Raw genomic sequence first — 72,089 nt, forward strand, 5'->3', positions numbered from 1 at the left:
CTTGAAACAGTGGTCCTGACTTAATGCACACACGAGCGCACGTGAATCACACACCCATAATGCACTGCAGCATTTCTTTACATTGTTATAAGCCAACGATGATTGCTTTTCCTGTTGAAGTAAAAAGGCCCTTTGTATATCACCTGGGAAAGAAGTAAAGGAAGGTTATGCAAGAAGTAGTTTGGGAACTTTGTTTGCAGGGGGGGAAAAAAACCCAAAATGTTCTTTTATCAATCCTTAACAGATTAAATGCTTAAATGTGGGAGGTGAAACTTTGAAATTTAAAAATATAGGATAATATCTTTATGATTCTGGCAAGGGAAGGACACCTTAAGGAAAAATTGAAAGCATTATCCATGAAAGAAATTACAGTTAAACTTGACTGTAGTGCACTCAAGAACATCATTAAAAGACAGCACAGGAAGGGCGGACCTCAGGACCTGCTGGGAAAGCACTCGCCACACCATTCCCAGTGCAGGATTCACATCCAGAACACGTGAAGGATTCAAAAGCAAGCTTAGAAAATGACAACTGAACTGAAAAAAAAAAAAAAAAAAGGTTTTAAAATCAACACATTATAGTGATGCAGCCACGTCAATGTTTACAGCAGCTCAATTCACAATAGCTAAGCTGTGGAACCAATCTAGATGCCCCTCAACAGATGAATGGATAAAGAAAATATGGTACATATACACAATGGAATATTACTCAGCTTTAAAGAAGAATGAAATTCTGGCATTTGTAGGTAAATGGATGGAACTAGAGAACATCATGCTAAGTGAAATAAGCCAATCCTAAAGAACCAATGGCCGACTGTTTTCTCTGATAAGTGGATGCTGATCCACAGTGGGGGGTGGGTAGAGAAGAATGAAGGAACTTTGGATTGTGCAGAGGGGAGTGAGGGAAGGGGTGGGGCGGTAGGGATGGGAAGGACGGTAGAATGAGAAGGACATTACTACCCCGTATACATGTGTGACCACACTACTGGTGTGACTGGCACCCTGTGCAGCCAGAGGAATGAGACGTTGTGCTCCATTTGTGTACAGTGTGTGAAAGTGCATGCTACTGTCATGTAGAAGCAATTAGAACACATTTTTTAAAAATGAAAAAAGTTACAAAGGAAAACTTCCTAGAAGGAGAAACTTAAATGACCAATAAAAATGTAAAAAGAAGCTCAGCTTCTTTTGTAATCAAATGTCAACAAACTACAATGAGATGCAACTTAACAATTAGTTTGAAAAAAATTTAAAAGTTGTTGAGAATAAGGGTCAGTGGGAATCCTACCCTGTTGGTGGCTCAAGAGCTTGAGAGAACAGGTAAGCACTGCACAGGACAGCAGCTGCACTCTGCAGCACTGTTCATGTGCAGGTGTGCAGACTGACAAAGCTGTACCAGGGCTCGCACACAGGGATGTGACAGCCCAGAAGTCCATCCACAGGATGAACCTTCGTAGATGGACAAAAGCTCCTCTATTCCCAAATGGACTATTACACAGAACTGAAGATGACGACACCCACAGGCCATAGCAAGGGGGAAAAGACTGCTAAGGGAGAACACACATCAGCCAAGATTCAGTGTGATCACATTTTTAATTTTAACCCCAACCAAGCACAGCTCATCACGGTATCATTCAGGATATGTATGTGAATATATACGATGAAACCATTCTTTCAGAGGTAATGACTGACAACATTTTCATGGGGCAGGATGCAGCTGGGAGGAGAGACTTATCGGTGCAGTGGAGTTGGGACCCCTGTTCTGGCCCTGCTGCTGGTTCATGAGTGCTCAGTTAAGGTCCCTCTGTGCTTTGGACAATGTTCTTTTGCGAGCTTGCAACATTTCCTAACTAAAATGTAGTTGCCCCGGGGAAAGTCACCCAGCACCCTTGCCTGTTCCTTTGGCTTCAGATCTGTGTTAGGCATCTGGCACTTTCCCTGGAAGAGAGTTTGACAGTGACAGGAGGGCTGTAGGCATACTTAACAGAGGTCCACTGGATGTGGCATCTTGCGTAGGACAGCTCAGAACGAGCTCTCTTTCCCAGGCAGGCTACAGCAGAGCACATGGCTGAGATTCTGCCTGTCCTCTAGGTGGGATTGTGGTGGGTTTTGTTGAGGGCCCCTGTTGGGTCCACTCCTTGGAAAGGGATCATACACGGAAACCTAACAGCAGGTTCAGCAGAGAGGAATCCTTGATTCACCCCTCTGGGGAACACAGTCCACTGCACCCCGAAATGTTCTGATCTTGGTCTATTTCCCCAAGCTGCCTCAAATCAAGGCACAGTCCAGGAAAAGAGCTTTCTTGCCACCCAAAAGCAGCTGAGTCCACCTGCAGCAGTGTGGCTCTGGCCACCTCCTCTGCCAGATTACTCCACCCTCACCCCAGATGCTAGCCAATGGTGAGGAGCTGAGATTAAGCCAGGACACCTCAACAAAAGAGCACACAGATGCTGCCTCTCCCTCAGGGTTCAAAGACAACAGGAGCAGGAGCAGATTCCCCATGGCCCAGGCCTCTTTTATTCAGTTATGTCTTATTTTTGAAGGGAAGAAAGTGGGGACAATACAAACAGCCTGACATGACTCGTTGTTTTGTGGCACACTGTCTACACCTGAAGACAAAAGCATCCTGGGGAAGCCCAGTGGTGATGGTCTAACCTGCGGCAGTCATGCTGCCCTTGAACTTCAGCTTCCCATCTCGAAGGAGGCGCTGCCCGCCTGCTGCCCACTGCAGGACCTGACTGCACACCTCCTTGGTGTTCTGCAGTCCAGCGGGAGGGAGGGAGAGAGGGAGTCAGCTCCTAGCCCTGTGCTAAAGAATACAGTGCAGGGAAAGCGTTGGTGAACTGCACGGTGTTAGAAATTTAAAGTAATAATTGCCATTGCAAAGGTCAATTATTGCTGATGATTACTGTATGCATTTCAAACACAGCTCCCTGCTCGATGGGAAGTTGAAGTAATTCTTCTGTATTTGTGAAGCATGCATTGGTTTTGTAGGCTTCCCCGAGGCAGCTCCATTTCATAACAATGAGTGAGCTGGTCAATGATCACATCCATTTCTGGGAGTTTTGAACATTATATACTGCACCAGTTGAAAGGGCGCCAAAGACCACCAGATGTTCGTATATTTGTAACTTTTATACTGTAGAAAAGCTTAAATGTGGGTTAGACATATGCATAATTATTAAGTAAAAAGCAACTTGATTTAAAGAATTAACAAGGATTAATCTAAAAATAAATTTATTTCAGTGTGAATTTCGTAGCTAAGAATCTTTGTGGAGGAATAGTTTGGTTGTTTTTTTCTCACCAGCTGGAATGTTTGAAAACAGTTAATACATAGAGCCATTTACTACTGCCTGTCATTTTCTCCTAGTTTTTGAATATTCCAATCTAGTGAAGTTACTTGAGGACTTTGGCACTGTGGAAGCTGATTAACTGCATCATTCAGGTGAGGTCTGTAAGAACACGACATGATCCCTCTCTGGACACAATATAGTCAGTGACTCTTTTTCCTCACTAAAAAGTAAGCTTTCTAATACCAGTTATAAACTGAATAGCAATTAAATTTATATGCTTGCTCACCATGAGCTTTATAGATGTACCTTAATAAGTGGCATTAAGAACTAAACCAGCCAAGTGCGGTGACACATGCGTGTGATCCCAGGGGCCCCGGGAGGCAGGAGTTCAAAGCCAGCCTCAGCAAAAACAAGGTGCTGAGCAACCCAGTGAGATCTGTCTCTAAATAAAATACAAAATAGAGCTGGGGATGTGGCTCTGTGGTCGAGTGTTCCTGAGTTCAATCCCTAGTACCAAAAACAACAGCAAAAAAATAGCTAAGCCAAAATAGTTAAAAACTTATTTCACAAAATGATTTGTTTCAATCAGTTTTATCCTTTCTATTAATCAATAGCAAAGTAACAAAACATAGGCAAGCAATCTTAGGTCATTTTTTTTCTAATAATGCCCAAGATAAATTTGTACTTTCCCATTAAAAAATGTAAAGAAAGAGTGTAATAATTTTTCCTGAGCAAATCAGTCTTTCTGTCCTCCAGGGAGATTGCAGCTGATGACCTTTGGAAGGTTCAATGGCAACTCTTACTCCTGTTGCCAAAATAAGGGATGACTTCAAAGTCACGGTGTTAAGCGGTTGCTAAGGAAGTGCCACAGCTATTGTGGGCCACCGTGGCTGTCCTGGCCATTAACACGTTAGGGAAACATCAGCTTTTCTGAAGGGGCTGGAATCCCACCTGGCTTCTGCTCCACACTGGGGTAGTGACATCAGGGGTCCTGTTGTGGCCAGGAGCCTGTCTCAGGAGTGTTTCCGAATGGCTTGCATTTGTTTACCCCCCTGACTACATTCCTGCTACTATTACTGTGATCCTCTAGGGAAAACCTTTCCATGTGGTCAGCTCAAAATGCTCACATTTGTGTTTGATGGAATGATCTCCCCAAAGTTCAGCAATAGGAGCGTGGGCTTCCCGTCCCACAGTCTGGTGCTGTGCTTCCCACAGGGCTCTGGGGCTCGTCTTCCTCTTTTGCCTCGTGGTCTGTAGAAAGATGCCCAGGGCCGTGGGGAGCCTCCGCGGGCCTCAACAGCACCGCCGGCCATTGCCGCCTTGGTGGTGCGTTGGCACTGTATTTGGATTCTTTTTTTAGAAGTATTAAATAAAAGAAAAATCTAAAAATAAAGTAACTTAAAAAGAGCTCTATTCCAGCCTTCCAGAATTCAGAAGTATAATTTTGTCATAGTAATATCTATTCTTTTCAAGTACAGATCTTCCTGACTTTGAACTCCAGACCCTTCCTGGTTCTGCAGTCTCGGGAATTTCGTGTCCTTTTTCCTGGTCACTTAGACGTGCATGAAGAACAGTATGCAGTCTTCTGGGTGTGTCTTTAAAGTACACGTTCATTTACATATGCCCCGGCAATTACCTCCCCCTCAACATTGTTTTGGAAGATAAATGATTTCTATCGCTATAGAACTCCTCTTAGGAGTCCTGCTGTCTGAGGGTCCTTTCCAGGGTGGAATTTAAGGACATCACCTTCCATTCACCTTTGTTTACCTCTCCTTGGGTGGGGGAACTTTGTCCACTGCTCCTCGAACTTTCACTTTAGGTGGGGCTTGTTTGTTTTTTTTGTTGTTGTTGTTGTTTTCTACTTGGTATTCAGAGGGAGCTGGTGTTTTAATTCAAAGGACCTCTGATCATTGGGCATGCTGGAAGAGGTTCCTTTCACATGTGAGTTTTCCAGTCCATTGAAATGCTAGACCTCTTCTTAATTAAGAAGTTTTGATGGAAGGAAATCTCTCTGAAATAATGTCTCTAAAACTCTCAGCCTTAAAAATCAATAAACAAGAAGCCAAATGCATTTAACACGCTCCTTTGACTCATATGATTGATAACAGCATGTGTTTGAAGCGTCCCAGGGTCACGGGCTCTTTTTCACTGTTGTGAACATCTCCACCTAGATTTTACAGATTTTCTCCATTTGCTTATTGTTGAACTGACAACCATTTTTTGCTTTCATCAGTGGCAAAGACTCTGGGAATCTGCTCCTTCCTTCTTTTTCTGACTTCTTAATAGACTGTTAACTGGAAATTAATTAGTCCAAGCTCACGTTTTATCAGTAGTGACCCTATTTAGTACAAATTCTAGGGCCTTTCCCCGTCCCCACTTAATTTTTAGTTTTGATTTTGACCTCGCCAAAATAATTAAATGTAAAATTTTAGACTTTTCAGAAATATGATTTGTAAAAAGAAAATGCACATACATATTTATATATTAGAACTATGTCCTATTTTTAAGCTACTTTCGCTCGAGAATGTACACAGAAGAACGTGGCCACCGCGCTCAGGCTGTGATGGCCAGAGCAGCGTTTCACCACGGCCCCGGGAGCCGGGCTGGCCCTGCCTCAGGTGTGGACCCGGGCTGCGCCTTCCCACATCCAGAAACAGAAGCAGCCACTGTCCAGAAAGCAAAAGGCCCGTCTTCTCGGTCTACGGCGGAGGAGACAAGATGTGCACGTGCATATTTTAAAATAATCACTGGTGCTGAGTAGAAATAAGTCAAAGCTCATTAATTGAACCTGAATATAGAATGAAAACTCAGAGGAATACGTGCTTCCACAGCGGCTTGGCCAACCTATTTTAAACAGCGATTTGGCCAGGGAAGTAAAAAAGAGGAGCTTGCTGAAAGAACCCCGAGCGACCGACTTCTAAGGAAACGCTGCTGCTGCACCCCAGCTTTCCCGCGCTCTGCAGGGCTGCGAAGGCGTCCCCAGCAGACTCCTGCCACCTTCTCCCCGACGGTAGAACGAGGCCGCTTCTCAAAGATCCCGGCTCCCAGGTTCTCGCTCATCACCGGTCCTCACTCCCTCCAAAAACCAACACGCAAAATCTGTTTGCCCGACTGGACTCAACTGGAAAGTGAAACCCAGCTAGAACGTGTGCCGCAGGCCACCACGATCAGAGTCGTGGCCTTAGCGACCGGCCCGAAGATCCTCCCACCCCAGTTTGAGAGACAAGGAGGGGAAGCCACGCTCACGCGACAGTGACCCCCCCACTGAGTGGCCTTCCCTCCTCCTAGCTGACTCGCGATGGGTGAGACTGGGACTTGGACGCTGGCTTTGGGAACCATTTCACAGATGTGGTCAGGGTGGGTCGACAGACCTGTGGAGGAGCAGCAGCTTTGGAGAAGCACATTTGATTTTGTGCGTGGCGCAGAGGCATCTGGCCTCCAGGCCTTCCCTGTCGGACCTGCAGGGGTGTGACCTCAGGGCTGGGGCTGCCCTGCAGCAGGAAGCGTGGTGGCCAGAGGCCTGGCAAGCCCGGCCTGGCCCGGGCTCTGAAGTTGCAGCAGTATGAACCCCTCCTTTCCAGGGCTCTCCTCTAGCTCCAAAGTGCTGGCTCTTCACGATTTAACAACAGGACCCAAGCAGCTGGCAGGCCTCTCAGCCCCAGGTGGCCCTGGGCAGGACAGCAGGGGACCTGCCCCCAGCCCTCACTCTGAAGATCAGATCCCTCAATGGCAGGTTCTCCAGAGTGTGGGAGTGTGGGAGTGTGGGTGGTGCCTGTGGGGGACTGAGGGACTGGAGGGGCCCACATGAGGTGTCCTCAGAGGGACATCACAGAGGGCAGGCTGGGCAGAGGCAGGGGTGGTTGCCTGAGGCGGCCCTGGGTTGCCTTGGTTCCACATGCCCCTCTCTCAGGAAGGTGAGACCCAGGCTTCAGATGGTCAGAGAAGAAAATGACAGGCAGCCTTAGAGCCCTCACTGGGGGGACGTGGAGGAGATGAGCTCGAGGGCCGCACTGCATTCTCAGAGCAGAGGTGCCCCAGCGCCAAGCTGGCAGCCAGGCCTTGGAGGAGGGGTGTTCCCCAAGGGGTGCAAAGGTGGCCATGGTGTCTAGAGTGGAATTTCAGAGCGGGGCCTTACGACATACGCAACTCTCAGCAACAGAAGTTTATACATATTGGGGCATGTATAAATGTGTGCCTATGCAGAGAACATTCTAGAATAATGGAAGGAAAATTTTTTGTTCAGACAGTGGCAATGGAGTTTGGGGGTCAGTAGAGAGTCAAACTTCTCATTCCACTACTTTCTGCAGGTTTGATTTCATTTTTAAATAAACATGCAGTTTTATGATTTTGAAAGTCCCTCAGCTCCAAGAACTAAGGCTTGTCATCTGAGTGCCTGCTTCCTGACTCACTTGGAGGGGATGACAAGGAGCCCTGTTGCAGCCCCGAGAAGAAAGACTGTCCCTCTTGTATTTTGGCACTAGGTTTCTTTCCTGTGTTTTGGCTGGGTGATATTTCTGCTGTAACGTTTGCATTTCTGTCCTTACAGAGGAATAGAGATGGGCACCATCTCTATTGCCTGGATTCTTCTTTGAGCAGATGTGCTTAAGATGTTAACTTAACTGTCAATATTTTCTTTTCCGGAATTATAAGTGAAAATCAAAATTACTCAGTAGATTGATACGTGTGTATACACATAATGATATTAGGCTGCATAGATGATTTATTGTATTTTATTGTCTGCAGAACCTCGCAAGGGCTGGGTCAGCAGGCAAGCTGGTGTCCGAGCTCCCAGGCCCTCTCCTCTACCCGTGTTGTAAGACGCCTTAGAGGCTTCATTAGATACCAGACACCTCACCTTTGTTCACAGGCAGATTCGCTGATGTCTCACATTTCTGCTGCATGTCATTTCCATGATTATGTGCTTTCCAAGGTTTTCACAGAGCACAAAAAATATCAGCAATTAAAGTTTTGTTTAATTTTAGCTACACACTTGGCAGCATATAGGCTACATCCAGCCAGAAGCTACCCATGTCCTTTCCCTTGGCAGAGGAAGAGGAAGTGACTCCAGCAGTAGGCATCACTGTTGAAACCAACAGCACAAGCGACCCGAGGGCCGGGCCTCAGCTCTGCGCCTTCTCTGAAGTCGGCTATTGGTTCCAAGGGACTGTCCTATCAGCTCTAATACGCCTTCTTGTCATCTGTGTAGATTGCTAGCTGCCAGGTGACACGAGGTGGTTGTGAAGCTGTGCTGTCCAACACAGAAGCCATCAGCCCCATGTGGTTTCTAAGATTTATCTTCATAAATTGAGAGGACATGAAACCTCTGTTCCCCAATCACAAGGCCACGTCCAGCTCTCTGTGGCTGTGTAGCTCATGGCTGCTGTGTCCAGCATTGGGGCTGTAGAATGCACCATTTCCACAGGAGTGCCTGCTGACGCAGCTTCTGGAACACACTTATTCACAAACGTGGTCAAAACAAAAACACTTCGGCGTAAGTTTAAAGGGTGACGAAGATGCAGTTTCCAGTCTAATCTTTATAGAGCAAGACACAGAACACGCGCACAAATCACTCCTTAAAGTACCTTAGGGCACATTTCATTGTTCCCTCCAGAGAGTGCAACGTAACTGGCAGTACAATTACTGGAACTCAGTGCTGGAGGCTGTTTTGTCTGCTTTTCTTTTGGAGGAAGGGAGGAAAGTTTGAGAGCAACAAAGATGATTATGATCCGAGGTTTTCTGAGGCTTAATACTGCAAGCGTCTGCTGAGAATCAGCACGGGTGCTACTTCAGTGGAGTTGCGCGTTACTGCCTTCGGTGACGTTCAGGAGCGTACCCTCCAAGAGGCCCGCCTTGCGTTCCCGCCTTTTTTCTAGGGTTCTTTGAATCTGCAACCTTGGGTTGTCATCGCGTCTTAGCTCCATGACACACGAAGCTTCACAAGTCCTTAGATACGCTGCAGGGTAGGTCTCTTCCCTAAGAGCCCGAGTGCTTTCATAGCACTGGATGCCCTTGTTTCCTTATGACTGTGGACCACTTTGAGAACTGAGTGAACGCTGTTCACTATGCATTGCTGCTTTATATCCTATGCAAAAATTTACTCAAAGAAGATACGATACCTAAAACTAGACTGTAAAGCTCTTAGAAGAAAATGTATAGTATACCTTCAAAACTTTATATCGGACAGTGGTTTCCAGATACAGCACTTAAAGTACAGCCACAGGAGGGAATCTAGGGAGGCTGGGTTTCAATAAAACTAAGATCTTTTGTATCTCAAAGGACACTATCAAAAACACCACCCACAGGTTGGGAGGAAATACTTTGAAATCACGCATCCTATAAGGGTCTAGTATCCAGAATATGTAAAGACCTCCTACAATCCAACCATAAAAAGATAAAAGCCCAATTTTAAAATGGGCAAAGGCTCTGAACAACCACGTCTCTAAAGAAGATGAACAAGTGGTCAATAAGCACATGCCAAGATCCTGAGGTCATCAGTCTTCAGGGAAGTAGGAACCAAGGGTGCAGTGACACAGCCCTGCACCAGATGGCTGAAATGGAAGCGCAGAGAGCAAGAACTGTGGGCCAGGTGTGGGGCTGGCGGAGCCCTGGCGCGTGGTGGTGGGGACGGAGGAGTGTGGAAAGCAGTTTGGCAACTCCTCAAAAGGACCACACAGGGCTAGCACGTGAGCCCGCAACGGCAGTGCGGCAGTGACCTCAGGGTCACAGAGGGCTCGTGCCCACACAGATAATTGTATTTGAATACAATTGAATCTGAATAATTGTATAAATGATCACCAAAACCTGGTGAACCTTGAACACATACGCTAAGTGAGAGAAGCCAGCCACAGAGGACCACGGATTGTGCCATTTTGTTTATAAGAAATGTCCACAACAGGCAAATTCAGAGAGGCAGAAAACAGATTAGCATTGCCAGGCGTCACAGGAGAGTCATGGGGATAGCTCAGGACATGGAGCTTCCCTTGGGTTAGGAGTGTGTCTGGACTTGGTAGTGATGATAATGTCAGCCTTGTAACATGCAGAAAGCCATGGAATGATTCACCAGAGAGGGCAAATCTTCTGGGCTATGTGTTACAGCTCAGTGAAATAATAAAAAGAAGCATGTATTTACATGAGCATAGTTTTTGTCGCCTGTTTTAGCCACTAATCTAACAATAAGGTTTTGGTTTTTTTTGTTGTTTTTTTTTTCAGTGTCATCTGTCCATCTGTCCCAATCTGTTAAGAAATTTGAGACTTAAAAGAAAATCTAATAAGAACAAGTTACTGAGTGAAATTATAGCATATTCTAAAAGTCTACGTTTTCACATAGAACCTAAGAAAGCATCTCTTTTCACTTTAGCTGAACGTGTAAATGAGAAGTGGAACATATTATTTGTGAGCTGAAGAATTCAATTATAAAACAATGGCAATTTTGAAAGACTCAAGTAGGTAGCATCTTTTAGTCAAAATTGCATGTTATATAATCTTTCAATGGCAACATTAAAAAAAAAAAAAGAAAGAAAGAAAGAAAGGAAAGGAAAAAACCCTCTGAGCCATATAGGGTGTCACACACTTCTAGTTTTAGGTACCTGGGACGGCTCTGAATGCACCAGCAAACTATTAAACACACCTATTCCAATTTATCTGTCACTGTCATTGCATTTATATTGAACACCTCCCAAGTGCCTGTCTCTGTCAGGAAGGGGCAGTGGTCTTCGCAGACAGGAGCCTGCGATCTGCTGCCTTCGTTTCCTTCTTATACAGCATCCCAGCCGCCATACACACAGCCAGAGGAGGGCTTCCCACAAGACAATGAACGGCACAACGCTAAAGAACTTGACTGGTTCTGAAAACCAAACAAGCAATCGCAGAGAACTGGCCTTAATGTGCAAGGCTTCCGATGGATGGTCGGAGGGGTTTGCACCTCACAGTCTAAACTTCATATGGAACTTTTCCATGGGGTACGCTTACGAACCTTGGTATCTGTGCCTAATGGATGGTAAAGACGACAAATCAAACTTCATGAAAAAAAATTCTCGTAGAGACCTTTGAAACTGTGTAAGGACCCGAGGTAGCACACAGCTGGATGAAGCTGAGGGTCGAGCCCACTTACTCCAGCCCGACAGCTTGACTTCAGATCAACATGAGGAAGAGCACACTTTATAGGGGATGTGAACAGCGGCCATACCCGCCCGTCCCAACCGTCATGACCTGCTGGTCACTGTCCACCTGCCACTTTCTCCACACAGTCACTTGAGGCTTACACAGGTGCTATGGTGGAGATGGGAGCCGGGAGGACAGTTCCCAAAGGGGTGCCTGGAGAGCACCCAGGTGAAGAGCTAAGGAAGGGCTGCTGCTGTGGCTGCCGTCTTCCTATGTATTGACCCACTTTGTCCCTCAGAGAATTTTTAGACAAAATGTTTAGAATGAGTGCACTAGTTTAAAAAAAAAAAAAAAAACAGAAAATGGAAAGTTTTCAACCAATTGCTTCACTGTTGAAACGAATTGCTCTAGAACATGATAAAGGCTGTATCTAAACTTCACATATTTTCCCAAAAGGCAAAATCATCACTGTACTGCCCTGTCTACTGTGTTTCATTTTTTGCAAACAGATTTTTAACACTAGAATATATTAAAACTAGTGCAATTTCCCAAATTGGTTGATAATAGCATTTCTCACTTCCTGGGTGCATAGGAGAAAATACTGACATTATCCTTATGTTCTAGAAGGTAGAACCAAGGTTCACAAAGGCATCTAACTCACTCAGGGTGACAGCTGGTGTGGAGCAGGGAGGCAGCCCCGGGCGCACTGGCAGAGCTGGGGCCGCCTCTGCAGGTGCTCAGTGAGCTCCGCTGGACCTGGGCACCCGCGTCCCTCTCACGGCCTGTACTGAATGGAGTCTCATCTGTAAAGGCGGCACTTTGTAGAGGCCAGACACGCTACCTGTCCCACCCCTTGCCAGCCGAGGGAACTTGGCCTGTTTCCTCGCGTGCAAAGTGGGAAGCTCAAGGGGGAATAAGGATGCCTGTGCAGGACTGAGGTCGAGAGTGAGTGAACTGCCACCGAGTCACGCCTTTCTTGGCACACACCTGGGACACAGCCACGTTCCCAGAAGGTCGCTCAACTGCACAAAAACCTTCTATGTCTGCAGCTCATGGACTGAAGAAAATGAGGCAGTCGAGGACCCTTGGGAGGGGATGGCCACGTTCCAGAAACGCAGCTGCAGGGAACCGGGAGGTGAGCGGGCCTGCGCACGGGCATGCATCCTGTCCTTCCCCGGGGTGGGGTGGACACATTCCAGCCATTCTCTCCCAGGTCCTGCTCAGATGGGTCAAGGAGTCACAGGATTTCATACCAAGACATGCGTCAGTCTGCAGCCCATTTTTGGCATAAATAAAGATTTGGGAGTTTTTGTTGTCGAGTTAGGATTTGTGTTCTTTTTTCTTTCTTTCCTTCTTACTCGTGTGTGAGTGTGTGTGTGTGTGTGTGTGTGTGTGTGTGTGTGTGTGTGTGTAGAACATTTAAGTGCTTGAGACATTGAAGCAGCAGGGACAGGCCCTGCCTGTGTGAAGCCACACCCGACTCCTCTCGAGGAGGTCTAAAGAGAACCCGTTACGTACCACTGAGAAAAGGAATGTCGAGGGTCTGAGGACAATTGTTTGTTAGTGTTAAAGGTTTTCCCAGTTGGCACAAGAAATAAAAATACAGAGAGAGTTTTATGGAGCCATACTTGAATAGTGGTCATTATATATTGGTGTTATAATTCACCTCATTTGTAAATACAAGCTGCATCTCAATATGTAATGTAATCATGAAATATAATTCCAGAACAGGGCTGCCAAATTAGGCATTGGCCTCCTGTGCCCCCTTTTTTGAAAAGTGCTGTTTCTTTAATGACTTTATTCAATATGGCATATGTGGTAAGAATTCATTTAAAAGATAGTTTGTAATTTTTGGTAAGTATTTGCATCAAAACACTAAGTTAAAAAGAAAACTAAGTTGTTGCTGTTTTTTTTTTTTTAAATTTCACTAGTTATGTTAGATCTCTAATTTTTAAAACTGAGCACGTTCTTATCATCAGTGTTTTAGGAAACTGTGATATGAAACCTCAGCTTCACATTGATCATTTTAAACATAAGAAAACGTAACTGGGATAGCAAACAAAAGTGAGGAAATTCGAGAGGGCCCGCATTGAAGGATTAAATGAGAGGACACCCACGGAGCCCCAGGTACCCAGGAGAGCAGAGAGGAGCCTTCACCTCCTCCACTCCCGGGAGCGGAGCTCTGGTCAGTTCTCGTGAATGCACCCAGCAAGGTGTCCCACGTGCACAGGAAGTCAGCAGTGATGCCCTGAAAACCTGTTACCTGGTGTCATGACATCAGGGTGGGGAAAGAAGCCAGAGTCTGGTCCAAGTCACTAGTCGGCCCCATGAACCAGGAATCGCGATCAGCTTGCCCAGGCCTCCGTAGCCTCAGCTTTGAAGAGTGATAATTGGACTGGATCATCCTCGTTTCTAGAAGGGAGACAGGGTGCAGGAGGGGAAGAAGGAAGGGATCCAGGAAGAGAGCGGAGGGAAGAAGACAATGCCTTAGGTTAACTGCAAGTCCCTGACAGACAAAACCCAGTTGTTCTAATTCAGAATGTGGCTGGGGGTAAGACTAGTGAGTCCATCTGAGCTGTGAAATTTCACAATTCAAGGAAGAAAAAAAGAAAAATGAAATTGTTTCTCTAAGAGGAGCAACTCTGAGGGTGCAAATCAATGCCTGTGGAAATCCAGGGCAGCAGCAGGACAGGGCAGCTGACGTGCAGAGCTCACGGTGGGTGGGGTGAGTTCCCTCCACGGCAAAGCAGCCAGGTGACAGCGCTCACCACGTGTCAATCACGGTTCTAGGAACAAGCACCGGACGTTCCTGTTCACATCATCCCATATTCTGCTGGCTGGGATTTACAAATGTTCTTGTTCTGCTGTTGAGCAAATGTGTGAAAAGATGTAGAAAGAGCCCTGTGTTGTGATTTGCATAATGAGCCTTGGCAAATGAATTTTAACCTAGAAAAACATATCTGGAAGTTGATGGGGAAGAAGAAAAATGACTATAAAAAGCCAAAAAATTAGAGCCGTGTAGTGTCAGTGGCAGATCCAGCACTGGACCAGTTGCTGAGGGTGCCGGCTGACCCGCTACCGGCAGTAAGCGTGCATGTGTATTCTTTGTCCTTGGCCTCCACTGAGCAGCCCTCCCCCAGCTCGGAGATAAGATTTAGAAATCCCCACTGCGTGCAGATCCCCCTGCTTAGTTCCTCAGTGGCTGCCATGAACAGCACTGGGAGCAGGGGCAGCAGCTGGCCAGCCTTCAAATCACTCCTCACTCTGGGCTGAGATAGTGTGGGAAGAATCTACTAAACTACAACCTCTGTGTAATCAAGATGAAAGCCCTCCATGACCAGCTGCTCATTAATTGTGCGTGGTAAAAGGGGAACATGAGATAAGTCAGGAGATGTCTCTGCTCTTCCACAAAAGGAAAAAAAAATCAGGTCTGGAAGAGTCTTGGCATTAAATTCCACACATTTCATTCTAGAACCAGATTTGATTTTATGTGCGAAGTGATAAAACTCACCAGCATCAACTCAGTATGTGGACTTTAACCAATAAATGAAATTGACGGTAAAATAATTCTACAAAGAATGAAGTAGAAATGAAATAGCACTTACAAGTTGTAGCACTCACTTCTCGGCACACTTCAAGCATGACAATAACAGTAGTGGGAAAACATGAGAGTAAGGGAAAAAATTAATCCCAACATGTGGTCCCAGAGGCCCGTATGGCCTGCTCATCTCTGTCAGCAACCTTGGGACTGATCGTCCATGTTTTCCATGGGGCTTTAGGAAAATCCCTTCCCTCTCACTGTTTCTTGATCCATAACAAGAATGACTAGATCCCCTGAGCAGGGAATTGTCTCAGGAAACCCACAAATGTGGTGATTCATGGTGGCAATTGACCCTTAGTATTAAGAGTAGACTTGATGCTGGAGCCACATCTTCAGAGCAGGCGGTATACCCAGAAAGCAGAGAGCCAGCCAGCCCCTGTGGAGGACAGCAAAGCAAAGCAGCAGAACAGTCCAGAAATAGATCTAAATGCACAGAGAAGCTGTATGTCTTGAATGGACCAGGCAATAATGGTGCTGGGAAGTATTGGAAAAGTGGGTCAATGCCTTATGCTCTGCGCCAGGATAAATTCCAAATGAATGAAAGATTTAAGTGAATAAACGAAGTCATTGAAATGCTAGAAAAATGTGAGTATTCTCTCATAATCCCAACAGAGAAATGGCCTAACTACATTTCAAAATGCAGAAGCCATCAAAGGCAAATTGAAATATTTGAGTTAAAAAAGAGAAACAACATTTTCATAGAGAACACATCATAAACAAAATCAAAGGCCAAAGGACAAGATGGGGGAGAAATTGCAGCCTGTACACAACTCCCACAAAATAACAGGAAAAATCATTGAAAGGGAAAAATAAAGGGTTAGTAGCTGAATGGAACAAAGAGTGGGAACAAAGGATGCGAACATTCCACTAACAGAAAAATGAGTAAGAGTGATTCCTCGGCGTGTGACGGGGGCTAGCCTCCCCCACTGAGGTGCCCTTCTTCACACGCTAGAAGACCTGAACTGCCTTCTAACACGCTCAGCTGGTGGACACTGGGGACAGGCCTGCTCCTGCACTGCCACTGGAGGGTGGTCTGGCCACCTGCACCCACACTGGGAAGATCTGCAGCCCTGCCTGTCTTTAAACGACCTGCCCACGGTGCAGAGGTGCAGCCCAAGGCCACCAGCCTGGACCTGGGTGAATGAGGCCTGCTGCTTCTTGCCTCTCTCCTTCCCTGCAGCTCTGAAACTGTGGCTCCTTTCTGTCCCTGAAAGGCTCTCAAAGGGACAGGGTTAAGAGAAATGCAAGGTGAAAATAGGGAGACGCATACTTGCATGGTTTCGAGCATTCATAAGAATCTGTAAGGAAAAAAAAAGAAACCAACTTTGCTGGTCAGCTGTTTAGGAGGATGGGGAAAATAGACACAGGAGTTTATACAGGACATTTTATAGTTTTAATAAAAATTGAACAGTGTGCATGTACAATCTTGTCAAAAACTAAATTTTTAAAATAGGAATTCAACAGAAAAAAAAAAAAAAAAAAAACGTTTCTGGATACCTCCACCTTCTCAAAAGAACTTCCCCAGTCTTTTTCCCATTAGATCTAGAAGCACTTTGCCTAACATGTCCAGCCCTTACAATTTTGTGTTCCCTGGAGACTAGCTCATGTGGTATCCTTGTGTCACCCGGTGGTGCTCAGTGCAGGGTTCTTGAGGAGGCTGTGTGTGCTCAGCAAGTCCGGAGCTCACGCCCTGGGCCGCCAGCCTAGAGCATCCACCCCGGGTGAGCAGAGCTGCTGGGGACGCGCCCAGGGAACCCACCCCAGTCCCTGCGCCTCCTGCTCTCCGTGGCTGGCCGTGCAGACCTGTCCTGGGCTGTGAGGCTCCTCTGCAGGGAGCTGGCGGTGCCCAGCAACCAGCTACCTTCCTGCTTCTTTCCAGGTGACCTGTCCTTTCCGTTTCCCCTTCCACTTCTGCAAACACCCTCACCCAGCTCTCCCTCAGTCATCCGGAATAGGAACTCCTGTCATTCTGGGTTTCAATCACTGTCAGCCATTCTTCCAGGTCACTAGGTAAAGAACCACTTCAAAGCTGATTTGATAAAAAAGACTAGACATCATGCATTTTGTCCTGTATTTAAGGAAAAGAGAGCTTCTAATAGTCGCATTTTTGAGTGACGGCAGAATGACATGCATTAAGAAACGCGTGTTCTGCAGGTACCTGCTGTGTGATCATTTCAAAGAACTCATCCACCCAGGGCAACTGTTTATTTTACAAATCATTTAAGTCCAATTAAGCACTTCATAGTTAACTTGTGATTATTATTTTACAATATGGTGGGGGTCATGACCCTACTAACATGAAATAATAAATGCCAGTAGGCGATTTCCTTTAAAGTTCTATTTTTCTTGAGAATTCAGGCCACTGTCAGCAAAGCATGGAGATTCTGGACTTTGATTCTTCTCCACCGTCCATTCCACCTTGTGTCCTGTGAAAGGAGGACATTCATGGTCTTCAGAGAAGCCTAACAGAAAAGACAGTTTCAGGAATGTTCGTCCCTTCTTGCTGTCCCTGCTGGGAGCAAGCAGCAGGGGGTGGGCGGGGGCAGCTGTAACTTCTTGCTTCTGTGGTTTAGGATCTCGGAGAGATGGAGAACATTTAAAGGTCCGGACCTGGCCTTCCTTCTACCACTGCCTACTTAGGAATTAACATCAAAGCCCACAAAAGCTGCACAACTATTCTCAATGACAGTTTAATGTCACTATTTCTCTCTCTCAGTGGGAGAAGTGTGTGTGCACGGCACCTGTATTATTTGTATGAATTAGTCTCATCCCCATTTTCCAGATAGAAATAGTAAGTCGTAAAAGACCAAGTTGGTAAGATCATAGAGCTACAGAGCGACACATCCAGGACTCTGGGCAATCCAGAGCCTGTGCCCTCCACACCCACCCTGGTCTGTGTGTCAATCACAGCTCTCACACTTCCGCCAGGTGTGCAGAGGCAGGTCACTTCTCTGAGTCTCGGCACTGTTAACTGGACAATGAGGACAATCCACTTGTGACAGGCTTGGCTGAATTCAACAAAAGTCGTGTCTAAGAGTGACAGGTCTACAAGAACTTAGTGTTTGATTTTAGTTATAAGAAGGAGAAATGAGGGCTGAGGAGATAGCTCAGTTGGTAGAGTGCTTGCCTGGGTTCAATCCCCAGCATCAGAAAAAAAAAAAAAAAAGGATAAATGAATGAAAAATCCAAATATTTAGACCTTTGGCTGGGATCATAGCCTTCTCTTGCTCCTGAAAACTGCTGGTTCTCTGTGCAGCGCTTTCTCTAAGGAGATGGGCACTGGAGAACCTGATCTTGCAGCAGTCTGCATTTGAAGGTGCAGTGGATGACTGACCTTTGACTCTCAGCTACCACATACAGATGAGTTTCTCACGTTGTGCTTCACAGTGTCCTATACACACAATTTGCATGATGAGTTCTTTTTTTTGGTCGTGCGGGGCACTCTGCCATGGAGCTGCGCCTACAGTCCCAGCCAGTCCCACATGCCACCCCTTTTCTTTTTGACACAGGGTCTCACTAAGATGCCCAGGCTGGCCTTGAACTTGGCTGGGACGTGGGAGCCTCCCACCTCGGCCTCCTGAGCAGCTGGGAATGACAGATGTGTGCCACGGTGCCCGAACTGGGCCATCTACTTTTTACTCCTAATATAGTGATCACACCTGGGTCATCTACTTTTTACTCCTAATGATGGACATTTTTGTAGGCTCGGGAGGCATGGTTAGCGGCCAAATAAAATCAGACAAAAAGCAGCTGAAGCAAGCTTTATTGGAATTTGGCCCTCAGGCGAAATTCCCAGCCCCCCGGGGTACAGGTCAGGTAGGGAGCCAGAGAAAATCATGCGTGGCCCTGGCTGCCCAGGGTCTTTATAGGCCGGAATGGGCGGGGGGGTCTGCTGAGTGACAGGTGCAGTTAAGGGACAGCAGGTGGAGTTAAGGGTCAACAGGTGGAGTTAAGGGTCAGTGGAGTTTTCCTGTATGTTTGATTGGTCACTGTTTTGCGTGCTGCCCTTTGTCTCAGTTGCTCCACTCTCTCTCCTACAGTCACCCAAATTCAGACCTAACATCCCGACCTATTTGGTGATACAGGGCGTTGAAGTCCATCTGGCTACTTCCTGCATGTTAGGGGGCATTGTGGGAAGAAAAAGGTTTGGGTTCTAGGTTGGTGGGAGGCGGCTATAAGAGTGCAGGAGCATCTGGTTGTATGTCACCCTGGCAACCTCACTCATGTGGTCCAGGCAAACCTGAGAACAGGGAGCAATCGTTAGCAGAAATCCTGTCTCAAACAGGGGAGTAAGGGTAGGGGTCAGCCAGGTGACAAGAGTGGAATTCAGCTATCCTGGCCAGGGGTCATTTGATTGATGTTGCTTCAGCCTTTCACTTAGATGTCTGAGAGTTTCGACATTCTTTTCAACCAGTCCAGTTTCATTGATGTAATAGCAGCATCCTTCCCTTAAGAACAGACGTGTCCCCCGCTTTGTCTGCTGTCAGAAGATCTAGTGCTCGACGGTTCTGTAAAGAGACTTGAGCAATAGACGCTATCCGTCTTTGTAAGGATGCCAGGGAGGCAGCAGATGCCTCCACTGCCTCCTGGAGTTACTGTTCTAGCTTTTGGGTGGTGCTGACTGCATAACCGAGTCCTCCTGCTCCCAACCCAGAGGCCACAAGTGAGGCGGCTGGGGAGAGTCCAACTACCACCAGTAGAAAAATGGCCCGTTTTATCCTAGGGGTGGGATTTTGAGAAAGACAGATTAATTCAGCTACACTATATAGTGTCAATTGAAGAACTAAAATAGAGGGCACACAGAAAGCAAAGTCATATTGGCACCTAATTCTTTGGTCAGAGTGCCATTACACCAGAAAAAGAATCCTGGAGGGGCAAATATTGAAGAAACTTGTATGGTTTGGTTACAAGGCACTGAGTTAGAGGAAGCATAACAGTAAGCAAAGTTTACTGAGGAAGAGTGATAGAGGGGAACCCCTCCAAAGGTGAAGAGGGGGTTCCTTGAGGTTTTTAGGAAGTATTAAGGAGGGTACTCATAGGAATGGCCATTAGGGGGGTCCGGTCCAAACCTGCACAGAGAAAGCAATCTTAAATGTTATTGACTCTGGAGAGACTGAGAAGTTGAAGACCTTGATGTACCAGAGTAAGCCATGAGGAAGGGTTAGCCTGAGGCTGTGTAGCTGCGCTGAGCTGGATCTCCTTTTCCTGTTCCTGAATGGTTAGATGAACCTGAGGAATTACCTGAGTATAAGCGCTCCAGATTCTAAGTGAAGCCACAGGACAGCTGGCTGCTGTCCCTGTGTAAACTTTACATCAACTCCTGAGGCCTATCTTGGGGTCCAGGGGTCTTTGATGTTGACTCTTATTGCGTTCCCCCAGCGGGGCTCTGAGAAATGTCTTTTACAGGCATTGTAGGGGCACCTTCCATATATGGCGGACTCTGTCTTACAGTATGACTGGTATTGGTCAAATAGAAAGCAAACCATAGACACAGCAAGAAGAGACAGATATAGTTTTAAGATCCTTGAGATTGAGGGTGATTTCCCGGTCACATCCTGTGGGGGAACAATTCTTTTCCTCCACGATCTTGAAGGAGGAGGCTCCACCCATCTGCCACATTTCCTGGGCATAGAAACGCCACCTGTAGGCTGGGACAGAGGCTTGAGAGAAATTAATGAATAGTAACGGTAATAGGGGGCTGGTGAGAGATTTTAAGTTTGGTGGGTCCCAGCGTGGTGGAAATCCAGGACTGGGTATCCCAGAAGGGCGCTCTTTTAATGCGGGAGACTTGGTACCAAGTGGAGTGGCCCAGAAGTTTGGCCGCTGTTGGGGTGGTAAGTATAACTGTGTGAGGTCCAGTCCAGCCAGGTTGTAGCAATTGAGGATGTAATTCTTGGAACAAAACTGCGTCACCCAGTTGGAGAGGAATGATGGTCAATTTGGTTTGCTGTCCAGCTGGAGACAAGGTCGTGGACTGCGCTAGAAGGTAGCAGTCTCCATGCTCCCTTAGGAGTTTGTGTAAGAGTGTGAGGTAGGGTAGATAAGATGCTAAAGGAGGGGTGATTGGGAAGTTCTGGTTAATTAGGAAAGGGCACCCATAGAATAGCTCAAAGGGGCTGAGGCCCGAGGGGCCCTAGGGGCTGCCTGGATTCAGGTGAGGGCCAATGGAAGGAGATTGGGCCAGGAAGGTCTAAGTTCAACAGCAAGTGTAGTGAGGCGGTCCCTGAGAATGCCATTAACCCTTTCCACCTTACCCGAGGATTGGGGTCAGTAGGGAATGTGGAGTCCCCAGGTGATGTTGAGGCTTTTGGAGATTAGCTGGACAACCTGGGAGGTGAAGGCTGGACCGTTGTCTAACTGGATGGTGCAGGAAGTCCGAATCTGGGAATAATCTGCTCAATGAGGATGGAGGCAACGATGTCTGCAGTTTCCTTGTGGGTGGGGAAGGCTTCTATCCAGCCTGAAAAAGTATCAACCAGTGTAAGGAAATGACGGAGCTTTTTGTGCCTGGCATGTGGGTGAAGTCGATTTGCCAGTCTTCGCCTGGCTGATGACCTCTCAGCTGATGTGTTGGGAGTCTGGGTTTGATGCCCCCCTGTGTGGACACTGAGGAGCAGCCTGGGCAGGTGGAGTGGATCTGCTCCAGAATGGCTCTCATTCCTGGAAGGTAAAGAGGGGTGGGAGAAACTGCAGGAGAGGCTTGGCCAAGATGAAGAGAGGTATGAATGTCCACCAATAAGCTGGAAGCTCACTGCTTGGGAAGGGCGATCTGGTCCCCCAGGAAAATCCAGCCATCCTCCCCGAGATGGCTGTCCTGGGTCATTAGTTCCTCCTGTTCCTGTGGAGAATATTTAGGTTTAATTGTAGTGGATAGGGATAAAATGGGGGCTGTTGAGGATTTTGTTGCTAGCTCCCGTGCTACAGAGTCCGCCTTGTTATTACCCATGGTTTTAGGGTCTGAAGATCTTTGGTGCCCTCTGCAGTGTATGGTGGCAACTTGTCTAGGCAGCTGAAGTGCCTCCAAGAGTTTAGAAATCAGGGAGGCGTTGACCACTGGTGACCCCTTCGTGGTGAGAAATCCGCACTCCTTCCAAATAGCCGAATGTGAGTGAGCAATCCAGAAGGCATATTTGGAGTCTGTGTACATGTTGACCCATTTACCTTTGGATAAAACTAGAGCCCTAATCAGAGCAAAGAGTTCGGCCTTTGGGGAAGTGGTCCCTTCTGGAAGGCAAGTGGCTTCCAGAACTGAGGAGGTGGTGACAACTGCGTGAGTGGCTCTATGGCGTCCATCTGTACCCAGCACAGGACTGCCATCTACAAAAATGGCTGGGTCAGGTGAGGGAGTGGGTAATCGAAGTGGTCCTCACGGGGTGAGCGAGGGCCTCCAGCACCCGTGGACAAGAATGACTGACGGTAGAGGGAGGAGGGGACAGTGGGAGAAATGTAGCAGGGATGAGAGGAGAACAGAAAGTAATGGTGGGGTTTTCTGTAAAAAGGAGATGAAATTCTTGAATCCGTGATGGGCTCAGGAGTGGAAGGGATTTATGGCTTAAGAGGTCCTGCAGTGGATGGGTTGAAAACACAGTTATTGGTTGGAGTAGGGTGAGTTTTAGAGCTTCCTTAGTTAATTCGGCTGTTGTCGCCAGTGCTCGGAGACATGGTAGCCACCCACAAACCGTGGAATCAAGTTGCTTGGAGAGATGCCACCGGTCTGTGAGAAGGTCCAGTTGGTTGTGCGAGGAGGCCAGTGGCAACACCTGGTTTTTCATCCGTGAAGAGGTGGAAAGGACTGTTAGGGTTGGGAAGAGAGAGCAGGGGAGGACGTGAAAGCATCCCTGAGCTTGTAAAAAGAGTTAGCTATCATCTTGTGCGGAAAACCACAGCTGCTTGCCAACAGGGCTGCTTCAAGTGGCTCACCGCGTGGCTTCTCTTATGGGAAACCGCGGCTTCTTTGTCTTTTCGCTTACCGAAAACCACTTGCAGAAAACCGCCGCTCCTTGCACTTATGGCCCTACCAGCGGGACAGAAGACACGTACTCTTTAGAAGTTCATGAAGCAGCTTCCCTTATTCCAATAACACCTTCAATATATAAGCAGTCTCATGCATAAGCAATTGTAACCAGATATGTCCATCCAATCCTGTTAAAGGTCAAGCAGTCACTCGCTCAAGCACACATGTAAAGTATATCTGTCCACGCACTAGGCGACTGAACTGATTATAATACAGCCAATTGTAAATGTGTTCTGCCTTTCTCCATGCATATTCAGAATGCTGTCTGCTCTCTGCCAGTCGCCATCTTCGGATGCACATGGCATAACCCTGGGCCCCGGGTTCCGCCCGCCACAATCTTGGGGGAGGAAAGGGGCCCATGTGGAGTCTCCTTTGCTGCCTGATATAGGGGTTTGACAAGAAGTGCAAAATTAGGGACCCAGTGTCTGAAAAAACCTGCCAAACCTAGGAAGGAGAGAATGTAATCTGCTGTTTCTGGCAGCTGTAAGTCACGCAGGGCTTGGATTCTGTCTGTTGTGAGACTCTTAGAGGTAGGAGTGAGAAGTATGCCCAAATATGTGACTGAAGGGGTGGTGAGCTGGGCTTTGGCTGGAGGGACTCGATAGCCCTGAGATCCCAGGAAGTTAAGGAGCTGAGTAGTGTGTGTCTGGGAGGCCTTGAGGGATGGGCTGCATAGGAGGAGGTCACCCACATATTGTAGGAGTGTGCTCTCTCCCAAGTCACAAGTAGCCAAATCCTGAGATAAGTCTTGCCCAAAAAAGTGAGGACTGTCCCGGAAGCCTTGGGGTAAAACCATCCATGTCAGAACTAAAGGATGTGGGATCCTCCCATGTGAAGGCAAAGAGGTAGCAGGAGTCAGGGTGGAGGGGAACTGTAAAGAACGCGTCTTTGAGATCCAGGACTGGGAAGTGGGTGGTAGAAGGGGAGTGTGGGAAGAAGGGTGTAAGGGTTAGGAACCATGGGTGGATGGGAATAACTGCCTCGTTAATTAGACAGAGGTCCTGGACCCAGCGATAGGTTCCTGAGGGCTTACGTACTGGCAGTATGGGGGTGTTACAAGGGGAGTCAGTAGGGATAAGGAGTCCCTGATTAAGCAACCGGTCTACAATGGGTTTAAGTCCTTCCCTGTGAATATGGGAAATTGGAAACTGGGGACATGAAGGAAACTTAGCTTGAGATTTCATTGGATAAGGACTGGCTTGTGGTGGGAGGCTATGACTGGCTTGGAAGTGTCCCAGACTTGGGGGTCAACCAGGTCTGGGGGCAACAGCAGGGTAGGTGGTGTGGGGGTGCTAGAGAATGTACGAAACAGAGGTAGAAGAAGGTGAGCACTCGCCGTGTGCCTGAGAAGCTGTAGGGTGGATTCTAGGGGTTGGAGAACATCTCTTTCTAGGAGCGGGACCGGACAGAAGGGAATAACTAGGAACAAGTATGTACAAGGATGTCCCTCCAGGGCACAGGCTAATCTAGCTGTTCTGCTTGGGAAGGAGGATTTTCCATCAATTCCCATAACCAAAACCTGGGAAAGAAAGAAAGGCCCAGAGTGGGCAGGCAAGACAGAATAGGTGGCCCCATGTCCACAAGGAAAGTCATGGACTTACCCACTGCCTGGAGCGTTACCCTGGGCTTGCCAGAGTGGCGGGGGTCCTGGAGTTCAGGCTCCTTCAGTCTTCCGCAAATCCCCAAAGCAGAAGGGACCGCCTGGCTGGCCACACCCCTGTGCGGAGATGCTAGGGAAGGACTGTCCACAGGGCAGTCGCTCTTCCAGTGTCCTGCTCGTTTGTAGGTGGGACACGGCCTGGTGGGGGGCCGTGGGTTTGGACCCTGATGAGCCTAGTGACCATCGTGTCCGCACTTGACGCAGGCCCCTGGCGGAGAGGATTGCTGGTCCCCTCAAAGCTCTCGCTGGAGTCACAGGCCGCAGGGCAGCTACCGAGGCTTGGAATTGAGTGTCACTTTTTTCTGTAAATGAACTTGCCTGGCCAATTCGGCTGATCCCTCTTGGGCATTATAGACTTTGAAGGCCATTTTCACTAGGTCTCGGATAGGGGTTTGAGGGCCCTCCTCAGCTCGTTTGAGCTTTTTCCTTATATCAGGGGCTGATTGAGAAATGAAGTGGGTTGCTAGCACTGTAGCCCCAGAGGGAGATTCAGGTTCAGTTTAGTACATCTAGTAAGGGCCTCCGTAAGGCGGTTAGGAAACAAGTGGGTTCTCATCTGGATGCTGGGTAACTTCCCTCAGTGTATCAAAGTTTACCACCTTATTGGAGACTGCTTGCATACCTGCTATGAGGTATTGGACGTGCGAGCACAATGACAGTGGCCTTGCTGGCCTTCCTGATAGCTCCAGTTTGGTTCGGTAATTGGAACCACTGATGCCCCTGTGGGTACAGTTATGTCTGTTAAATGGGTTGGTCAGCGTGGTCCCATGCTGCCTGTTGGATACGGCTCGTTCACCTGGAGTGAGTGCAAGAAAGAATAACAGAACATCAGGTGAGACTGTAAGTTTGGGAAAGATATTCAAATCCCTTAATATAAGTAGAGGAATCAGCAGAGAAAGACCCTAAACGTTTCTCAACCTGGGAACGACCCTGGAGTGAGACTGGAACATGGATTTGCACAACGCCTTCTGCACCAGCCGCCTCCAGAGAAAGAGCTCTGGGTCAGGCTGCGGGAGCGTGGGAGGGTCTGATGAGATCCTGTCGGCGCTGACGGGGAGGAGGGAGCAGAGCGGGAGGAGGGCTGTTCTGGAGGAGGAGGAGGGGAGGTGGGAGGGCTCTGAGGAGGAAGAGGAGCTGCATCCGCAGGAGGAAGGGGTGGGCTTTGGGCCAGAGGAGGAGGAGGACAGGAAGAGGAGGGGAATTCTGGCGAGCATGGAGGGGGCGGGGTCTGGGACCTGCCCGACGGGAGAACTTGGGTGGTGGAACAGGTAGAGGGAGGGGCCCGGCGAGCGCCAAATTCCAAAATGGAAAGCTTGCGAATGGTCGTGAGTGCCCTTTGGTGGCCATCTTGAGCCATTATCTAAAACATACTGAGGCTGGGCCACGGTTGAATAAAAAGCTATTACCGTTTAAATTTTGGGGAAGTCCCAGTTCAGTTGAATTACGGCAGAGACAGTCCAAAGGAGTTTTGGGGTCCAGTGAGCTCCCGGCATTTCCCATTAGCCGCCCAGCTCCACCCAGACAGGTGTGCAGAAGCAAAAAAGGCGCCCGATTTCAGCTCGTGCGCATCGGAAAAACAGGGGACGGGCCAAAAGCCAAACGTCTTTCCACTTTTGGGGGCCTGGAACAGAATAAACGGGGGGCTCACTGGAGGCCCGGACGTCCCCGCGGCAACCAGAGCCCAAGCAGAACGGGCCGGGGTCTGTGGCGCATGCATGGACAGACCCCTTGCAGAACGGAGGGTAAAAATTGGAAAGGCAAATGGGAAAAACCCCGGAACTTACCGTGTTCTGATGCCGGATGAAGGGAAACGGATGGAGCGGATGGGAGCAGAGCCCACGGGGCCAACAGAATCTCCTGGTTCTTCTGAGGCGGGGTGGGCCTCAACCTGCCCGAAAACCCTCCCGGGTCTGCGCACCAAATGTAAGCTGGGGCGAAATTCCCAGACCCCCAGTGTATAGATCGGGTAGGGAGCCAGAGAAACACGCATGGCCCTGGCTGCCCAGGGTCTTTATAGGCCAGAATGGACCGGGTCCTGCTGAGTGACAGGTGGAGTCAAGGGTCAGTGGAGTTTTCTTGTCCATTTGATTGGTCACCGTTTGGCGCGCTGCCCTTCATCTCAGTTGCTCTGCTCTCCGTCCTACAGTCGCCCAAATTCCGACCTAACAATTTTGTATTAGTGAATTGTAAGAAAACGGAGGTTTTCTCCACAGGTTATCATTAGCACATGTTCATGAACAGTTTCCTTGACGCACTCCCTCATCTGTCATGGACTTGACAAGAGAAATGGCAGCATTGCTTGTCAGAGGCCCACTGTCCAGAGGCCAGCGACACCGATGGCGATCACTTCCCTGCCGAAATGCAGCTGAGGCATGTGGTTTCCTCACCTGTAAGGCCTTTATTCCCCAAGAACGCTGCCACGTGTCCATGCTACTAAGTTCTTAGCACTCTGTGGGACTTCTTGGAACTTTTGTTCAACTTAACTATAACCCTTTCGTATTGAAAAAAAAAATTTTGTTTATATCATCTCAACGAAATTCAAGATACAAGCCATCAGAGAGATGAGTGTTCATTATGCTACAGAAGCCCAAATTCTGGATCGATCTCATGGTTCAATGTGAGAAGAGTGTTCAGCTCTATCCTACCTGGCACCGTGGCACACACCTATAATCCAGTGATCTGGGAGCCTGAGGCAGGAGGATCCCAAGTTCAAAGCCAGCCTCAGCAACTTAGTGGTGATGCCCTAGGCAACGTAGTGAGACCCTGTCTCAAAATAAAAACCAGACAGGGTTAGGGATATAGCTCAGTGGTTAAGCACACCTGGGTTCAATTCCTGGTACAAAAAAAAGAACTGTCTTCATCCCAAAATGGTACTCATCCAAGTGCACACAGGTTTTATCTAACATTCCTCAACAACTCAATCAATAAGCTACCATTATCGTTTCCATTTTATAGGTGGGAGAAACCGAAGCTTCAGGAGGTTAGGTGCCCTGTTTTAGCTTACATAGCAAATAGAGTGGAGTTGTGGCTCTGAATTCAAAATCCTGTTCTTAAACTGCAGTCCCCCGGTATAAATATACATAAAATGTCTCATGAGTGTCCACACCTATTGTTTTAGTCTGCTTTTTCACTGCTGTGACTAAATGACCCCACTGGCACAACTACAGAGGAGGAAGAGTTTCTTTAGGGCTCACAGTTTCAGAGGTCTTGGTCCATAGGAGGCTGACTCCATCCCTCAGGGTGCTTGGGGTGAGGCTGAACATCATGGCAGAAGAGTGCGGAAGAGGGAAGCAGCTCACATCATGGTGATCAGGAAGCAGAGACTCCACCCGCCAGATACAAAAGATATGCCCCATAGCCACACCCCACCTGCATCAGCTACCACTTGGTTAATTCCATCAGGGATTAATTCACTGATTAGTTGAGGCCAGAACTCAGTCATTTCTCCTCCAAACCTTCTTGCATTGTCTCACACACATGTAAGCTTTTTGGGGACACCTCACATCCAAACCATAACACCTATGAAACTATTATTCTAAATGTAAATGTCTTTTTTTCCCCAATAAAACTACTTCTAAAGTGATATTTGTCTCCAATGATACTATGATGAAATAATATACTATTATTAGATTTATTAATAGGATGAGTACTTATTAGTAACATGAGGTCCTCATTTCTTCAGACTGTGAAGAAATTGGCAATAGTTTGTTTACTTGAAGATGTTTTCAAATTGTTTCAGAAACATTGCATCCTTCCACAGTCACTTATTAAGCGCCAACTGTGTGTGAGGCTCTAGGGTACAGATGTGAACAAGCCCGCGTGCCTGCAGGAGCCTGATATCCAGTGGAAACACAAGCCAATCTCTATCAAAGAAAGGTATTTTCAGGTATCAGTTGGAAAAACAAGCAAACCAAAAAAATCCTGTGCAGGTGATCACATGCACATTAGGAAGCTGTGCGTCAACTGTTCCTGTAGCTTGTTCCTCACAGAGCGGTGTCTCTGTGGCACATGTCACTTGGCATAAGCCACGGGTCTCATGAGCTCTCTTGGGCTTTCGTGTGTTTCCCAGGCAGGCAGAGGCTGCAGTTGGGCATGGTACACAGAACAGCTGGCAAAGGGCTGCCAATCAAACGGCATCTTGTTAGCTCCCCGCACAGGACTTCACCAGTTTAACAAAGTAAACCATCATAGAAGAACTACGGTCTCTGTTTTCTCATCTCCAGCTAGGTGTTAGCATGCCCATTTCAAAATGGGAAAATAAAACACGTAACTATTAGCATTTTTAAGTATGGCAACATGGTAGACTCCCAGGAAATTTTTACTTTTGAGGATCAAATGAGATTCTGTCACTTAAAGGAAGTCGTCCAAAATTTTAATAAATCTATAATGAACTCCTGAAAGTCATTTAGTTAAAATAGAAGCAAGTGTGTTAGTAAGCGCTTTGCTGCTATGAGCAGTACACCTGAGAAAAACAACTCAGGAAGAAAGATTAATTTTGACTCATGGTTTCAGAGGTTTCAGTCCATGGTTGGCTGCTCCATGACTTAAGGCCTGAGGAGAGGTAGAATGTCGTGGTGGAAGGGTGTGGCAGAGGAAGGAAAGCCTCTCACTTTCAGACAGGAAGCAGGGCATGAGCAGCCCCGGACAAGAGGTTGGTTCCATAGTTTAGCTATTGTGAATTGAGCTGCTATGAACACTGATGTGGCTGTATCTCTGTAGTGTGCTGGTTTTAAGTCCTTTGGGTATAGGCCAAGGAGTGGGATAGCTGGGTCAAATGGTGGTTGCATTCCAAGATTTCTGAGGAATTTCCATACCCCTTTCCATAATGGTTGCACCAATTTGTATCCCCACCAGCAATGTATGAGTGTGCCCTTTCCCCCACAGCCTCGCCAACACTTTTTATTGCTTGTGTTTTTGATGATAGCCATTCTGACTGGAGTGAGATGAAATCTTAGTTTTGATTTGCATTTCTCTAATTGCAAAAGATGATGAACGTTTTTTCATCTGTTTGTTGATCAATTGTATTTCTTCTTCTGTGAAGAATCTGTTCAGTTCCTTAGTTCATTGATTGATTGGGTTTTTGGTTTTTTGCTGTTGTTTTTTGAGTGTTTTATATATCTTGGAAACGAATGCTCTATCTCAGGTGCGTGTGGTAAAGGATTTTTCCTCATTCTGTAGACTCTCTCTTCAAATTATTGATTAGTTCTTTTGTTGAGAAGAAGCTTTTTAGTTTGAATCCATCCCATTTATTGATTCTTAATTTTACTTCTTGTGCTTTAGGAGTCTCAGATCCTAAGCTGACATGATGAAGATTTGGGCCTACTTTTTCTTCTATTAGGCACAGGGTCTCTGTTCTAGTGCCTAAGTCTTTGATCCACTTTGAGTCAAGTTTTGTGCAGGGTGAGAGATAGAGGTTTAATTTCATTTTGTTACATATGGATTTCCAGTTTTCCTAGCACCATTTGTTGTATAGGCTATGTTTTCTACAATGTATGTTTTTGGCACCCTTGTCTAGTGTGAGATAACCATATTTTTGTGGGTTTGTCTCTGTGTCTTCTACTTTGTACCATTGGTCTACATGCCATTTTTGTTACTCTGGCTCTGTAGTAGAGTTTAAGGTCTGGTATTGTGATGCCTCCTGCTTCACTCTTCTTGCTAAGGATTGCCTTGGCTATTCTGGGCCTCTTATTTTTCCAAATGAATTTCAATCAAATGCATTTCTATACATAAGTGACAAATCCACTGCAAGAAAAATTAGGAAAACTACCCCATTCACAATAGCCTCAATCAAAATAAAATAAAATATTTGAGACTCAATCTAACAAAGAGGTGAAAGGCCTCTACAATGAAAACTACAGAACACTAAAGAAATTGAAGAAGACCTTAAAAGATGGGAAAAATCTCCCATGCTCTTGGACAGGCAGAATGAATACTGTTAAAATGGCCATAATACCAAAAGTGCTATACAGATTCAATGCGATTCCTATTAAAATCCCAATGACATTCTCCATTACAATTGTTAGAGGACAATCATTTTAAAATAGCTTTAGCTTTTAAAAATTAATTACATTGCTGGGTCCAGTGATGCACACCTATAATCCCAGCAGCTCGGGAGGCTGGGGCAGGAGGATCTCGAGCTTAAAGCCAGCTTCTGCAACAGCAAGGAGATAAGTGACTCAGTAAGACCCTGTCTCTAAATAAAATACAAAAAGTAGGGCTGGGGTTTTGGCTCAGTAGTCAAGTGCCCCTGAATTCAATCCCCAGTGCCCCCACCCAAAATTAATTACATGAATTAAATAAACAATTTACAAAGTTCTAATATGTAATTTAAAACAAAGGATGTGACAGAAATACACAAAATATCAACCACTTTCTCTGGGGTTTAGTTTTGTAGTTTTTTTTCTTAAAAATTGAATGATTCTTCAAAGTTTTATGTAACTAATATACATCAGAAAGAAAGAATAAAATGTCTAAAGCAAGATTTATAATAAGGTAAAAAAACTTTTTGCATTTAATATTTATTTTAAAACCATTAAAATTTTAAGAAGCACTTTTAAAAGTAAAATTCTGCAAGCATATATTAATATATCCCAAATCAGGTGGGTATTCAAAGAGTTCATAGCAAGTGTCATGAGATGTCAAAAACTTGCAATTTTTAAAATCTTATTAGTTCTATATATAACCTTATTTTGAAATATGGCAATCAAGCATCAGGATAACTTGCCAAGCACCTACATTTTCTTACGTCAAATGGAGGCAAGTGGGAGGGCGTGGAGGATCCACACTTGGCCCAGCCTCTACTGCCCTTTTCACCTGAGCGAGTGAGGGTGTCCTCGCTCCCCAGCGCCCCCTGCATGCCATGGACAGAAATGCGGAGACTACCCCTCTGCAGATCCTATGCCTGGTGCTCCAGACGCACCCAGACACAATGCCAAACAGGGAAGAGTGGCACCTGTTGGGCTATGAAAGCCCCGTGCAGTGACCTCTGCAGGACAGCCTGCTCCCTGTTGTCTCCGGAGCACTTGATATAAGAACGTAAACGGTGGGCATGGACTGCTCATCTTCAATGCCATGCTCCAGGATTCTGTGTTATGTCTGGCACAAAAATAATCTTGGATAGAATCTTGAGTAGATGAGTGAGTCTAAACCCTGTCCCAACCTCCATGCACTTACATGTAACTGTGTTTGCCTCTGGTATTTTTTATGCTAATTATATATCTGGTCATTATTAACATTCTCCCATTCACAAAGCTAAAATTCTTAGAGGATGCAGCTGCTTGTTGTTTCCAAGCTACACCTTGCTTGGCTCTGGGTTGCTTAGTAAAATCTCAGATTCGTAGAGAATCACTGGTGCAGGGTGTGACACACACACACACAAACATACACACGCACCAGGCCTCATAAACACATTGGCAATTGTGAGGAGGTCTGTGGAAGCCTCGCCTGGTGCAGACCTAACAGCACTGGCCCAGGGAGAATGGCTTGGGCTCAGCTGTGGGTTCTTTCTCAGTCTCACCCTCCTTCCCTTCCAGGGTGAAGCACTGTCCAAAAATTTGGCGCTTGTCTCTCTCTCCCATGTCGTTATACTTGTACAGCATACATTTAAACAAACTTAGTAACATGAACTTCAAACCATATCTAAATAGCTACAAACCGTTGGCTTTCCTGGTGCCATGAGATTCCGTTACGCAAATGCCCTTCGACTTTATTCGTTCAATCTTCCCCTGAAGAACATCGGGTGGCTCCTTTTTTGCTTTATTTTCATGTTATAAAAATGCGAACACGCGGCTTTGGCACCCATCTTCCTGGCACGTGAGTGGGTCGTGGAGGTGCATTCACCACGGTTCTCACGTCTGCACGCGCTCCGGCCCACCTGCTGACCCCAAGCCCGCTAGCTGTGCATGTCCACCATTCTGCTCTGTTGGGCCTCCTGATGATCACGATCTGGGTCAGAAGTCCTCTCATCAATGAATCTTTACTCTCCCGTCTGTGCTCCTAGAACCTAGAGCTCCTCTCCCAAATTTTCCTTCCAGTGTCTTGAACTTTCCCTGGTAGGAGGGTTTCCACCTGACACAGGTAGAGAGGCACTTGTATGATTTTTGCCCAATATGAAAAAAACCATTGTCCAAGTACTTTTTGTTTAAAAACACATGGCACTGTGACCCATCGTAATTTCCACTGACCTATGAGTCTGCTCCTAGGTCCCGTCTCTGCCTGCCTCTGGGTCAGTGCCTGGTTGTCTTGCTCTCCAGAGCTTAGGCGGAGTCTTGATGTCGCTGAGTCAGGTCCCCTCCTGAGCCTCTTCCTGAAAACGCTCAGGTGCTCCTGGTCTTTGCCCTTCCGATTTCAGCACGTCTTATGAGAAGGCTTGTGTTGCGATTCAGGCTGGAATTGCACAGTGCTTTCAGGTGAATTCTGTGTCATCATGAGACTTCCTGTGGCAGAATGTTGATATTGCTCCATGTATTTTGGCCTGATTCAGACTTTGATAATCTCATTACATCCAGGGGCCCAGCATTGCTACTGACAAGTCTTTACCCAACAGAAGCATACACTTTTAATGAAGAGTTCACAATTTTCTGTGTAAAGATAATGAACGCTACTAGATTTAGCTCAAGTTACTCTGTAGGTTTGGTTGCTATGAAAAGAGTATATTATTTAAACTGCATTTTCTAAATAGTAGTTGTTATCCATACAGAGCAGTTTGGTCTTCAACCCAACAAAGTAAACTTGAGTCCATTCTAACAATCTGCCTTTATGTTTTCCATCTAAGTGGCAATCTTTGCTATAAATACAATGATTTTATATCTACTTTTCAATATTTGAGTTTGCTTGGCTTGACTCTGGCCCCATACTGCCTTACGCCCACAGTGGTGGACAGATGTGTGATATTTCTCCTATGAAACAAAATGTCAGGCAGAAAATGCTATAGTTTCTCTCTAGAAAGTCTCTGGTTACAGGTTAAAATCTTACTCCTCACCCTTGGCTCTGTCGAGAGGTGGTGGGAGCTTTATGAGGAGAAGCCCAGCAGGAGATAGAGAGGTGACTGTCCCTTGGAGGGGACTGTGGGACATGGCTCCCTTCTTCCTCTCTTTTGTTCCCAGCCATGAAGTGAGTAGTTTTGCTTCTGTCATGCTGCACCACCACAGGTCAAATCCATGATGAACTGAAACTTCCAATCCAGAACAAACCTCTCCTCCTTATAATTTCATTATCTATCATTTGTTACAGCAACAGAAAGCTGATTAACATAGAGATGGTAGGAAAAAAACTATAAGTTGATTTTTCTACAAAAACAAAATAGCAAACAGCATCTGACTGAATTTTTAAAAAATCATGACCATGTTGTATGGACAATTTAATGCTGAATTATTTGTTAATAATCTACCACATCAAATATTAAATAAGAAATAGTATATGCTTCTTAATGGATACAGGAAAGTGTTCAGTAAATTGTATAACTTACTCCTTTAAAAAAGTCTTAGAACATCACATCTTTGGTGACCACATCAAATGGTGTGACTGTGCCTTGGTTCTTAGGCACCATTAACCTCAACATATGAACTCTTCTAAATATTGTCCTACAACCAAGCCAAATGATCAGAAATGGGGCTTTCTAACCCCAAATGACTTTTGTTCCTAGTAGAATCTCTTCTCTGGGTGGCCCTCCTGTGTGGCCCCCTTTCTTTGAAAGGACGCTCCTGTCCCTTGGATTTAGAGCACTCACTCATCCTGGGGTGGAACAGCCCCGTGGGCTTTCTGCAGAACACAGCCTCTGGTCATCCACACACTGGAAGGTCGCTTTGCTTTTCCCTGGTGCCCTCACTCATGTGCTGGTCCTGCAGCCACGTTTCTAAAAAATACAGCAATAGATCTTGTGTGTCAGCCCTGGCTTTCATGTGATGTTCCTAGACCTCCCAAGGCCTTGAGTTCTTCTATCACTTTTACCTCCGCCTGTTTTACTGCATGTTTTGTTTTAAATTTTTCAAAAAACTCCACAATATTTAGAGGATGGATCACAGGCTACTCTCCTTGTAGGTGCTGCCCATCTGGCCAGTCATCTGATTTAGGACCCTGCTCTGTCCTCCCAACTGCTCACCTGGTGTCTGGGCCCTTCTGGGGCTCCTGACCTAGGGTTTCCCGCGCTGGGGTCTGGCCTCCAAGGTAAACTGCTGGTCACATGAGCATGAGGATCAGTCTCGGTCATTCCTTCAGGGGACATGGAAGACATGGAGGACGGGAGCTCACGTAGGAGGACAGGGAAGAGCTTGCAGGGGATCGAAGACCAAGGGACAATGCCTGGGAGCTGAGCAGATCTTGATGGGTGGCGTGGAGAAAGGTGGGAGCCATGTCCACGCAGTTGAGGAGCCAGGCTGGGCTTTGACGCTGGCGACCAAACTTCATACGGTGAATTCAGCCCATTCATGGCAAACCAGACATGGATGGGAGTGAACTGACTTCTGATTGTGACCGGATCGTGAGTTTAGGTACTGACTTATTTACTTTTGTGCAGTGCTGGGGATTGAACCCAGGTCCTTGTGCATTCGAGGCAAACACTCTACCAACTGAGCCATCTCCCCAGCACCGTGAGTTTAGTCTTCAGCTAAGAACACAGTGGGAATATTTGAATAGTTCTAGAAGGATGTGAATTAACTACTTCAAATGGGTATTTTCCAATAATCGGAGCAGTTTAAGGGACTGCACAGTAAAAGCTGAAAGGCTCGACTTCTGTACCTTGAAGCCCAGTGCAACTAAAAATCTAAAAATGTCATGGGGAGATGTTCGTGACAGACGTGAGAGTCAGCACCACTGCATCTCAAACGAGTGCCTGCAAACAATCAAAGGCCGCAGGCAAGGTGTGAGGAGAGCCCAAAGCACCTCACACCAGGGTGCGTGGCAGCAGCTCCCCACACCCGAGTGCCAGATGCCAGGAGTCACTCTACTGAATCCACAGTGTGGGAGCTCGTAGAGTTTCTAGTACTCAAATAAAAGCTGATTAAAACACCAATTCACCTACAGTTTAATCCTGTCAAAACTGGAAAACATTATTTTAAAAGTGCTGGGGAGATGTCCAGAAAATAGGCATCCTGGAAAATTATGATCTTGCAAATCAGAATAATATTTTTAAATCAAAAAATTTGTACTCTTTAGGCCAGGAGTCATTACCAGAAACTTACCAAAACTAAATAACTCATAATGAAAATGCAAGACGGGTTCACAATCCCTTATCCAAACCCTGGGGCTGGATGTGTTTCAAAATTCAGGTGTTTTTTTTTTTTTCATTGATGAGGTGTGCCTACTATATATCACAGCGCACACGCACACACACACCTGCGGCAACACGCACAGTCCGCACAGCAAGACCACAGCTGTGAAACGCAAGGGTGTCCACAGCAAGCAAGATAGTAGCTCCCCAGTGAGTTTTGAGTTCAAAATGAAGGAAAAAATTAAATTTTGCTTTCAAACTTATTTTACAAATTGCGTTCAGTGCTCTTTTTGTTTCATAAATGTATGTGCAGCCCTTATCCCAAAGAGATATGGACATCAATATTGTTCATGTCCCAAGTAAACTCAACACACCAGGAAAGAATTTCAAATGTGGACAGTCTTGGGCACTCCGCGCCGTGTCCGCTCACTGAAATACTAGGAAGACCACAGCTGAGCCTCAGGGAGCCGCACCCGGGGCTGGTGCCTGCTGTGGGCTCACTTCCCGCTTCTTCTCCGCCGAGGGCACGGAGAGGCCAGTGTCCAAGCTCCTCTGCTTCCAGTGTCTTCTCACAGAATTAGGCAAATTTAGAATTTCTTTTCCTTTAGATATTACTATTTATAATAATGGATAAGTTATTTCAGAACTAATCTTTTATTATTTCTGCCACTTTCCCAGAGGGATTTCAAATCTATTGTGGGGAAAAAAAAAAAAAATCCCTTTCAAACAGAGGGCCCTGTCCCTGCTTTTCCCAGGCTCTGTGGGGAGCCCCCTCAGCCCACTGAAGCCCCAGCCTCTCGGGTGAGGCAGGTGATGCGCTCTTGGCCTCAGGGACCTGCATGTGGACCAACAGGTGGCAGGGCTTGAGCCTTATCCATGCCCAGTAAGAAACATGCATTTAAATAGCAGTAAAGCCAAGGTGATCCACTTTTTAATCTGTAAAACGAGAATAATATGCCTTACTAACATTCTTGATGAAGATTGGCTGGGGAGTCAGAACACTCCTGCTGGAACCCTGCCTTTCCCCTTCATTAGCTCTCTAACTGACGCTGATGTAGAAAATGAGTTATGGGCGATGGTAACGGTTCCTTGTGTGACCTCTCGGGGGAGGGGAGAGACCAGCAGAGTCTGCAGAGTGCTAGACTCCAGGCTACGTGCACAAGGCTACTGACCCATCTTATGGACAAAGGGGCTGAGGCTCCAGCAAATAAGATGACAGCTCAGGTCTCTTCTAGTGCCATCCCTCAGGGGTCTTCCAGGGAGAGAATAGAAATGCAGGCAGCTGCTACGATGGATCAAAGGCAAGCACAAGACAGGCTTTCAACAATTAGAACTTCAAAAAGTGATGTCCAAATAAGGCCCGTGGTTGGGTTATTAGCACTACATAAATGGTAATTTCTGGATGTTTGTAACTGTACCACGCTTACATAAGATGTTAGGAGAGGAGAGAGTGGGGCCACATGGGAACAAGGTTTGCAACTCTTCCGTAGAAGAGTTCTATTGTCTGTTTCAAAAGACAAAGGTTTTAAACAGTGATTGATGTGGGAACACATGTGCAATAACTCCACTAGTGTGAGGGATTCACTCTAGTGCCTGCAATAATTATTAGCATCTAGTAGGTGCACAATAACTATTCAACCAATGGATGATTCACTCCTTCCACTAAGAAGGAAGCTGGCTAAGATAGGGAATGGGGTGCTGGACGTCCTGAGCCACCCTGTCCGCAGGGCTCTGAAACAAACTAGAAATCCTTCCTTTTCCTGTGAAGAGAAGAGGCCTCATCAGGAGAGGCATTAGCTGAACACAGGCTGCATGTGCTGGCTGCTCAGAGTAAGCAGCTAATTAATCCTCAGTGCCAGCAGATGGGAACTGAGTCCGGCTTTTTACCTTGAACTAGGAAAAGGGACCTCACCTCAGCAGTGGGGTGCACTCGCAGGTGCCAGGAGGTGACAAGTCTGGATAAGAGCAACAAGCATGGCCCTCATCTGTGGGAGGGGCCTCTCCAGACAGCCCTGTGCTGACCCCATGGCAAGCCAGCTGTCAGCCATTGGAATCTTGCGCAGTCCCTGCTGGACACATGCCCCTTCCATACTGCCTAAATGAACAGCCCAGCGGGGCCAGCGTGGTGCTCCTGGGCGTGAGGTCCTGCCTCCGACCCTGGAGCAGATCCAATGGACGTGAAGACCTTCCTCTGACACCAGGCAGGCAGCTAGCAGGTAGGAGGCTTGGCTGGTGCTGGTAGTGCTAGGCCTTCAAGGAAGCCAGTGTAGACTAGTCACCACGAGGGTCCCATGGTGGGTCAGAGCCGTACTCCTCCGCCCTCACGCAGGTCGCCCCAACTGTGCTTGGTGTCAGCACTGGATGCTTTAATTTCGAGGAGATGCCAGGATCCAGCTCGGCCAGCAAGGCCTGGGCCCAGTCGACATTACACCGCGAAGTGTTAATAATCCATGCAGGAAGGACAGATGGACGAGCAAGGTCGGCGTGAGCACAGAGCCGGGCTGCCCTGCACTGCAGCTGACCGCAACCGCCCACCCGCAGGCCCAGCTGTCGGTGTGCGCGGAGTCCCGGAAGATTTCTATCCTTGCCACACCTCCGAACGAGGCCTCTTACGTGCTTCTTAGTTTCGGCTCTCATACGTACATGAGGACTCCAACTAGACCACCTAGAACCAAGTCTAGCCCAACTCCTCATGCAAGCATTTTTTTAAATTAAAATTTTTCACAGAAATTTGAGCTTCCTGGGCTAAAACTTCCTACTCGCAGGCCAGTGGCTCACCTTGCGCTCCAGTGCTCCTTTGTGGAATGGGGCGAGTGCTGGTGACCCTCCTGTGGGATGGCCAACGCGACGGGGAGGAGGCATAGGCGGCCAGCAGCGGCCGCAGACTGGACGCCCGGGGCTGGGGCTGCGGCCGCCGTCTGGGCACAGCCTGCGAGGGAGGCACTGAGGCCCGCGCAGGTCTGGAAGGCATGTGCACTGGTCCAGTTTCGGTTTTGTCACCTACTTCTGGGCCTCAGGCCCACACCTACGGGGTAACGGTGGCGCCTGTAAGGAGGAGTGCTGCTCCAGAGTCCTGGGCGCTCCGTCGCTGCGGCGCGGTGGTGACTCCCGTGTCCCAGACACATCTGCACAGCTTCCTGTAAGTCCCACTCCTCTTCCCACCAGCTGCCAAGGTTAAACTGCAGCATCCATTTTGCTGCCTCAACCTGTCATCTTTGCAAACGAAATATCAGAAAAATTGAAGTAAGATCCCCTGGGAAAGAAAACTTTGCCTATGATTTGCCAGCTTGTAAATTTAGAAGTCATGCTGTGACGATTATTTTCAAAAAGTAAATCATTAAAGACATAAATAAATATTCCTGTATGCCTGTAATCAATCCCGTTTCCTTCCTTCTCCACAAGAAACCACACTAACCCAGATTTAGCAGTTTTCACTCAAATGTATGTTTTTAAAGTTTTAATGTACATATTCCTATATAATGTGGAGTGTTGCTGTGCACTATTTTAAATGTTATAAAATGACATGCATTTTGAAAATTTCATTATCCATGGGTAAAGTGCTGGGTAGATGATATGCTTTTATTTCAGCTGTGCTATTTACAGCCAAATCAGTCATGAAAATAATTGTATCAATTTAAACTTCCACCAGCAGCTCTTTGTCAACATTCGGACTTAAATATTTACCCCTGTAACATATGCAAAACACTATTTAATTTTTGTTTTGACCAACTAACAATAATTATATGATAGTATCAATAATAAAAACAAAAATGGATTAATAATTAAATTTCAGGCAATTCTTTTCAGACTTATGTACATCTTAAGTCTGTACTTTTCCAATTTCATCGAGATATAATTGCCAGAATCTGTATGTCTTCACGACATGCAGTGTAATGTCTTGATACATGTAGGGTGTAAGATGATCACTGATAAAGTCAATCAGCATATGCACTTCATCACATAAGTACCTTTGCTTACAGGCACTCAAGAATTTAAGGCCTACTCACTGTCTTAGAAAATTAAGAATACACTAAACAGTACTATTAATAGCCACACTGCCTTGTTAGTTCTCTGGAACTTATTCATCTGGAGTGACTGATACTTTGTATCCTCTGACCTCAGTCCTCACCCACCATTCAACTCTGCTTTTATGAGTTTGACTTTTTTAGATTCCATATATGGTATCTGTCCTTCTGTGCCTGTCTTATTTCACTTAACATCAATTCCTCAGGTTCATCCATATTGTCACAAAAGAGTGTATCCTTCGTTTTTAAGTTTGAATAATCTGTGTGTGTGTGTTGCTTTCTTTACCCATTCTCCTGTCAGTGAACACTTGGGGTTGGGGTGACTCAACCCCAAGTGGTATTGAATGTTCTCAGATTCTTTTTTATTTATTTTTTATTGTTCCATCTATTGGGATGGATGGTCATAGGTTTTCATCCTTTATTCTGTTAATGTAGTGCCTCACATTTTGTTGATGATTTGTGTACATTGAAACATCTTTGCATTCCTGAGATCAATCCCACTTGATCACTGGATGATCCTTTTAATGTACTATTGAATTCTGTTTTCTAGTAGTGTGTGAAGGATTTTTGCATCTATGTTCATCAGGGATATTGGCCTGAAATTTTATTTTCTGATAATGTCTTTGTCTGATTTTGGTTTCAGGGAAATATTGACTTTATAAGGTGAGTTTGGAAGAGATTCCTCCTCTTTCAGTTTTTTGAATAGTTTGAGAAGAATTATCACAAATTCTTCTTTAAATGCCTCTTGGAATTCTGGAGTGAAACCATTAGGTCTTGGGCTTTTTGTGTGTGTGGAAGATTTTTCATTGCTGATTAAATCTCCTTACTCACTGGTCTGTTCCTAATTTTTATTTCTTCACAATTCAGTCTTGGTTTATTGTATGTTTCAGAAATTTTTATTTCTTCCAGGTTATCAGCTCCATTGGCATACGATTGGTCCTAATAGTTCCCTATGATCTTTTCTTTTTCTGTGGTTTTAGTTGCAATGCCTCCTCTTTCCTTTATAATTCTGCATATTTGAATTCTCTGTCTCCCTCCTCCGCCCATCTTCGCTGAAGGTTTTTCAATTTTTTTCTTTGCAAGAAAACAACTCCCGTTTCATCTGCCTTGTTTTCTGTTTTCTCTCTGGTTTCTATTTCATTTATTTGTGCTCTGATCTTTATCATTTCCTTTCTACTGCTAACTTCTGGTTTAGTTTGTTCTTTTTCTAGTTCCTTGAGGTGCAACTTTAAGTTGTTTATTTGTGGTCTTTATTCATGCTGAACTCTCTGCTCAGAATTGTTCTTGCTACACAGGTTTTGGTATGTTGTGTTTCAATTTTCATTTGTCTCAATTATTACTATTATCTTTTGGCTCCATTGGTCAAGGAGCCTGGGGCCTCAGGTCTGGGGGCTGGGCTGGCGGCAAGGTCCACTGGAGTAGGCTGGGTGCTGAGGTCCACAGCAGTGTTACCTGCTTGCCTCACTTCTCACCCCCGGGAGGGTCTCCCCCTCCCCATGCTGAGCTCGATGTGAGACTGTCCTTACTACCCTCTTTGAGGTACCTTCCCCATTTCCTGACTCTGCCCAGGTGTTGCTCTCTCTCCTGGATCCCGGGGCTCTTGTGAAGGTGTCTTGCATGTGGATTGTTCAAATACCTCTTTCTGTGAGGTGACGAGAGCTGGGAACTCCGTCTGACTCCTTGCCCGTTGCTGGGTATTCACGCATACCTCTGCCACCCACTCCTCGCCTGCTGGTCACATGTAACTGAGGAAGGTCCAGAGCTGTGATCTAAGAGCTGGAAACTGCCTTAGCCATTGTTTTCAGGTAATAGTCTTTATTTCACTCTTATTACTGAATGATAGATTAAGGAAAATATTTTTTAAGACTTATTTTTCCTCAGAAATTCAAAGAATGTTTTCTGTTCTGTGAAGAATCTCTTTGGGTATAAATTTAATTCCTCCACATGTCAACGGTCTTTCTTCTCTGGTCATTTTAAATCTCTCCCTTTGCCTCTGCTGTTCAGTAATTTTGCTAACAAGGACTATGTGATGGTGGATTTTATGTCATCTTGACTGAGTTTCAGCGTGCCCAGATGTTGGGTCAAGTATTATTCTGCGTGTTTCTCTGGGAGGGTGTTTTAGGGTCAGATTAGCATTTAAATTGGGAGGCTGAGTACAGCAGGTTGCCCCCATGATGTGGGTGATCTCACCCAATAGACCCAAAAGACGTCCACCCCTGTGAGAGCGTCCTCCCGCCTGACACCTTTGAGCTGGGCCCTGGGCTCTTTCTGATTCCAGAGGAGCCTCCAGCCTTTGGATCCAAGCTGTAACGTGATTTGTGCAGATTCTTGGCTTGCCATCCATCCTAATCACATAGGCCAGTTCCTTATAATAAATCCATTTACATGCCTATGGCTGTCTGCCTGTCTGCCTGTCATCTATCAATCTCTCATCCATCTATCTCTCCTCTCTCTCTCTCTCTCTCTCTCTCTCTCTCTCTCTCTCTCTCTCTCTCATCTCTCTCGTCTCTCTCATCTCTAGTTGGTCCCATTTCTCTGGAGATAGGAACCCACGTGGGGATGTTCATCCTGCCTGACAGCCTCACATTTCACCATCAGAGGGTCTTTATGCCTCGTGATCGTGAAGCTGCTCCTGGACAACATCATCTCCGCCGTTCTGTGCCGTTTGCCCTCCTTCCGGCACTCTGTCCAGATGCCCTTCCTCCGCGTCCCATGCTCCCATCTTCTCTCTCGCTCTTTCCGGCCCTTGCCCTGGGGCTGTGTCCTGGGAAATCCTCAGTTTTACCTTCCGGGTCACTAAGCCTCTCTCCTCAGTTGTGTCTAATATGCTAGGGTTTTTTTGTTTCTGATTTCTTGTTTCTTTGTTTTACGTTTTCAGTGCCTATACCTTTACAATCACTTTATTTGGATAGAGTAGCCTGGCTTTTTTTCATAGTGTTTATTCTTTAGTTATGGCTTTGAATTCTTTTTGCCTGTGAATTCGAGGGCACTCGGGTGTCCCGGTGGCCCGGCCACTGGCGTTCGAGGTGGCTGCTCTTGTTTGCCATGTGCACACAGTCCCTCGTGTGGGGGTAGGCAAAGGTGGGGTGGGTGGTGGCCATGCCCTTCCAGGTGAACTTGCTTCTGTTCCTGGCAGGTGGCCCAGGAGTGCCACCTCACTGAGGTCCCTCCAGGCTGCTGTTTCCCAGCACGTGGATTCCCATGCCAAGTTTAGACTGTGGCCCAAATCGGGTGCAGACTTTGTGCTATTTCTTAAAACCTTTCTTTCCACTGAGAGACCAGGGGGAGAGCTACTTCTTCGTGGGCCTTCTTTTCCAATGCTGAATCCTTCCCATTTCCTCTTCCCACAGGGACGCAGCCCACTCACTTCCCATCTTGCACAGACTAGAGCCTCATGCCATATCTATCAACAGGAATTCAGTATCACCAGGGTGCAAGGATGGTGCCTGTTGGATTATACCCACAACCACAGGTTCTGAGTTGACAAAATGGCACAGCTGCTTTCTCCTGGACCAGCTTGTCACTTTAGGGCACACCTATACAGTGATATTTTGTCTATGGAGCTCTCTTGGCTTCAGTGAAAGCTTAGTGCAGGAAGAGACCGTGGGGTTCAGTAAGTAATGAGAAAGTGGCATTATATCTTTTGAGACAGGAGAACAGTTTAATTTTCTCCTGTCAAACAGCTGGGTGTTTTAATAATCCCAGCCTTTTAAAGTCTCAGACTTTTAAGTTTCCTTACATCTTTGACATGATTTCTCTTTGCAATTCCACCCACTCTGGGTGAGAATAATAATGTGCTAATGCTCTATTCTTCTTCGGCGCTTTCTGTTCAGAGAACTCTGAGCGCTGCAGACATTGCCGCTTACCTGCACCTTTGCATACCGTGGTAGCTTGGTTTTAGTAAAAAGTCTGCTTCATGGAAAATGAAGACCAGGCGGCCCAACTTCAGTGACCCTGAAGAGAGAGTGTCAGGTTGTCCCATGAGTAACAAGCATCTAAGTGCCACAGGGTGGATAGGATGCCGGGTCTTTCCCTCTTCACCCAGCATGAGAAAGTGGTTTCCAGTCTCAGCTGCGGTATGGAGGAAGTGAATTCCCATCCTGGGTGTTCTTCAGGGACCCTACAGGCTCTGGCTGATGTTTTGCCGGTGGGGCTTCCAGCAGAGGGGGACAGGCTTCTAGGGTCCTCAAGGCAGGGAAGACGCTGAGACACTAATACAGCCATGAGGCCGGGCTACTTCCAGAGCACTGAGGGTCCCCTTGGAGCAGTTGTTCCCTCGGGGCCTAGGAGGGGGTCTTGCAGGAGAAGGGGGAGCCTAAGTCAGGAGGGGCAGCCGCACCACCAGTGTGAGGCTGGTGCCCAGGGAGGTCCTGAGGGGCAGAGCTGGACTCCTAATGGGAGATGCAGCTGATGGGCCTGCGGAGACTCCAGAGCTGCTGCTGTGCTCAGGGAGGCTTAGACTTGAGGCTGGGACCCCAACAGGCATAACACTAACCCTGTGTGCGTTTTCCAGCTCCAGCCAGGTGGCCTGTTCTGCAGATCTGCAGTTTAAAGCTAAAACTTTAGCAACTGATTTTGCTCTAACTGCCAATAATGTCATGGTTAAACTGGCCATGATCTGAATCAACAGGGAAGGACTAGCTCAGCTGGGCTCAGCAGCATGGCTAGGAAGGATGACCCCTGGTCTGCGCCATCTCATCCCTGGGATCGCCCAGACAGGCTAAGTGCTGGTGTGACTCTTGGACTCCTCAGTGAGGGGGCCCCCACAGACCTTACTGGTGATCTGAGAAGCAAGCACTTCTGCACAGCCTGATACCTGCCCCAGGACATGCCCTCCTCTCAGAGGCTACACCCACCCACAGCCCAGCTTAGGAGGGCTGGCCACGGTCTGAAGGTCTGAAGGATGCACAAAGCAATACTGGGGACAGGTAGGAGCTGCCAGGAAGCAGGTGAAGTCCAGCCACTTCTGCTGAGCAAACTGTTTTCCCTCAGGCATCCCAATAGTCCCGGCAGAAAGGAGAATAGCACACACAGTGCACGCAAAAAAAAAAGTGCAAAAAAAAGGAAGTAAATGCTTAGTCAGTGCAGGGCCATTGCCTAACACGAGAACTGATGTTCCCTGCCAGAAGCAAACCCAGGAAAGTCAACTTTGGAAGCTTCACGTAGAGGGATCTGAACAGCACGGGATGTCCTCAGTGGGAGTTTTCTGAAAAATATCAAGAGTTCTTGATTTGGCTATTTCTGACCTTGGTTCTTGACACTAAGCGAAAACATAAGAGAAAACATGGAGCTTCTGCTGATCCTGCTTAATTCAGAGGTCGTAACTCACTGCTCACCGAGAGCTGGCACCGTCCCAGGTGTCCTGAGGCCCACGTCTCACAGCCCTGTGGCAGCACTAGGCCGCGTCTCCTCACTACCCATGAGAAAACAGGCCCAGGAAGGTCCAGAGCTCACCTCACACCACACCGTCCCTGTAGTGGCACAGCCAGGATTGAGACCTGGCAACTCTGGCTTCAAAGGTTGAATATCGAACTGCTGTGTGATGTTTTCTGGATCCATAGAGCTTGGATAGAATTATCTCTAAGAATTAATGTTATTGTTTCAAAATAGCAATTAGGCTTCTTTTTATAAAATAACTGTGTGTTCAGGGCAGCATGTTCACTTTCCCCTTCCCCAGTGACAAACACGGTGCCAGGAAGCCGCGCTCTCTCCCGCTCCTGGTTTCCACCCCAGGGCTCTCTGCTGGTCCTCAGCTTGGAGGCGATCTCGCCTTGGGGCAGGATGCTTCTGCTGGAAGCTTCCCCAGACAGCACAGGCCTCCTCCTCCTTTCCTCCCCGCTCCGGCCAGCTGCCCTAAGCCACCCTCGGATCGCCAGCCCTGCCCGCTGCCCAGACAGGCCCTGTGCTTTCCCACTCGTTCCTTGGTGTTGCCTCTCAGTTTTGCCCACCGTGTTGTCTGCAGCATCTCCAGGGGCCACAGGATGGCAGGTCCCTCTGGGGGAGGCTGGCCACAGCCTGGAGCTGTCAGCAGTGGAGGGTGGCAGCTGCGCTGGCTTGGCTTGTGCACACGGGCTCTCAGTTCCAGGGTCCTTTGCAGACATGCACGTGCGGGCGCCTGTGTGCGTGCTGTGGTTCGTGACAGCACGGGTAACACTGGGATCAGAGGACATGGTTTGCGTGAGGTGGGGAGCTGGGACTAAGGAATGACTTCAGAGAGATGGGCTTTGACAGCAGCCATGTCGGATAAGTCTGGCTGGAAATGAGGCGTGTGACACGGAAGGCCTGAGAGGGAATGGTCCCACCTCCACATTTCCAGCCATATTTTAAATGTGGTCTTGAGGTTTGGGTGTTTTGCTTCTCTGCTTTGTCACCTTTTCAAGAAAGACAGACAAGTGACACATTTCCTCCATGTGTGCAAGTCTTCCAGACACATTTGAAAGACGGCTGGACAGCACACGCCATTCTTTTATGGAAAACCATAGAAACTACCCCGTTGTCTTCCAGACGGCACCGTTACCTGGATGTCTGCAGCGGTCTGATTTTTCACTTTAGAATAGCCTGGGTTGTTTTCTCTCCCGCCTAGTAATCTATAGTGGCTGCCGTCATTTAATAACAAATAGATCCAAGGTCTCTCAATGCTGGCTCTTTCAAAAGAGCTATAAAAGTCTCGCCTCCAAAGTAATTACTACTGTGGGCTAAGTATATGGATTTAAATTACCCAAGGTGGTATTTGCTTGATTCCCACCAATGCAAGGACCACCAGAACTTGAATCCATGTGACTGGGCCCACACATTACCCAACCTGTTACCCAAGATGGGTCAGTTTTGGATTGCTGCCTCCTAGTGGTAAGGAAAGATAGTGCTCATTTATTATTTCATTACTACAGTATCTGATTTCAGCACAATCCTTTAAAAAATGGACTTCCAACTCTCCATATATAAGAAGATGACTTCAAGTAATTTATCCAAATATTTTTATCTTTTTTTCTGTTCAACATGTAAGCGATAGGGTAAAATTAGGTGAAAAAAATCTCGAATATGTTTTGGGGTATTTCCATCTGAAAGAGATTAATATTCAGTTTCACTGAAAAACAATCAAGTTTCACAGGAAGGTATAAATTGTATCAAATTTTACTAATCTCTTCTTAATCAGATCAATTTCAGATGATTTTTTTTTTCCCCTATTAAAAGCCCATAATTCTTACATAATATAATTAGCCAATAAAGTGGCATCTCAGAAACGAGTCAGGGCTGGCCCATGCCCTGCAGGCAATTCCTGGTTGGCCCAGAAAAGGGCTTAAATGTCATGTGAGGTCCCTGAGGTCAAGGCCACCGCTCCCTCCGCCAGGCTGCTCTCACCTGCATGTTGGAGGGCTGAGAGGCACGTTGGCCTGTGCATGTCGTCCTTCTCACGCTCTCTCCTCGGCCCCCAACCCTTCTGACATGCTCCTGGTACCATCTCGAGGGGCTGGCTCTGCATGGTAATAGCTGGCAGGTTGAAATTGCAAGCGGGTTTCTGCTCTCTAAACCACCCCATTTCTCAAAGTGTGTATTCTCCTGGCAAACTCCAAGTGGAACCAGGAAAGCTAGTTTTGATCCAGCCAGCACCATGCCCCGGTGGGCGTGAGCGGGAGGGAAGGGAGGAAGGGCTGGGGGCTGGGGTTGGGGCTGGCTCAGAAGCAGGTTCTCTGGGCAGCGCTGCACACGGGGCCTGCATCAAAACAGGCTCAGAGGTGCCAGCAAAGAGCAGCCCCATAACCAAGTGCGCTGCTGGCTCGCAGGGCCAAGGAGGGGTGAGGAGAGCAGCCTGCTCTGCCCGGGACACCCTCAGCTGCTGGGGGGCTTGCAGAGCAGGAGCTAGCCCAGGTGGACTTCCTGCCAGCCCCGCGCTCTTGCTCACCTGTACGGTGTGGGGCAGGGACTTTGGACTGTTGGGTTTTCCCCCTAGTTTTCTACTAAGAACTAAGACCAGGTTTTCTTTCTGATGAAAAAAAAAAAAAAAATTTCAAACCCATTTCTCTTCTTCCTTCCCCCTTCATTCATTTTTGCAAACTTACAAAACAGCTTTGAAGGTTGGTGCCTTTCAGCCGTCTAAGATGAAAAGCAGCTGGACAAAATAAAAAAGTCCTCACTGTTCATTCGAAACGTGGTCGTTCGAGTTACATCTCATGAGATGAACAAGCACCCTGGGATTGCCGTGCAGTGGGTCCGGTCATGGGACAGCACACACAAGACTGATCTCCCTTCTCGGGCTGCTCTCCTGGCCATCTTCCTCCAGGGGCCAGCCTTGGGGAACACCTGTGAGTCGCCCACTTCCTGAGACCTCTCCGGGGCTCCGTGGCATTGGGGTCACCTTTCTTTGGGGGAGCTGCCCCTGCCCTGAACCCTTCAAGGGGAGGCAGGAGCAGCGCAGGCACCTCGTCCCGGCCAGGCGTCCTCCCGCCACCCGCTGGGTGGTGGCTTGATCCTCCGACAAGCTCTGCCCACTGGACTCTGATGGAGGCTCCCCAGCAGGAACCGTGGCACCAACTGCAGCGAAGTCTCTGGCCTCGGGAGCCGGCTCCTCCTCCCGGACGGCACCGTCTGCGGCCACTGGCACTGTCTCCTGCGCGGTCTCCCCGAGCAGGAAACGGACCTCAGGGACGGAGCAGAGGGCGCACTCTGCCCAGAGGAGCAGGGAAGCGGGGGCCGACATGTGCTGCACACGCTCCTCCTGCCCTGGCCCGTGAAGAGCCCTCCGTGTCCTTCCGTGTGAGCTGACACCGCCTATCCCTCCATTCCAGCCTCCTTGGCCGTCTGCCCTCCGGGTGGCTCTCTGCTTTGTTTGGACACACTTGGCCTCTCCGTAATCTCCGGTGTGGTCACAAGTGTGAGAAGAGCCTCTCCCAAATGTAAATGGAAGCTGGTTTCCCTCTGGTAGCCAACTGTCCCTGCGAAAGAGGGTGCGGCACGTCAGGACATCCTGTCATCCAGGTCCCCAGCGTGGCGAGTGTCAGGTCTGCCAGGGAAGCTGGTGTCCGGTGCTGGGTGGGGTCTAACCACAAGCAGCCCTCCTGCCCTTACAGAGGAACCAGCAGAGACCATCCCAACACGGTGCTTCCCAGCTGCAGGGAGCTGACGTCCGCGCCAGGGCCCTGCTCCACCCAGCCTTCAAGCTGGGCGCCCATGCTCTCCCTGGCAGGTTCTGCTGACGTCGTTTAAAGTCCTATCGCACGATTAGTCATCTATTTTGCTTACTGGTAGGACCAGCTATGCTTATTACTAACGCAGGATTCTGGAGCTTTCCTTCCGTGAGTCTGTTTTCCATTGCTGTAACAAATACCTCAGCGGGAGCCCGGGTGCCTGTAGCCCTACAAGGACAAGTCCCCTGAAGACCTCCCCATAGCCTCTCTCTGAGAGGGCCACTGCCTCCACTAACCTCCAGGGTTAGGAATCAGGTCTTCAGAACGTGAGTCTTTGGGGGACACTTAAGACCCAGACTGTAGTACCACCTAACTATCCAGAATCGTTCTTTTCCCAGGAAAACCTCAAAGATCTTTCCTCCTTACATTTTTTCTCAACATTGGCATTTTTCGATTTCTGTGAAATGTTTCTCCATTTCTTTATTCACCTACGTTAAAGAGGAGGCTGCTGGTTGTCCTCTGTTCTCCCTCCCCCTCTTCTTCCAAGAGCTGGGACGTTGTGGGAAATGAGCGTTCTGGTGGAAGGCTAGCGTTGCCCCTCCAAGCCCCCTTAACTCATCCTACCTAATGATGCACCCGACACACCTGTCCTTGCTGACATGCGCACAGCAACGCAACAGAGAACACGCCTGTGGGTGTTGCGTCAAGCGAAGCGTTAGCTCCAGACCCTGCTCCCCGACCCCTGACCCTCAAGAAGGGCTGGGCCGCCTGGCGTGCACCTCTGCACCCTGTGGGACTTCAGAGCCACCAAGCTCGAGCCAGATCCTTCAGCTGCAGGCGGCACGTGAGCAGAGAATGGCACGGAGTTGGAAACGCCCCACAAACAGAATGGGTCCTTGTGGGAAGCAACAGAAGGAGGAGGCGTGAGGGAGGAGAAGACAGAGGCAGCACTGCAGGGGAGGGGTAAATAAAAACGGTGGGACTTCCAGTCAGCGCAAAAGCAGTGCTCGTTTCAGAAGAGGGAGCCCCAGAGACAGGCATGAAAACCAGGCCTGCTGGGTCCAGCTCCTCTCCTCTGTCTCTGTGGGCTCCAGGACTCTGCGCAGGAGGAGGACACCAAGTTAACCCCACGGCCACTGCCCACATCCTCTCGGTCCTGCTCCCCCGGCACCTGCTTCTGCAGCCATGGAGAGGCACCACTGGGTGTGGGGTCTCCATAGATGGTCGGCCGTGAGTTGCAAGTGGTCCCCTTGCTTGAAGGCTTACTGTGATTTCTCGTCTGAGTTTCCTCCACCTAATTACTGGTCATATAAGTAAACCTCATTCGATTGCAGCCATTTCCCAGTAAATGAGGAAATTTGAGCCAACTTCTGTTAATTACTCTTTTAAGCATATCTTAGAAGAAAGATAAGGACCTGGTAGGCCTAAAAAAAGAACTTCGAAAATACAGTTGGCATCTTCAGAGACCCAGCAACCAGCCAGAGCCCACAGGGTATCAGAATGGAACCCTCTGGCATGTGGTAAGACTTCCACCTGGTCATTGTCTAGCCATCTGCCTGTTGGTCTGTGGTGATGATAATAGGAGGAATAGTGGAAGTTCACTTTTGTGTAACTGCTAGTCTTCTTGCTGCATGGTCTCCTGTAGGGCAATCTTCTGAGCCTCATGACAGCCTGAGGAGAGTGAGATTGTCAACCTCATGCCACAGATGAAAGCTCTGAGCCCCGAGATCAGCCAAGGGACTCCTGCCGTCCTTTTCAGCTGTAGCACCTCGATTCTGATTTAAATGAACTCTCCAATTTGGCATAGTAGATACATGGCAAAGAGACCCCGCCTGAGACCTGCTCAGTGTGCACCCTGGCTGGGGCACAGAGAAGACTGTCTTGTGACACTCACTAATGTGCCATCCTCCTGCCTTGACTTTGACGGGCTGCCTGCTGCACGCCGTAAGTCTGCAGCACCCACCGGCCACTCTAAGGGCCCCGATTCTAGATCAACTTAGTAACTAGCTGCCGGGCTTCTCAGTGAAATTCTCCATTTGCTTTTCTCAGCATCTCTCAGGGGGATGTTATTGGAATAAAACTTGGATTTACCTTCAAGGGAGAATAAAGAAATAATCAAACCTTTATTTTATTCCTCGTTTGTCCCCATGGCCTCAAAACTGGATTTCCTGTTTGGGGAACCAGTTGGCAGCAACTAATCAGAAACAAGAACTCAAAGTGAGGTAGCTGAGATTTTGTACCCACTCACTTCTCTGGGAAGGGCTAACTGTTGTTCATTTCTCTCCTGTTCATGGAGTACAGAATTGAAGTACATAATTGCTAGCAGCCGTGGCACACTGCTCTGTCATGTGCCCTGAGGTTCGGAACTCGCACAGCCCGGCACAGGCTCCGGATAGTGACAGACAGGAGTGGGTTGTCCATTGCTGCCACTTCCTGCCTGTCTTGGGTGTGAGCAGGTGGAATTTCATGGGAAACAGGACAACAGGACCTTGCTGTTCTGCAGCATATGTGATGGCAGGCACTCTTCCCACCCTACTGAAAAATGAAAGAACTGACCGAAGGAGAAAAAGCAAATTGCTGGGGATCATCCAAAGGAAACCACAGAATTTGAGTCCCATTCAGAGCAGAGTACTGCAACTTTGGACTGTCTGCTGTGCCCACTGTGGTCCATGTGGCCGAGTGACTATCACCTTCTTTGCTTTGAAATAATTAGCTTTTGTCTCATGAACGCTATGTGACTCTGGGCTGTCAGTGACCAGAGGTCAGAGGTCAAGGCCCATTTGTAAAGCACAGATGATGGCAAGTTCAAAGACTGATTATTTTGAAGAGAGTAGGATTTTTATTATGTTGGATTCAAGCAAAAACAGTTCAAATTAAGCTACTGGATGTAAAATACATTGTTTTTGGAACAGATTTTAGTACAGGATTTATAAAATCAGTTTAACCTGATTTACTTTGCTTTATGCCATTTTACCCAGGAAAGTATAACAACTCTAAGTCTGATGTTTTAACATGCTCAGTAAAAGTAAAGACCCTAAACTTTGTGTAAACATACCTGTATGTTGGTACCAGGCTACACAAGTATCTTAGTTTACCTGGTACTGTTCTAGCATGAATGTGTGTTAAAATTGGCCTTATAAACCATGTCTCATGGTTATAAATACATGGGCAAGAGTTAGTATTAGGAGTGGGTCTGCCTTCTATTTTCCTCAGAAGACAGTGAATGCAGCCAAGGAAATCCATGGAATTTTATGTCTCAATTTCTTTATCAATATCTTTTTTAGACTATATTCACTCTGCATCATTGTAAATATTACAATCAATAAATTTAAAGAAGGAGCACTCATCTGTGAGCTGGTATCTGCACATGGGAACTGAGTGCTTGCTGAATGCAGAGACGCCAAGCTCTCTGGTCCATGAATGGATGTCACAGGGGAAGCCAGTGACTGTCCTCCTTGTTCTGTTTACTTTCCTGCAGAGGAACAGTTTCCCAGAGACAGCATCTGGATTCTATTGCTTTTTCATTCATCGTGGGCCCTGGTGGAATCTGGAACCACTTATGATGTCACGAGGTGTAAGTGGCACTTAGAGTGTGGACAGGAGGTCAGAGGCATGACGGTCTCCTGAGCAGGGAGGAAGTTCAAGTCCCTCATCTTTCCTAGCACACTCTCTAGGGCTCAACTGCAGACCCCAAAATACCATTCTCCTTGAAGCAAATAAGAAGCAGTACAGTATTTTCAAGTTAAGAAGTAATGAATTGAATTAGAAATATCTTCACAAAATACCCAAATCAAATATTTTTTGAAGCGTAGTTTCACAGCTCAAGTTTGGGGAAGTGATAAATGCATTAAATCATAAACACTTCACCCTGGAAATTGGTCTGAGCCAAGGCACAGAAGGCCTGCGTGGTCTGCACTCCTGCCCCAACCCCACAGGGCGGGTGTTAATCCTTACAGTGCTAGGTTGCACGTTTTATTTTTTAATAGCTCAATTTGATTTAGCAAGTCCTTGTTTATATTGCTCCATCCTCCATTTAACCCTCTCTGTTTATAAGAGTCCTGCTGTACGGCCGTTGTGTGGGACGCGCCTAACTTGTAAGGTTGTTTGCGGACCGCTTCCACGCACGCTCTGGGTGAGGCTCGCTTTGCCATGTAGAACAGTTTCCTTAATTAAAATTCTTCCAATCCCGTGAACACTGTGGGCCTCCTCCTTGGGCATAATGACCTCTTCTAACTCTCAGGACCTGAAACTAAGGAGCACACTGCATCTGTGGCCAGGCCCACCTGCCACTTTTTGAGATTGAACTTTCACTCATTCATGTAAATTCACATTAGCACGGCTGCCTCTGGGCAATCCCATCACATCGTTGGTTCATAATGAATTAAGGGTGCTATGCCTTCTTTCCTAAAGATAAGTGTTTATCTAGTCAAATTCTGTATTATTTGAGAATGTTTCTCAGGCATTAGATTGGTATTCATTTCAGCCATTACGTATATTTCACAGGTGTTTACATTCATACCAAAATTTGAAAAAGAAAAAAAAAAAATCTCTCAGGACATTTTATGATTTGAGGCTTGATCCTAGGAGAATTCAGATGGCTTCCTTGATCCTGTTTCTTCTCTTCTTCCTCTCGCTCTGCTCCTCTTAGCCCATGCTGTTGGAGGGTAGTGGCGAAGGCTCCTGGGAAGCTGTACCTTGTACTCTGGCCCGGTCAACACGGCCAGGGCACTGACAGTGGACAGTTCAGCTTTTGGGAAGCACGTTGCTGGCCTGACTGCTCCTGCCTCAGGGTGGGAGCACCTTTCTCTGATTTGCACCCAGGACTTTGCTAAACCAGCAGTGACCCTGTCAGTAGGGCATGTTGAAATTCAAAAGAGCGTAGGTAAGTCCTAAATCGCCCCCAAAGCAAGATAAGATCATTTTAAAAGCCAAACCATGCTAAAATGCTTAGATCAACATAGGGAGGCTTCCTTCCTGCCCCGGACCTTCCCCTGCCGCCAAGAAGCAGCCACTTCCAAGTCCTGCCTCTGCTGCTACTCTTCCAGATGTTCATTTCCTTTTTTCTAGGTTATAAATGGTATTGGTTTCTTGGTGACTTCTTTGTCTTTTAGATGTCATCTATCGGGGTTCTGCTGGACTGAACTCCTGCACACACCCCGTGTACACACCTGGCTCACCCCATGGGTTTGGGGTGATCCCATCAACTGGCTAAGGCCAGCGCATTTGCCTTAACAGTCCTCATTCCTGAGCCAAAAAGGGTATCGGATTCCACTGTTTTCCCTTAAACAATTTTAACTTTCCTAGGGATGAATACAGCCTGCCTTCATTGTGTCTTTAGTCTTCTGACCGTGCCTGGTTACTTCCCCAAAGGCTCCTGTGGAGCTAACAGTTCCCGTGCGTGTTCTGAGCCTCCGCGAAGCTCTGCTACTCCCAGTGCCTACCTGGGAGCCGCTGTCCAGACACCCTGTTCTGCCCCACCCGCGGGGCTGCACCTTGGCTCACCTGTTCCTGGAAGTTCCTTCCTTGTCTGGGCTGTTCTGCTTGCTTGCTTGCGTCTTCGGGGCTGTTTCTGCGGTGCGTGCCGTCCCAGGCCTTCCCACACAGGCTGCTGGAGGCCAGAAACACCTTCACTGCCGCTGGGCAGAGGTTCTCTGTGGAACTCAGGTTGCAGCTGAGCTCTGTTCCTTTGCCCCACCGTCCCCGAGCGTCTTGAGGAGCAGAGTGCCATGCTCTCCACTCCTTTGGACCAGTCCCCTCTTCCTGTCTGAGTTCCTGACTCCACAGGGTCAGGTCAAGGTCTGCCTGGTGGCTCTAAGCCTCTCATGTGCCATTCCGTGCACTGATCCGTGTTCTGGGCTATTCCCCCTGGAACGCCTCTGACAATTTCTGTTTCTCGCTTACTTTGTTATTTTCTGTGTTGAATTAATCCTCACGTTTTCTTATCTTTTCTCTCTTTTTGCATTTTTCCTCTACTTTACGAAGGATTTCTTCAATTTCGTCCTTGAACTCTGTTAATTTTTAGATTTTTGGTATTCTGTCTTTCATTCCGGAAGGTCTCTGGAGTCTCCAGTTGTTCCTTTTACAGGGTGTTTTTGGGTTGTTTTTGCTAGAAGGTCAGTGTCTCCCCTCTTCCCTCCGAGGACACTGTGGTTTTGAGGACTCTCCCTTCTGTCTGGTGCGGGCCAAGCCTCTCCTCCTGTGTGTTACTAAGCCTCGGCCTTCTGGGGCGGAAGTCTCCTGGGCTCCTGCCAGGTCCTTCTCCATCCTTCCCCACTTCAAGCGAGATGCCAAAGGGTCGACTGGGAGTTCGGTGAAGAGTGGAGGGTGATCAGGGCTGGTGCCTGGTGAGTTTGCTCCCCGGTAACTGCATGGAGAGATGACTCCAGCCCCCGATTTCAGGAACCACAGATCTTTCTTTTGTTACCATTCAGGTTCTCCAGGAAAGCTCCCTGCTCTTTCACTAGGGGCAAGGCTGGGGTTGGATGAAGATGTATCTCCACACCGGGAGACAGACGGGGAGGTGGGGCAACGGCACCTGACGGTCTCATAGGCTGACTCTCCATCCCACCCAGAGCCTCCTGTCCCACCTCCTTTGTTCAGTCATCTGACTCCAGACTCTCTGGTTCAGTTTTATAAACCCGTTGCTTCTTCTGGGAGTGGGGGAGACTGTGTCCTAAACCAAATTTATTTTCATTTTTTTAATGATGATCTAGTTCTTTTATGGGTTTTCTTTCAATGCTTGCTTGAGCCATTGCTTTACTAAAATTAGTACAACACAGGGAAGATTAGCATCATCCCTTTACAAGAATGCAGGCAAATCCATGAAGTGTTGCACATTTCTAAAAGAAAAGCTCAAAGTGGACATAAGACTTGAAAGTAAGAGCTAAAACTCTAACGCTCTTAGAAGAAAATAGAGAAGACAAGCTTTCTGACCTTGGAGTTGGCAATGATTTCTGGAATATGACACAAACACACAAACCACAAAAAGAAAAAGCAGTTGAGGTGGACTTCATCAAAATTAAAAACCTTTGCTCATCAGAGAGCACAAGCAACCGAATGGAAAGCACCCCGCACGGAGAGTGTTTGCAGATCATACATCTGAGAAGGGATTGTGATTCCGCAGATATGAAGAATTCCTGTAACACAACAACAAAAGCAAAGCAAACCCAAGCTGACCCAAATGCAGGGCACAGGAGTTTAGTGGACTTTCCATTAGAGAAGAGATCCATACCACCAATAAGCCCAGGAGAAGATGCTCAGCACCACTAATCACCTGGGAAATGCGAACCACACCAAGACACCTCCTTGCCCATTAGGATGGTCATTATCCAAACAAAGAAATAAATGAGCATAAATAATGGGACTTGGTGAGTACGTGGACATGCCCGAACCCCCCAGTCGCTGCAGCCGCTGTAGGAAGCAGAGTGGCCGCTCTCCAAAAGAGCCCGCTTGCAGATATGCCCCAGAAGAAGGGGGTGCCGGGCAAAGCAGCAGTTTTACTCATGACAGCTAAAACGCAGAAGCCACCCAAATGTCCTTCATTGGGTAAATAAATTATTACATGCACACACAGTGGGATTTTTTCTTTCTTAAAAAGGAGGAAAATTGTGGGCTGGGGATTGGCTGACTGGTAGAGAGCTTGCCTTGCATGCCTGAAGCCCTGGGTTCCATCCCCAGGACCACAGAAAAAAATTAAAGAAAAGAGGGGAGTCCTGCCACTCACTACGCTCACCACATCATGGACGCCCCTCGAGAACTACTTTGGGTGAGTGGCCCAGCCATGAAGAGACACAGCGTGGGCCTCCCCTCTTGTGAAGTACCTGCAGAAGGTGTGACCTAGAAGCAGAAGGCAAAGCAGAGTCTCCCGGAGCCCAGGGGAGGAGGGGCCCGGTGCCATGGGACAGGTTGTTTGCAGGTGAGAAGCATCCTCAGAGGGAAGTTCCCGAGGCTGAGAAAGGTGGCACAGCTCCTGCTGCAGAGCAAACACTTGGCTGAAATGGCTGATTTTATGTGGTGTATATTTCACCAGGATTTTAAAATGAAACTATTTTAAAAATCAAGAATAGTGATTAAATTGCGAAGACTGGGGTTCACAGCGTTCTCTCTGCCCAAACATCAACCCTCTCAAGGACCTCCGTCCCTCTCCTCTCTGTGACAGTGTTTGGTGGGGACCCTCCTGCAGCTCCTAGGGCAGTCTCCTGTGCTTCTCAGCGATGGACACCCTTGGTCCTCCAAGCAAACCTCAGCCCCTAACACTGCTCCCCAAGCCAGCAGCATTGCCAGCCTTCCAGTCATCCCCCTTTTCTCAGGCCCAGCCCTGAGACCTGCTCATGGTGGCTGGTGCTGCTGCGTCTACATCCCTAGAAGATGAGGTGGCCTCTCAGCTCCAGGTCCTCCCGTGGGACCCACTCCCAAGGCGTCCAGGTGGCTTCTGTCCACACCAGAGCACCCTCTGCCCTGCCCTGCAGTGCACATGAACGTGGTCAGAGAAGAGAACGCCATAAAAGCAGTCACTTGAGGAATTCACAAACCAAGTCAATTATTAACAAGCGATTTGTGAATTTTGTAGTTATGGAGACCTAGAACTCCATGCCAAGCATCAGAAATGACTCTCACTCTCGGTAAAACGTCCAGAGGACTCCATGGCTCTGCTGGGTTCAGTCTCTGCACCCCAGCAGGGACCAGGTTTGAGCCTGCACATGCAGGCTTCATCCAGTTACATGGGAGAGCCCACTCCAAGGCTTCAGCCACACCCCAGGTCTTTCTGCTAGAACCTTCTATTGACCTTGTTTATCCCAGGTATATAATGCAGGACTCTTAGACACCAGCCTAAGGGGAGGCCTTCCCAGGGAATAAGCCTGCGTTTGTCACGACCTTGAACTCTAGTCCTGGTGTAGGGAAGAAAGGGAGACTTAACTGGTCAGACAGAATAAGGTGGGTAGTTGAGGAGGGAGTGATCTGCAGTAGTAACCAGAGCGACCCCACCAGGAAGAGATGCTGGGCAGCTGGAGCCAGGGATGCTGTTGCCCACAGTGCCCCAGGAGGGAGGCCCCTCTGTTTAGAGTGAGCCTATGAGTTCTGCTTTCTCTTGAGCAGCCTGATATTCTTTTCCCCTGGACTTCAATCCACATATTATAGTTTTGAAATGAGGTGTCCCCCAAAAGCTCACATGTGAGACAACAACACAAGAAAGTTTATAGGTTAAACAATTAGACAGTGAAAGTTGTGGCCTAATCAGAAGATGAATCCACTAATATGGACTAACTGGAACAATGCAAGAAGTTTAGAGGTGAAACGATAAGATGATGAGAGCTGTAACCCAATCAGTGCATCGGTCTCCCGATAGGGACTACCTGGACGGTGACCTAAGGCAGGTAGAGTGTGGCGGGAGGAGGTGGGTCATGGGGTGTGCTCCGGGGCGTATATCTTGCCCCTGACGAGCAAGCTCTCTGTTTCCTGGTGCCATGTCCCGAGCTGCTTTCCTTCTCCACGCCCTTCTGCAGTGATGTTCTCCCTCACCTGGGGCCCACAGCAAGAGTCAGTCACCTTATGAACTGAGACTTCTGAAACTGTGAGGTCGAGTTAACTTTTCCTCCTCTACTTTGTCCTTATCAGGTCTGTTGGGAACACCACCTGACCCCTCCCACATAGAAGGAAGCTCAGCGGGTACATGTGGGTGTGAACGTGTGTGCATGCGTATGAGTGTGAGTTCATGCACACGTGTGTATATATGTGGCACCATGCATGCCGCACACATGTGCATGTGTGCACATCTGGGCATGCATGTTTGTGTCCCTCTCCCCCCTCTCCTCACTCCTCCTCCTCTTCGCTCTCCCGGAATCTATTAATCCTCTACAGGTTCCTTCTCTTTCAGAGGAGTTTGGTCTTTCCACTGACCCCCAAACACAGCATTCTTGAAATTTGCTCAAGGGTCATTTGGGGGGAAAGTATTCAAATACAACATTGGCTCAAATTTAGGTGCTGTCATCTGATACACACACAGCTTCTGTTGGCTGATTTTTGGGTGCATGGGCCCAGTATGACTCTAGAATGAATGTTTTTGACTTTATATTAAACATTTTAAAAATCCTGATTTTCATCTGTGCAAAACATGATGGCTTATCCCAGAAGCATTGAAATCTGCCTGTCCTTAAGCCCACCGGCTGCTGAGTGTGATGAGGACACCAGACCAATTGCACTCACTCCCAGCACAGGTCTCACCAGGGCCCAGCCCCACCTGACCACCGAGGTGCACCTTGCCACCCCTGTTCCTTCTCAGCTGTCCTTGGCGCTGGCCCACTGCTCCACCCAGCTGCCATCCGGCCTGGGCTCCTGCTGAGGGCAGGGGTGTCCTGCTCTGTCCAGCTAAGGGCACACAAGAGCCTTGCAGAACAGGTAACAGAGCAGCCACCCCTGGGCATGCTGCTTGCCAGGGTCCTGGCCCACACAGGTGGACACACCCCAAGAGCTTGAGCCCCTCAGCATCTGCCTTTGTGTCCCTGCACACATATTTTGGGGCCCCAGATTGGGACTGGATCAGAAGCACCTGCCACTTTGTATGCAGAACTATTGTTCACCTCCGCCCTGTGTTGGAGACTAATGCAGCCAGTCACAAAGCTCGCTACTTCTTTAATACCTGAATGAACGGACATTCCTTTCAAGGGGCCCAAGGATTCCTTTGCAATTCAGTTCCTGTGTCTGCGGGTCTGAAACTCAGTCCTTGACCCTGCTCAGGTCCATCCCAGGAGCGTCCTGGGCCTCCTGGTGCTGGGACATTGGGTCTGGAAGGTGTGGGGCTCCACCACACTTCCCTGGGCACCTGGCTGAGCCTCACCACCTACCAGCCTTTCCTTACTTTCATCTGCAGTCTGCGTGGTTGAATTTCAGTGGCTGCTTATTCCTCTTATTTTAGAAAGCAAACTTGGCGTTGGTCTTTTAGATCCAGGTATCACTCAAATACACTGAAATTTGAAGGCGCTGTACAGATCAGACACTCAGGACTGGAGTTCTGGGGGACTGGGAATGGCACACGAGAGACTCCGCAGCTGTGGTGGTTCAGATGTGAGACGTCCCACAAAAGCTCAGGTGTGAGACAATGCAGGAGTGTTCAGAGGAGAAGTGACTGGCGATGGGAGGTGTGAGCTGATGCGCGGACTCATCCACTAGGGATTAACAGGGTGCGGCTGGAGGAGCTGGGTCACTGGGCACCTGCCTTTGGGGTTTATGTTTGTCCCTGGTGAGCAGAGCTCTCTGCTTCCTGGTGCCAGGTCCTGAGCTGCTCTCCTCCTCCATGCCCGCCCGTCATGGTGTTCTGCCTCGCTGGAGCCCAGAGCTGTAAGTCAGCCGACCATGCACTGAACCTCTGAAATCATGATCTGAAGTAAACTTCCCATCCTCTGGGTCATTCCTGTCAGGTCTTTTGGTCACAGGGATGAAGAAAAAGGTGACTGAAGCACTGGCTCCTCCTCATAAGGGTGGGTGTGGGGAATTCACAGCGCCCGTTCTGTGGGCTCTGGACAGGTTGGAGTGACACAAAGCAGGAAATATCCACAGCCCAGCCCGCGGCTTGGCTTTGTGCTTGTGGCGCATCAAGTACGTCGTCCAGTATCGTCCAGGATGTAGGTTATAGGACTCTCACACTTGTGGTGTGTTGTGTTTGGTTTCCACGACACAAACTGCTGTGCTGGTGATGCCTTCACGCTGTGCTGTGTCAGAGCTTATTCATGGTCCCTTAATGGGCAGTTAACATGTCAATTGTACCTCAGTGAAGCAGTCTGAAAATATTTTGTGATATTATGGGGCATATTTCCATCCAAAATATTTATTACATATCAAAAATCCTCCTCACACCAATAAAGTATTCAACATCTGTACATGGGACTTAGAGCTTATTTATAATTGTCATATGGCTCTTCATGTCACACTTCAGTGACCTTAGCCTTCTGTGAATTATGTACCAAAATGTAAGAATGGAGATGCAGAGACCCTGCATCTGCGAACCTGTAACCACAGCCAAACGAATTTCACCCAGAAGTCCCAGCTCCTCCTCTACCAAGAAGTCGGGTAAACGTTTCTCTTAAAAGCATTGGTAGTTGGGGGTCTCTCCTCCCAGTCTTCTCAGGCTTCACCACTTTGTTCCTCTCCTCACCCCAGCCTGATGCCATAGCCAGCTCTCGTACCTGTCACCATGGTCCCCTGTCTAATAAGCCCCTTCCTTGAGAGAGGCTTCCCTGGCTGACTCCTGGAAAGGGACTTGGTCAAGCCCTCTCCACAGTCTGAATCAGAGACTGTGTTCACACGCAGAATGTGAGACCCTGATGTTTCTTTCAGATGTCACACACTTCCGAAGAATATCACAGGCCGGGGGACCTCAGATGCCAAGGACCCACTCTTGGGAGTGGACTCAAACTGACCAGCCCATGCTCTTTGGCTGCTGCATCTGGAGGGCAGGCATTGCTCTGCTGCTGCAGGCTCCTGAGACCCACCATTTGGGGCATGTCCCAGCACAGTTCCCAGCCATCCTGGAGGCCCGAGCTCAGGCTGTGCATGGCATCGCCGAGTTCCTTGCTCCTGGCCCTCTGCCTTAGCAGCCACTCTCCCTCTCTGGTCTGCCCAGCCACCTTTCTTATGGTGTGGGTCCTGTTGGAGGCTAGGGACAGTGCAGCCTGGGTGAAATCCCAGAGGCAAGTCTCCCCAGTGAAGCGTGCCTCGTAAAGGCCCTCCAACCAGCCAACCTTCGGGGTCCAGCAGGGCCAGAAGCATGGGCCAGCTACCCTACAGTCGGGTCTGCACAGCCCTCAGCCAGCGCTTGGAGCTGTGTTGTGTGGGTTCCTCTGACTGGACATTCTGATGAGAGTCCACGGTGTTTTGCTGAGGGTCCTTACCTGTGATAGTGCCAGAGGGAGGCACAGTGGGAGCCCCAGCCACAGTGTCCACACCCCTTCATGACCCGCCCAAGGTGGAAACTTGCAGGGGAGCCTGCTCCTGCGATGGTGGAACAGCTGAGTGGTACCTGATGCTAATGCTGCCTCTCTGTTGCTTTTCCAGCCGGCTGCCTCCCCTTCGCAGTTAAAGGTGGGGGCAAAGCACCAGCCCTGCTGGCCCTGCAAAGTCGCGTGGACGCCCGGGAGCAGATGAGCAATGACCCCACAGGAGGCACCGTGGGCTCCAGCCATGGAACAGGTACAGAGGAATTGGTGTCGACCCAGCCTTCTGAGGACTCACCCTGTCCTCCCGTGTTCTCGTGTTCTGAGCTGGGACCTCCTGGACAAAACGGCCAAGAAAAGGGCCCAAGATTGGGAGGGATATGGGGTTGTGGACAATAGACTAGGGCTCAGGAACACAGAAGTAGCCTGGCGTGAATTTCTCTTGAAGTCCTTTGTAAGAGATCTTTTTCACCCTCTTGGTAAATGCGACGGTCAAATTAATCGTCATTAAAATTAATTTAACATGATGATAAAGAGTAACACCCTTGCGAAGTGCTTACCAACAAGCAGGGTCACTTTCAATGTGAAAATAGTTAATTATTTCATCTGATAGCCTTTACTGCTAAACTAAATGTCCAGCAAAAGTTTCCTGATTTGGAAGTTTTCATGAAATGTGATGATCAGAACTTTAGAAGTAGATTTCCTGAGGTACGACACATGCGCTTTCCTACTGAAACGGGACCCAGCGTGGATTTAGGACACGTGTAACAGGAGCATCTAGAGCTCCTTAGCGATCTCCTCGCGTGCACTGGTTAAATCCAGGACTCTGCAGGAGACTGTGGAGGACCCAGCGCACCCGGCTGAGGGTGCCGCTCGCCTGGCTGTGTTGGTTTTCTCCTGCGAGGCTGCTGAGCCCTGCAGCGTGTGGGTTAGTCCTGGTGATCTACCAGGTTCCACAAGACAGTGCCTGTCCAGGGAACACCTCGAGGGAGCCAGAGGTGCTGCGTCAGGAGGGACGAGTGCCAGGAAGAAGGCTTGCCAGGGTCCAAAGGCCCAGGGAGCACGCGGCACAAGTGGCCGGTGCAGAAGAGCCGTGTGAGAGAAGGGTGACCTAGAGCTCACTCCGAGGAGCCCTAGGAAGATCTGAGGGCTCAAGTCCCTGCAGAAACAAGAGCACGTGTCAAGGCCCAGAGGCAAGACCTCCCCGGCCAGTTCAGAGCTGAGTAAAACGGTGGAGCAGACTAAACCCAGTGACACAGGAGGAGCGGAGGCCACCAAGCCACAGCGGAAGGAGCGAGATCCTGCAGTCCTGGGAGGATATGGGTTCTGGTTTTCAAGTGCTGGGAAAACGTGCCAATTTGAAGCAGCAGAGAAGCGAGCCCTGGGGCCAGGCCAACGCTGCAAGCCAGGACCAGGAGAGGCCACGGGAGAGGCGGTGGAGGAAGCCCCTGGCCCCTGCAGAGCCTGGGTCACCAGAGGAGGGAGCGTTTCCAGGAGGAAGTGAGCGACTGTGACAGAGCTCTGGGAACAGAACGCAGGCACTGTGGCCTCCGCGGCAGCAGTGTTCCCTGCAGGGGCAGAAGAGGCTCCCTCCGGGCCTTCCTGTGAACGGTGCTTCCTGTGAACGTTGTTATAAAAGAGAGAAGTGGGTGGCGGCTGCCAGGAGAGCAGTGGGTTTGGTTGTTTAGAATATGGGCCAGGGACTGGTTAGCTCCCACCCACAGCACTGGTGACGTCTGACACCTTCTCCTATCTGAGGGAGGATAAAAGCAAAGTCAAAACCCTCCTTCCCAACCTGATCATAGGGAAGCGCTGCTTGTCCCTGGATCCTTGAGGCCTTAGAGCAGAGACCCCAGAAGCTGCAGACGCATGTCAGGACCCACCCCTGCACACGTGCCAGCAGAGAAGACAGTGAAAGCACCCTGGCATGACTGGTCATCCTTGTCCTGTGTCACTGTTGTAACTTAATCAAAAACCCTACTGTCAGTCACACAGCCCAACTCCAACAAGGCCACTCCACCATCACCAGAGGGCTGCACCGGGCTGCCTGCAGGCACAGCAGAAGGGAGCGGCACAGAGGAGCTGCCCGTCACCAGGAGAGTCTGCAGGCCCCAGGGAACTGTGCTGGAGGCGGTGACAGGAGACTGTGCCCTGAAGGCACAGGCGGCCCTTGGAAGCCGCAGAGGTCCCTGCACTGAGTGCCGCAGACCAGAGTTGGAGTGAGAGAACAAGAACTAGAACACTGAACGCCTGGTGAAGACAGGCCTGGCAGTCGCATCTCCAGGTTCTGCTTGTGATTCAGTCCTGGAAACTCCCAGGGCGCTGAGACTTCCGCGGTTCTGGGCAGGAGCTCCCAGCCCTCCCCAGCACCCTTGCATTAGTCCCCGGGGGGACTTCTGAGGCTGAGCAATGTTGGTTTCTCCAACGGTGGAAGACGATGGCAGGCGGCCCCCAGAGGCCTTCCTGGGACCCCAAGCGCCCTGTGTGAGCTCCCAGCCCAGCTCTGTGGGCAGGGCCCGAGCTACAGCCCCCACCCCTGTGCCTGAGGTTCTGAGCAGAGAAGGGGCTGCAGGTGGCCCCATTTCAGGGCAGGACCAGGTGAGGTGGGCAACAGCCTGGAGCAGCCTGGACCAGAGCTGGGAATCTGTTTCTTTAGGAACCGATTTCCTATGTTTTAAACAACTGACTTAAAAGCAAAACTTTCAGATCACAATATTTGTGTGCTGATGGCCCCAAATGGGATTACCAGGTTAACATTTTCAAAGTCTTAAATAGATTCTATTACTGTTGTGTTTTCCATAACACAAGACGGTGCCTTGATGGTTCACTGAAATTCTGATAAGGGCGACCCTGGGGTTAAGGCCAAGAAGAGGGTTTCATGTTTTATAAACTCTTTGAGAAATCTGACTTTACTTAAGTGAAACCTTGCAACTTGTTACTCATGTCTTTTTCTCCCTAAAGTCTGGATGTTGATAGGATTTAATATCTCCTAATATTGGTTCCCAAGGAATCTTTCATCAAATAATGAGAATTAATTATCCTTATAGGTTTCCCTTTTTGTCTTGGGTGCTGGGAAGCTCCTGGCAAAATCAGTCTCAGAAGTTTCAATGGGGTGACACTTTTACATGTGGCCAAGGAGTGTGTGTAAGCTGGCAGCAGGAGCCCTGAGGGAGAGACAGGGACTTTGACTGGGGTTCAATCCCCATTCTTGGCTTCTAGGATCAGAATCTGGACTTTATCAATGAACCCAGCTCGCATTAGACTGCTGCCTTATGTATTCATTAGAACACAAATTTATGACTTAAAATGGCAACGATCCCTTTCTAGCAACCAGAATGTTCTCCCAATGCATGAAAACCTGTTCTGCTACAGCCATGTCCAGGCAGCCCCAGGGGTCATCTGCACTCTGCTTAGCACCAGGGAAATGGGCGTGGTGAAGGCCTCCTTTCACATCACATGACGTCACTGAAACATTCTTGCTGCTGGGGTGTGGGGGACTTTCCTGGCAGCTGGCTTCTGCTCTCGGGCTTCCTCTTTCCTCCTCCACAGGGTGGTGTCTGAGGCCAGTGTCACAGTGTTGTCTCTCTCTCTCTCTCTCTCTCTCTCTCTCTCTCTCTCTCTCTCTCTCTCTCTCTATCTCCTTCTCATGTGCATGGACTTGGGTCTGGTCTGGAGCTGTGTGCTGGGCACGTGGCTGCCCTGCTCGGGCGGCAGCACTGCCCTTTCCTCCAGCCTCTCAGGGAGCGTCCATGACTCCCTGCACGCCACCATGGTGGGTTTTACAGAGTAGAGTTTGGGTAAATCTCTTCCTCCTCTTTCTTGTACCTGGGTTATTCTTGGAAACCATCTCAGTTCTTTCTGGAGAGAGGGAATTGTACATTTTGAATGCAAATAAAAATTCCAGTGATTGCTTTGTTTATTGTCTTCATGGTGCCCAGATAGTTGTAACATTTTAAAATTTTGGCATTTCTTTAAAAATCAAACCCTGTATTTTGCCTTTTAGCAAAATTATCTATTGCCTACATTGTAATACCACCTTATATATTGAAAGAATTACACCGAAGTTGGGGATTTAGCTCAGTGGTTGAATAAATTGCCTAGCGTGCGTGAAACGCTGGGTTTCAAATTTCAAACCCAGCACCAAAATAAAAACCAAAAAAAAAAAAAAAAAAATCCCCCCAAATTCTGTCTGAATAATTTTCCAGTGGAAAATTATCGTCAGGCGTATTTGACATGGCACAATTTTGTTGCACTGGATTATCTAAACAGCCCCCAGAATTTGCCTTGCCGCTCCAACAAGTGTTTCTGGAAGAGCTACTGTGCGGCAGCACTAAACTGGGTGCCGGAGCGAGGTGCTGCGGGGAGCGTGGCGAGGTCGAGAGCGACGCCTGGGTTTAAAAGGCTTTGGCTCAGGATTGTTCACGAGAATCCCCGCTCCTTCGCCTCCAGCACCACCTTGGCGGTGGTGGGGTGCGGGGCTGGATCTGGGTGGTCCACAGGCAGCTCCACACCCAGGTCTGGCCTTGGTAAGGGCGCGGCACCTGGAATGCCGCTTCCTGTCCTGGTCACAGCAGGCATCTGGACAGTGGTTCACGGCCGAGGGGCTTCCTCCCACCCCAGCCTCCCTGTCGCAGGAGTGGGGAGACTGGACTTGAATCGCAGCACACAGGCTTTCTAAGCTCCCTGCTGTCGTCACTGGCCGGCCTGCAGGCAAAGCGGCACTGGGTGCTGGTGGGACAGGGAGACCATATGTAACCAGACCTTCCGCTTGTCTGCTTGGTCACATCTGTCTTCCTGTCTAGAACCCCCCAAAGCTGTGTTTCCTGTTCACGGAAGCTGATCCACAGGACCTCACTGCGCTCTTTCCCTCTTGACAGCCAATGTCCTGCGGGAGCCGCAGTGCCTGGGGGTCCCAGTGGAGACAGGGGCTGCTGCGTGTAACTGTGTGAGCCCTCCTGGAAAAGGTCCCCTACAAAGAACCCCAGGGCAGGGCAGTCACACCCTGTGCTCCTGCTGCCGGCTTTTCTTGAAGCTCTCTGGCCGGCCAGGAGTAGCCCCTGAGCTGGACATGTGTCATCTGGACAGCCCCCATGTCCCTCCCTGACCGCCTGACACCCTGTCTTTGTAGGACACGAGTGGATCCTTCCAAGTCTGTTCCACTGTGTGAGTCTGTTCATCTGGCTGCGGGGATTGTTCAAGGCCTGCCGCCAACAACACCCACAGTTTGTTCTGGCCCTGAGCCCGCCGACTCGAGCCAGCTCCCAAGTGCGTACAGAATCTCTGTTAGGGAGCGCCTCGCTGTCGAGTGTGACGCTGCAGCTGGGCTTATCCTGCTGGCGGGTGCCTGCGGATGTGTCTGGGTGTGCAGGGCGCCCTTGCCGTGTGTGGGGAGTGGGAATCCGAGGAGCTGAGGCCTCCTGCAACTGGACCCTGCGTCTTGGTGCTCGGACTCTGTGGCTTGAGAAGTCCATCCTTGCTGCCGGGGCACTAGCCTGCACCATTCCAGCTTAGAGAATCTCAAGGGTTCAGAACCAAGGAGGGCTGCCAGGCCTGGGGACCAGGAAGGGAGCGCAGGGGTGACTGAGAAGGCCCCGCTGGGGTGGGTGGAGTTGGGGGTCAGGAGACGCTTCCCTGCTTTGGGCAGAAGACCAAGATTCGTAGAGCAAAGAGGTACAGCGTGATCCTTTAGGAATAACTTAGCAAATTAAATGGTTTCTTAGTATCCACACAGGTAACCTTTCTTACCTGTTCTTAAAAACGAGCATCAGATCAGCCTCAGATTTCTTTCACTTTCTAAGACTTTGAACTCACTCTTGATACTTTGAGCTAATCATGAAGGGGAACTGTCCTCGCAGCAGCAGAGATGTGTCCCACCTCTGTGATCATTATGTGGCCATAGTGAACCCGTGAATGCCTCTAAAGTCTGGTGAGATGACGTGCATGCCTTTGGCCCCACTGCTGGCACTGAAGGGACTGGTAGGGTAGTGCCATGCTGGTATCAGCCCAACACCTACATGCAAAACTCCAAGAGAGTCCTTTCTGGACAAGAACCACAACCACTGCTGTAGTGGACTCCACCCCAGGAGGAGGACAAGGTGACTGAAAAGTCTGAGTTATGCTGTTACCTTTAGAAAGCTGTTGTCATTTTGTCTAATTAAAAATAATCATTTGCAAGATTGTGAATCAGCCTGAGATCGTGCCCTGGCAACCCAACTTGGTCTTCATGCAAACGGTTGTTGGAGTAGGTGAAATGTGAGCGTCAGCCCTGCTGTGCAAACCTCCAACTGCCTGGCAAGGGAAGAGCCTCAGGCTTCTCAAAGCTCCCTAGGCTGTGCCCGCCAGGCTGTGCTCGAATTTGACCTTCCCCCAGCAAGGCTGGTTTCAGGAGCCTCAGGTGCACTTGGTTCTGGCACAGGCTGGGTGAGGAGCGCCAGCGTAGTGAGCAGGGGCCATTGGCAGAGTCCTCCTCTTCCATGACCTGGGGACCCCCATGCGTGGCACAGCTGCAGAGTGCCTGTCTGGCTCTGCTCCTTGCTCTCTGGGTCTTGTGATGCTCTTCAGTGTAGCAAGCTCACAAGTGTGTCACTCACTGTCACCCTCCTGCCGGGGATCTGGTTGATCTCAACAGTTCACCCCTTGCCACCAACTGCCATAGATTTCTGCAATGCTGGAAGTCCCCCTCCTTCGAGGGACTGCTGTGTACCTGTGCCCCCCAGGGAAGAGCAGCGTGTGTGTCTGCCTGAGGTGAGCGATGCGTCTGCCCGTGCCTCCGAGGTTAGACTCAAGGCCTCAGTGCGAGCAGCACAGCCCGCTCCCCCGCAAGAAGCCCACCAGCGCCAGCCACTGAGGAGCAAGCCCTGCCCTCTTTGGGAGTTAAAGTGGCCCCTGTCAAAAAGAAGAGGAGATGGGGCCAGGTGCTTTTCACACTTGTCTGCCTCACACACAACACTGACAGAAAGTCTCTGCAGTTTTTTTGTTTTTTGTTGTTGTTGTTTTTTGCAGTGCTGGAGATCAAACCCAGGGCCTTGTGCTTGCAGGCAAGCACTCTACCGACTGAGCTATCTCCCCAGCCCAGTCTCTGCAGTTTGATGTGACCGAGACTTGTCCCTCCTGAAGCAGATCCCATGCTGTTTCACAGTGAGCTCTTGATTCACCCACCTGCACAACAAAAGCGCACCCTGCTTCCTTCCGGGTCTCAGCTTCTAGGGAAAATGCAAATACACTCCAGCAGGGCTGCCTGGTGTTCCTGCCTGCCTCCCTGGTCCTGGAAGCACAATCTTGTCTGTCTCTTCCTCCCCCATGAGGACCCCTCCACCCAAGGAATTCCTTGCACTTGCATCCCTAGCTGGGGTGCTTCAACCCTCACTCAAGACAACAGAGCCTTCCCTCGCACACCTGCGAACACACACACGTGGACGCATGGGTCAGGCCATCTGCCATCCGTCACACCAAGGCATCTCGTCCTTACATCTCTGCCATCTGCAGCTATTTATGTCTCCCTGCTCTTCCAGACGGTGGCTTTCCTGATGCAGAGACCACCGTACCACTTCTCTAGCCCCAGCACCTGGCATGGTGTCAAGTCATGTTAGAAATTCAACAAAGAACCAAAGAAAACGGCCTAGTGAAAGATCATGCTGCTGAGTGGCTACCATGTGTGGTGACTTCTCCAGGAAGAATATAAAGAACAGCCACAGTGAGAAACCCAGTTGGTGGTTTTGGTTCTGCACACGACTGAGAACAAAGGAAGCACACCAAGGCAATAAGCGAGCCCCACATTACCCAGTGGTTTCCATCAGTTGGTGCCTGGGCGGGTTGCTCTTCCACAAGCTCCCCTCTGCTCCCAGTGATTGGATCCTGAGTGTCTGAAGCCAGTGCCCAGCACCATTTCAGCTAATCATGTTCGTCTGTGGGCACTTTCTGACCGTTCTGTTTGTTCTATGCATTCACGGTATTCAGCTGAGCTACTTTGTCCTACTAGGCACAAGAGAAGTCTGTACCACTGTCATCCCTGGACACCTAACGATCCCCTGGCTGTCTGAGACCTAACTGAACTGCATTTTAATGTCATATCTGTCTTAACCAAGCACTCGACATAGTGTGTCGCTAACTTTTGCCGTTTGAGGTGTGACGGCAAAATAGAATGGATTTCTTTTTCTCCTTACAATTTCACTGACAGAAGATTTGCTTACAGACATGAGCAACTGCAGCAAATGAGACTTTCTTGTTTTTTTTTTTTTTTTTCCTTTCTCACTAAGTCAAGAACTGTCCCCTTTCCACTTAAAGGAACCACCTTATGGCTTTTCTTTGGCATATCCAAACTGCCAGCTTTGCTTCTCTTGCATTAAGCAAAACAATGGTCGCCTGAATACAAACATTCACTGCAAGGCCACCAGAGCCCAGCTGACAACCAGGAGGTTACTGGTGACATATGGGCAGGTGGCATGTACAGAGTAGACATGCAGGACAAAGGGGCCATTCAGCTCTAAGTGTGCATTGGGGTAGTGCCAAACCCAGTCACCCTATTCAGGTGAGCATTCGCTTTAACACTTGGGAATTTTTCATTCCTGGATTTTCACACTGAACATTCTAGGAAGAAGTTGGACTCAAGTAACTGAAACCTTTGGAAGCAAACCCAAAAGTGCATGGAGGACAGTGTGTCCCCAGTAGAATCTCTGATTTTGTCCTCTTTCGGTAACACTGATGGAAAGCCAGCATCAGACATAGCAGGGGCAGTAGCAGCAATTTCACAATCTTGCTGTGACCAGTCTGTGTCAGTAAACACCTCACACATTTTATCTGCTCGTGTTGATATTTGTGGAATCATCAGCACAAAAACATCACCCTCCAGCCAAGACAAAAGGTCACATGAAGGTGAAGCAGCAAGGTCTTCCTCAGATGGTCCAAGGGGTGTGAGGAACCTAGTAAGAGGCATGACGTAATGTTACTCAGGAGTCAAAGCTGCTGGCGAAGTTCTTCTCTGCAGTTCTGTGTGGCCTGCTACTGCCAGGACTAGCACCCAAGAGACAGGGTTTTTATTCCAAGCACAATGAATTCTAAGCATTATCTTTATAAAACTGGGTTTGGAACTGAACAGGACATTTCCTGTCATCTGCAGTAAAATTTAAATTCGGTCATGACTGTCCGCTCTCTCCAACCCCCAGGCAGCACAACGCACTAGGTGGTAAATGGCATTTCCATTTTCTCTCCCCAGACTCTCTTATACTCTGTACAATGTTACCAGCAAAACCCTGAAAGCAAAGGCCATGCTGCACAGTGCTGAGGCCAAGGTCGATTTTGAAAGAGAAGTCTTGCTGAGATAGTGATCACATAGCACACAGCTCACCTGAGGAAGAGCAAAAGGCTGCAGGTTTTGTCGTACTCACAGTGAATTTGGAAATGTTTCTTTTACTTCAGAAAGAAGTCCCATGTCCTTAGCTCTCACTCCCTAAGTCCCTGCCCCTTCTTCCTGCCTCTGTCTTAAGTGAGTACCTTCTGGTTTAATATTTTACTATTCTGAACCTGTGGCTAAATCAATCATATAGAAGGTGGTCTTTAGTGACTGGCTTCCTTCACTTAGCATAATGTTTTACAAGATTTATCCATATTGCAGCCCATACCAAAACCTAATTTCCTTTTATGGTTGATTCCAATCTATGGAATACCAAATTTGGTCTATCCATTCATCTATTGTTGGATATTTGGGTTATTTCTAATTTTTAACTAATATGCTACAAAATTTATGTACCAATCTTTTTTATTTCATTGATTTAACTCTATTATTTTACTATTTTCTGTTCAATTCATTTTCACTTTAATTTGTAAATTTTTTTCTGCTTTCTTTAGATTTAGTTGGCTCTGATTTTTTCCAGTGCCTGAAGGCGAAAGGTTAGATAACTGAGTTGAGATCTTTCTTCTTTAATAACACAGGCATTTATAGCTGTAATTTTTTCTCTCAGCACTGTTTTAGCTACATGCCACAGATTTTGGTGTGTCATGTCTTTGTCTTCATTCATCTTAAAGTATTTTTGGGTTTCCCTTTGAATGTATGATCCATGGCTTATTTAATAGTATGTTGTTTAACATCACAGTATTTGTGGGTTTTCCAGATTTCTCCATTATTGATTTCTAATTCATTGCATTGTGGCT

The sequence above is a fragment of the Sciurus vulgaris genome (genome assembly GCF_902686455.1).
Source record: "Sciurus vulgaris genome assembly, chromosome: 7".
Classification (NCBI taxonomy): domain Eukaryota; kingdom Metazoa; phylum Chordata; class Mammalia; order Rodentia; family Sciuridae; genus Sciurus; species Sciurus vulgaris.